The sequence below is a fragment of the Gastrolobium bilobum genome, unplaced genomic scaffold (assembly GCF_033153095.1).
Source record: "Gastrolobium bilobum isolate Gb01-03AN ecotype WA unplaced genomic scaffold, APGP_CSIRO_Gbil_v1 utg18492, whole genome shotgun sequence".
Lineage (NCBI taxonomy): Eukaryota > Viridiplantae > Streptophyta > Magnoliopsida > Fabales > Fabaceae > Gastrolobium > Gastrolobium bilobum.
The window spans coordinates 103,358-175,446 of NW_026896253.1; the positions used below are offsets into that span (position 1 = coordinate 103,358).

The 72,089-nt window shown below is 32.1% G+C and overlaps 5 protein-coding genes across 5 annotated transcripts; 4 read left to right on the plus strand and 1 right to left on the minus strand.

The window, feature by feature from the left end:
* The first annotated feature begins 12,046 nt into the window (after positions 1–12,046).
* LOC133298479 (bidirectional sugar transporter SWEET5-like) lies at positions 12,047–16,364 on the plus strand. The gene is made up of 6 exons (XM_061497772.1): positions 12,047–12,092; positions 12,763–12,799; positions 13,520–13,736; positions 15,685–15,846; positions 15,969–16,091; positions 16,206–16,364. Exons 1-6 carry the CDS (start codon positions 12,047–12,049, stop codon positions 16,362–16,364), a joined length of 744 nt encoding a protein of 247 aa, XP_061353756.1.
* Positions 16,365–18,773: 2,409 nt separating this feature from the next.
* On the plus strand, positions 18,774–31,571 carry LOC133298480 (bidirectional sugar transporter SWEET6b-like). Its single transcript, XM_061497773.1, has 6 exons — positions 18,774–18,816; positions 22,085–22,121; positions 23,210–23,426; positions 30,910–31,071; positions 31,190–31,312; positions 31,428–31,571. The coding sequence occupies exons 1-6, from the start codon at positions 18,774–18,776 to the stop codon at positions 31,569–31,571; spliced, it is 726 nt and encodes a 241-aa protein (XP_061353757.1).
* A 7,910-nt stretch (positions 31,572–39,481) lies between these two features.
* LOC133298481 (bidirectional sugar transporter SWEET6b-like) lies at positions 39,482–41,849 on the plus strand. The gene is made up of 6 exons (XM_061497774.1): positions 39,482–39,527; positions 39,856–39,892; positions 40,732–40,948; positions 41,217–41,378; positions 41,510–41,632; positions 41,721–41,849. The coding sequence occupies exons 1-6, from the start codon at positions 39,482–39,484 to the stop codon at positions 41,847–41,849; spliced, it is 714 nt and encodes a 237-aa protein (XP_061353758.1).
* Positions 41,850–57,365: 15,516 nt separating this feature from the next.
* Positions 57,366–62,460, plus strand: LOC133298475 (peptidyl-prolyl cis-trans isomerase CYP38, chloroplastic). The gene is made up of 7 exons (XM_061497765.1): positions 57,366–57,628; positions 58,418–58,708; positions 58,830–59,029; positions 60,630–60,865; positions 61,223–61,365; positions 61,726–61,797; positions 61,884–62,460. The coding sequence occupies exons 1-7, from the start codon at positions 57,446–57,448 to the stop codon at positions 62,109–62,111; spliced, it is 1,353 nt and encodes a 450-aa protein (XP_061353749.1). The 5' UTR covers positions 57,366–57,445; the 3' UTR covers positions 62,112–62,460.
* Positions 62,461–64,670: 2,210 nt separating this feature from the next.
* Positions 64,671–69,189, minus strand: LOC133298473 (serine/threonine-protein kinase STY13). Its single transcript, XM_061497762.1, has 6 exons — positions 68,609–69,189; positions 67,211–67,332; positions 66,222–66,418; positions 65,956–66,130; positions 65,438–65,572; positions 64,671–65,217 (listed from the first exon to the last, which is right to left on the minus strand). The coding sequence occupies exons 1-6, from the start codon at positions 68,886–68,888 to the stop codon at positions 65,011–65,013; spliced, it is 1,116 nt and encodes a 371-aa protein (XP_061353746.1). The 5' UTR covers positions 68,889–69,189; the 3' UTR covers positions 64,671–65,010.
* Between the last annotated feature and the right edge of the window lie 2,900 nt (positions 69,190–72,089).

Genomic DNA, 72,089 nt, shown 5'->3' on the forward strand with positions numbered 1-72,089 from the left:
AAATTTATAATACTCTACTTATTGTGATCAATATTATTTTTTTTTATAAAAGAAATTCTTATATGTTGAATAGTGGTGTGATTCTATGTGTCAATGGATCAACGAGAGTTTCTCTTGGTAATATAATAAAGAAAGACTATTTGTCGTTTTAAAGGATATAAATTTATGTCCTTTCACCCTTTATAACTATGTATGAATACATAAATAATACAAAAGTTATTTTTTTATTCTCTTTTGAGAAATTTTTCAAAACTTGTCTTACCTAAACTTATATCTTTTAAAAGAACGCATACTAAACCCGTTCAAAAAGTGAAGTAGTTGGTAGAAAAGCCTTGCTATGATACTTTTCCACAAACAGTAGAACTAAAAGAACAAATCAAAATCTCCCACGTTCTTTCATTCTATTTTTTAATTCCTTCTCCCCTAAGCTGAGGGACTAAATGCTATGGGATTGGACATTAGAGCTTTATGATATAAAATCTTTGTCCAGGAATTTATTGTGATTATTATTATTATAGCTTTAGAAAAAGTTGAATGGATGATGAGGAGAAATTGTTGAACTTAAAAAATCTAAGGAAGAGTGGGGAAATGAAAAAGCTAATAAAGGAAGCAAAGTGGCACCTAGCTAAGAAGGAACAATACTTTTGGATATGTTTTTGAAGTGTGGGCAACTGTTATTTATTCAGTGTATGGTTGATAAATTAAGATCATGATGAAAAAGTTGTAGTGCTGCACCTTTGTGTGTTTTTAGGGAATGCGACCCATGTAGTGTAGTGTCCGCAATTGTCACATAGATAAAATAACTATTATTCCAATTTCAATTTGCTACATACTCCCCCCCCATCACCACTCACTCTCAATGGTTGAGGATCATCCACTTCCTAACTTAGTGCTGTTTGAGGTAACGAATTATCACATCATAAACATTACTAGTAATTTAGTATAACCCTTATGTGCTTAGAATCCCCACTCACCATTTCAGTAACGACATGTTTTTTTGTAGTTGAAAGGTGATAAGCAAAGGAGTTTAATTGCTTAAAAGCAATTTTTCTTTTTATCACAAATTTCCTTCTTTTTTTTGAAAACAAGGTTTTCTGCTTTCGTGTTTTTTAGTTGAATAGTGATGCATTTAGAGTTGGTCCATTGCATATAGCACAATCATTGATTCAAAAAATTCGCTGTCGATCAGAATTATATGTAGCCATCTTTTCTGTGTTTTTATCTTTTCTATGTGTTTTCGGTATTAGACAATATCCTTTATTATTGTAATTAACATTAATAATTTGTTTATTAGTAGGGGAAGAACATCCCATAGCCACTACAATGGGCCAAAAGTTTTTATTTTTTTAAAAATAAATTTGTAACTTTGACGGAACAAGCCACTTTAGATGCTCCCTCCCACTCCCAAAATAAAAATGTATGAATCTTTAAAACAAAAAAAAAGGTACATATTTGCTTTATCTAAGATTATGACATACTAGTTGAAAAAAAAAATAGTTTAGACATTTATTGTATGAAGTGTTGCTTTTTTTTTTTTCTTTCAAAAATCAAATTAAAGTTTTTGTTATTTTGCAAAAACAAAATTCAATTGTACTTTATAGTCGCCTCTAGAGACTTCTTTGTTTACGGGGAATTGCTTTAAGAATTGAACTCGTCACATATCTTAGCAAGACATGCATAGCATTACTGTGACGCTAGCCTCCTCTGCAAAATTCAAAGTGCACTTGGAGAAAAATTTCAATGGAGGTTACTGAATTTGATATTCTCTTTTATTAAAAATAGAATTTTTTTTGAATTTAAAGAAAAATATAAAAAAATAGATAAAAAGGATTTTTTTTTATTTTTTTAATAAAAGAGAGCATCGCATTCGGTAATCACGGTGCATTAAAGTTTTTCTCTACTCGAGTTTGCTTGCTGCACAGTTAAGATAACTGAGAAATTTGGTATATATATACACATATGGTTCTGGGATCTTGAACCATGGTGGTGTGCTTGGGTATTTTTTTTGGGTCATAGACCTTCTCTCTTAGTCATAGTGTTGTCTTTCTATGTCAACTTTCTTCACAGTTGAACTTGGCAATTTTGGGCTTAGCGGATCACAGAAGTTTTACTTGTCTAACAGCAGTGACAGGTTAGAAGCCCAGTATAAAAGTCTGTCTGGAATAGAAGATTCAAAAGCCCAGCCCATTGGTTAAAGTAAATCCAAGATGGGGGTTATTATTATCAAAGTAGTTGACCAGTAGCTTATTATTATTTTCTTAATTAATAATTTATTTTTAAAGTAGTTATACCATACGTGTAGATAAACAATCAAACTTGATTCACAAAATCAGAAAATTTAATCCATATTAATACACATTATTGGAATATTCAAGTGTAATAAGTCTCAAATTAATTAATAATAAGCTAAGCGTGCATAAGTGGAAGGACTTATGAACCCAGTGCTCTAAGGTTTTGGGTTGAGACATGATGTCGGACTCAATTGCTACAGTTGGAGTAACTTAGCTCATTGGTGGTGTCTCCTGCCACAGTAGGCAGGTCCAAGGGGAGCCCATGGTGGAGAACCACCATTAATGGGTTAAAGCCACATCAACCGTAGTAAATGAGTCCGACATCACGTGTGAACCCAAAACCTGAAGATATTTAGTTCGTGAGTTATCCATTTATATACATTTCACTTAACCCATTACAACTCAATGCGAGACTCATCACACTTGAATATCCTAATAATTGGGCTAAGCTAAGCCAAACAAAACACACTAAGTGGATTCAACACCATGTCACAACCCAAACCGTTAAGACATTGGGTTCATTCACTTGTATTAATTTTACTTAATCCATTACTAACCAATATGAGACTTATCAGTTATCACACTTGAATAATCCAACAATGTTAAGGAAAAAGAAGAGTGAAACTTATGTTAATTTCAATGAGCATTCGTATAGATCAGTAATGAAATTATCATTTAAGATAAGCAAAACTTGAGGTAATTAAGCACCTTACAAGTTTTCGTATACATTTCTTGTGTATATGAAGCCTAATATGTAAGTTGTCAATATAACTGTTTTCGAAAAAGATAAATAATCTTAAATTATTGTTTCAATCTGTACATAGTTATTTTAGAGAAAAAATAAAAAAGAGGGAGAGAGCAGAGCATTCACATGGCTAAGTCGATGTACTAAGTTGATTTGGGTTGAAGCTCAGTCGTTTAACTAAAACTGACCCAAATCATAAGTATGATAAAAGAATTAATAGCCCAAACGATAAAATAAAGTTTAGTTAGAATGAGCCTATTTGGGTTAGTGCTTAATAGAAACATTCTACTTTTGCAGCGGGATAATAATTGGGCTGTGCAAAAATTGTTTGGGATTTGAAAAAAAGGATAATAAGAAACATTACATTTAGTTATTTTTCCATCCGAAATGCTATATGCTTCCCATTCATTCATTAATATTTAACTAATAACCGATTTGTCATTAACTAGTAGGTCAAGTGTGAAAATTTAACCTAAAGGTTCAAATAGCGAAAAATAAACAGATAAAAAAGCATAATGATATGCAAATAATCAAGGAGAACTTCAAAAATAGCATACTTATAATCCCATTTGTTGGCAAACCTCACCAAAAAGAAATCCTCATTAAGATCTAAGACCAAAGTGCTTCCCTTCTGATTGGGCCATAAATGCTGCAACCACGAGTCCATTACTATAATTTTTGGTAAATTCATAGTTTATCATATTTTAAAGGGTTAAAATCACAACAATTAACATTGAAATCTAACTTAAAGTATAAAAACATAGAGTTATTTGGTTACAAAGCATTAACCTTATTTCTTTGATATATCTGTTCAATCCTTGCTACTTTTGTAGGAGAATCAGATTAGATTGGAGCAATGATTGATCTAGAAGAATTTAGAGTGATAAACGAGTAGTAATAATTTAGTTAAAATCTCCCTGATTCTATCTTTCGGAAAAATTATTGTATTAAAGATGATATATTTGGATCTTGTGTTCTTCGTAGTAGTTGTAAATCTTTCTTTTGTCTTTCCAATGGGACTAAGATCACATTAACTAGACGAGTCGGGTTCAAGTTATACCCAAAATACGAAAATAGAGACTTGCTCCAAAAGGCGTTTTAGCACCCCTAGAGCGCTAAAGCACACTCCTGCTTTAGTGCGATCAATACGTAGAATGACGTGTTTGCACACTATAGCGCCCAGTTGCGACCCATGATGTATTTAGGGTCCAAAATAAGGATTCCTTCATTATAAAAGCTATTCTTAAGAGGAATTTCAAAATTCTAGAGACTTTTGGCATGATTGCTTAGATTTTCATGTTCTTGAGAATCGGAGATGAATCATAGGCAAGATTGAGCTCGAATACGTGAAGATTCACCCTGCCTTGATATCAATTGAGTTTGGGGAAACCTTTACTATTTCTTGTGTTATTATTTTTACCATGTCCAGCTAATTTCCTTTGTGGTTAGGGTTAGATGGCACCTAATTTAATCTTTATTGTCAGGCGGGTTCCTAAGGAGCCCATGACGAGGAACAACCACCAATGGGCTAAGGCTACACCACCATATCAAGTGATTCCGACATCATATCTTAACTCAAAACCTTAAGACATTTGGTTCATGGGTCCTTTCACTTATAAACTCTTTTCTTAGCACATTACCAACCAATGTGGAATTCATCACACTTGAATAGCTCAACAATCTCTCCCTCAAGTATGAAATCCACATTGGTATGCTCCTCCTCAACCAAGTACCCAGACCCAAAGTACTCAACTTGTCTCCTAGCCAAACACCAGGCTAGCTCGAGTCCAATGTGGCTCTAATACTAGAGTCAGGCGGGTCTAAGGGGAGCCCCTAGCGGGGGAACACCACAAATGTGCTAAGTTACACCACCATATTAAGTGGGTCAAACACCATGTCTCAACCACACCAAGTCTCCACTCTCACCGCACCACTGTCAGGAGGATCTAGGAGGAGCCCCTGACGAGGGATCACCACCAATGGACTAAGCTTGACCAACCATATCAAGTGGGTCTGATACCATGTCATAACCCAAAATCTTAAGTCAGTGGGTTCATGGGTCCATCCACTTCATTTAGCCCATTACCAATTAATGTGGAACTCATCACACTTGAATAACCTAACGTTTATGTTTCGAAAATAATCTTTAATGCAGTTTTTCCTTTTTATGTTGAATGAGTGTGCTTGTTTTTCATGCTTCTTTGATTTAATCTTATAGATTGGATTCAATTTCATATATAACAATAGGAATGTTGTTATATGAATTTGGTTTGACCATTCATTATTAATTTGTATGATTATAAGAATAGACATATGAAGTGAGCCATTTTGTGATTTTTAATTTTATTGCTTAAACCCTCTTGAGAAACATCAAGGCAATGAGTTTTAATTAATTTAAGGAAATTAATGAGCAATATAAAAATAACGATTAATTAAAGTTTTAATTTAGAGCATAAGGGGAGATTGAGGGAAATTGAATCCCTATTCACGTTTTTCTTGATTGCATACACATTTGCCTTTGTGTTCTTGTTACTCTTTTCTATTTAATAACTGTTTTTTTTAAAGCAAATAACTGTATAGTTTTTATCTAAATATCTTTTTCAAATTATCCAACTTAAGTAATATAGTGCTTGAAACATTAATTCTCATGGGAGCAATACTCTATTCACTCTTTTTTTTTTTTTTGGTGAGCAGCTTATTCACTCACTCTTTATTTCTTGTAGTACCTGTACATGCGTAACACTGGGATTTATATTAACAAAAAATTAACATATCAGTTAGTGTAAATTAAAAGATAACAATAACTCTCATATTAAGTTAGTGACATGGATTCAATGATATGGTATATGAAAATTGTGTGAGAAATGTCCAGATGCCAAATATTTGCCGCATGGAAATAAATAACATTAGGAACATTGGGGAAAATCCAAAAGTAACACGGTGGAGGTGGTAGGTCGTAAGGTATGCATCACGCATGAAAAAGAAACCAAGATCCTCGTGCTATTTTGCTGGAAAGGTGATTCCCGATAGTTCAGTTTTTTTTTTTTTTTTTTTTAATTCACGTTATTATTATTATTATTATTATTATTATTATTATTATTATTATTATTATTGGCTATGTTGCACCGATACTGACACGGGACACGGGACGACACGACACACCGACACGTTAATTTAAAAAATATCATATTTTTCGACACGTTGAGACACATTTTGATATTAAATAATATTTTTAATATATATAATACAATATATATTTAATACATATAACAGCCCATAATAAATCATATATATAACCAATCAAATATTCAAATTTCATTACACAAATATAAACAAAAATAATTTTTCGTACCTTATTAATTTTTCATGTTAAATTTCATAACAGAAAAAAATTGATTTATAAATTATTTTTTTATGTTTAGTTAATAAAATAAAATTAAGATCTCAAAAAAAAAAATATGTCCGATGCGTGTCGGAGCATTGATCGAGTGTCGAAAACAGTTGACTGCGTGTCGAAAAAACGTGTCAAAACGTTGACTATGTGTTCCAAAATATTGATCGCGTGTCGGAACATGTCGGTATCAAACACTTGTCCGACACACATTTTTTTGAAAAAATGTGCGTGCTTCCTTTTATTGGTATATTTTTGACTACGGAGTTTCTGAGTTTACCAAGATATCATTACCTATGATGGTGTTAATTCGCACTTTAGGATCTAACTATAAACGTGTAGATTTTATGCAGATTGAACATCGGTTCCCTGAAAAATGAAAATGCATGTGATTAGTGGTGAAGAGGCAAATTGGAGGAGGAGTTCAACTTGAAGAGAATTATGTCCCAAAGTGGCAATTTCAAGCCACATAACTTTGAGGATTAATATTCACATCATTAAACTTATGTAACCAAATTCTGTCTATAACTGAATGGTAAACGAAGAGACGGACTTAAATTCTAAAACATTGATATTTTTGTAATTGGAAGATGACAAACGAAATCGAGTCTTTTTTTTTCAAAGGCTAGCTAATGATTCTAAATCTTTTGCTGGTCTTAAATAATTGGGGAATGCTGTTACATATTTCTGTGTTTTATTTCCCTGACTTTTGGAATAACATAAAGAATTATAACTCAGCTATTCTATAAACATCGAGATAGGATCCAAATTTATTTTTTCTTGCATCGATCACATGATCAGATTAAAGACCAAATAATGGATGAACTCATATCAAGAGTGTACTGTTAAATATCAAGATCAAATAATGAAAGAACCATTTTCAGTGTTACACATCAAGTTCATAAAGACTTCTGGGGCCCCCAAGTTAGGTATCGGAACTAATTTGGTGAGTGTGTTTTGTCTATGTACTTTGATTGATAAATCGTAAACCCAACTTATTAAACATTTTGTTCTGTACTCATTTCTATATCTATTCAAAATTCCAAATCTATCAAAATCAGGGTTTTAATTTTTTGGTTACGGTCACAATTGCATTGCAACTAATGTGGTCATATATGTTGCGGTATGTTCACTAAAAAATAAAATAAAAAATGTTGCGTTATGTGATGTGGCAAAAGCGGAGGGAGAGGCAATCATTGAAGGTTCTTTATTCCTAAATTATTATTATTTTATTATTATATATATAAAATAATATTTGTCTAATAATAATAAATTATTAGCACTAATAGCTAATTTCTTCTTAAAAAATACTTATAATAATAATTCATCTTATTATTCTTAATAATACTTATAACTTTATTTTTTTTCGGCCCCATCACAAAAAATCCAAGTTCCACCAATCTCATCCGTGATTGAAACAATAAAATGTACCTTTTAGAATCCATATACATACATCACGTACCATCTCTTCTCTAGACCTCAAATTCCTGTTAATATTTTTATATACACAGAGCAAATAGAAAATTAACACTTTGCTTTCCAGATACTCCCTATATAATCAATGAAAGCAACTACCAAAAAAGAGAGAGTCAAAACCGTATATAATTAGGACTGCCACACAACATAGCCAACATTTTCTAGCACTTGCTTGATCAAGCATTTTTTAAAGCCACCCCTTAAAGTTACAAACTCTCTATCCCAATCTGTAGCAGAATCCAAAGCTATAAAGGATTTCAAATTATAAAACCTTTTCCTATTCTTAGCTAGCAACAACATAATATTCGACTTTGATGAGAATGGCCATGTTCTTTGCAGTAATCAGAGCCAACGAGACCAATCCATTCTCCATTAGTTTACTTCACTTTCATTGGTAACTTTCTCTATAGTAGTAAGTGTGTTGGATATTTGATTCCACTATTTATTAATCCTTCTCTAACCAGTTTACTCTTCCACACAAACTCATTTACTTTCTGTACTCCGAACGTTTATCCACAACCTCATCAAAGATTGATGCTCAGCGCACAAATCTGGCAAAGCGTGACAACACCAACCAACCAGAGGTTACTGAAAAGGTGTGCTCAATTTTCTTGACCATCACTCCGATCACTTTTGTTCTTAATTCCATGCTTGTTTACAATTTACATTGATAGTATATTGCAATTAATTTTTGGGTTAGTTAATCAAGATTAAGTATTTTTTTAAGGACTATTTTATCACTGAAAAAAAAAAGCTAATCAATTAGCCTCCGGAAACAAGGGGATCTCATTATAAAGGGTGAATTTCGAGTTCGAGTTCTAGATACGAAACTATGTAAAAAATTTGGAAAAAAGAGTTTTGCTGTTTTTATGGTCTTACTCGGATTAATCGATTAATTGATGATCAGGTAGAGAAATTGAAAAATAAAATAAAATATTAAATCCATAATTATAACTTTCATGCCTATTTATTTAAGGGTTTAGTGTGTGTCATTTAAAAGGACACAAGTTGTGTCATTTTATTAATTTACACAGAGTACGACCGGTCGTACTCTGTGTAATTATGAAAAGTTATTTTTTTTCACTTTACATGTCAACGATATGACTGGAAAGAGAGAGAGAAAAAAGCAACTTTTCAGTTTTACACAAAGTACGACCAGTGTAAAACACCTGAAACGACACAAACTTGTGTCAATCAAAAGGATACTTCTTTTTCTCTTTATTTAAACCCATCTCCCGGATAAAGAGAAAGAACGAGAGTAAAAAAAGCGACAATTTAGTGGAAATGTTATGATTCGAAAGATAAAAAAGGATGCATATGCTCCATTTTGGTTATAGACTCTGGATTCTTTTGGTATTGGGTAGTCTTTTCCTTAGTCGCTCATTTTGAAATAGTCATTTCTCAAAAGGAAGAATGAATTGTCACGACTCAAATTCATGTAAAAAGTTAATACAAAAGAAAAAGGGCCTATTGAAAGAGACACATTACATAACATAAGTACTCCATTGAAGAGAGATGTTGTTGGTTTAATGTCTGACATAACAGCTACAATGAAATTAAAAACAATTGGAGTTAAAGAATAAAGATTTAATAGATATATGTATAGCTCTTTTTAGAAGAAAATAAGCTTGTAGCATAATCGTAACATTATTTTATAAGAAGGGCTAATACATAGGTTTATTTTATTTTGTTCAATCAGTACATTATCGAAAATGATTTTAAATTTGTTCAACAAATTAAATATGTAAGTTGAATAAGGTATAAATTTGGCTGAATCTCATGATATAAAAATTATGCTAATAAAAAATTTCTGAGGCTTATCTGTATTATTAATAAAAACAAAAAATTTAACACCGTAGTATTTAGATGTTAGGATATCAACTTAAAAATGCTTCTTCTTTTTTTTTAAAAAAAAATTAGGTGGAATTAGATGCCAATATTCCACTAGAGCTAGGGCAAATCCTTAATCTCTTTAAGAATTTACGAGAGTAACTACAAACTACACTACCAACAAAATTTTCACATTAACCGAACTTGCATCGGATACAAAGTCTAATCCTTAACTAACTGCTAATAAAATGTGAACACATTTTTGTTATATAGTGCGCTCTATATTCATATTCTACACAATTATAAAGGGCATTATCAAATTTTCTTTTTCTAAAGTAGTATTAATATTTAGTTCAATGTAAATATTTAGTCGATTAACCAATTACAACTATATATTAGGGATAATATATAGTTGTAAATTTAAAAATTATTTTTTTAAAAAGCTATCAGTTGACATAACGAAGAAGAAAAAATAATTTTAATATTGTAACTATATACTAACCTTAATATATAATTGTAATTACATAAGTTTTTTTTTTTGGCAAAGTTGGAACGCTATTATAATATAAGCAATGTACCACTGGTGCAGCATTATTTCCAATAAGTGCATTGTTCCACTTTTTGTATGTTTGATCTTTTACCCTTTTCCACGTAAACAAACAAAGTTGTAGCACATGCGTATATTTGAGAATGTGGTCCTTTGCCTAATTGTTAGGTTGAGGATATTGAAGGCCCAGAATCAAAACGTGAGCTAGCAACTTTTTTTTTTTTTTTTTTAATTTCTAGGATATCTTCATACCTTATGAGAAAGCGAGTATTCCTTTTAAAACAAAGTGGTATGGTTAAGTTTTTTTTTCTTTATAAATTAAGAATATCTAAGTTTTAAATATTTGAAAAAATAACAAATAAAGGTCAACCGAAAAAACTTATGAAAATAAAGAGCACATAATTGTTAAGATTTAATTTTATTTCATTGTATTTGTAGTTAGAGAAATCTTAATCCTCTTAAAAGGTAAGAAAAAAAATAATTTACATAAAAAATATAAAAGATAGGTTTTAAGACTTTCAAAAATATTTTTGTATACGTTTTCTATTTTGGTAAAAGATGCGAGAGAATTCAACCATGTAGATAACTATCAATATCATTTACCTTTTCTAGTATGATTCTTTGCTTTTGATGAAGTTGACTGAAAGGATAGCAAATTGGAGATCAGTCAAAATTCAAGCATACCCTCTGTCATTATAATTAAGCATATTTAGAAAAAAAGTAAATGATATTTATCAACTTTTTTTCAGGATAATACTTGACACCGTCCTGACCAAGATTATTGTCTATAGTAAGATAAATATTAAAACGCGGATTTCTCTTGTACTTTTTATCAAAAACAAAGATTACATTATCTAGAAGCACAACACAATTGGTAGATAGCTGGATTCCTTAAACATGCTGGCAGGGGTTCGATTCCTGGCCGTGTGTATGGAAAAGACTTTGTTGGAAGAGGTTTACCACTTAATGTGATCTCTCGTTTCGAAAGGATTAGTCTTCGACTGTGGAGGATACCTTGGGAAACCAAAAAAAAAAAAAAAACGTCCTAATCGGGTGGAAGTTTGATGGTATTAATTAGTATTATGTAGAAGTAGAAGGATAGGAGAAAACTTGCATGTTATTTTTTTCAGGTAAAAATAAAATCAATTTTAGGAATTTTTTTTGTTTTAGTGTAAAAAAGATGTAGTTATATACACTTCTATATATTAAAATAGATTCACTCAAAATAATTTAATTTATTATTTTATTCTTTTTTTAAAGAAAAACATTTCTCATTTTCAATTACTTTCTTTTAAAGATTTTGTTAAGAAAATAACACCTCATTTTAAATTTCTTTAAGCAAATATTCTTAACTTCTCTATATTTTTTAATATTAAATTTAAATTCTCTTATAATTAACTATCTTTTTTATCCATATATTTTTTTAATTCTAACTAATAAGGATATTCACTTGAATGCACTAATTTCAGGAATAGTATTTGTTTGCAAGACAATTTTTTGAAGAAAAAAAGAAAAAAAGTTGATTCACCTTTGAACTGAAAATACATTTGACCATAAGACATTAATTAGGTTCTTTTTATTTTTTGACTATATTTTCATCATTCCAAAAAAAATAAAAAAAAATAAACCTCTAGTACAGAAATATATAAGAGTCTCTTCACTCTCTTGTCTTCTGTATGCTTCAAAGCTCATCTCTCTCTCTTAATTTCTCTCTCCCTTTCTGTGAATTTGTGTTGAATTTCTCTGCAGAAAGAAGATCTTCGAAAATGGGGGGCGCTACTGCAATAGCTCGTAACGTTGTTGGCATTATAGGTTTGTGTCCCTCTCTCTCTCTGAATGGCAATCTGAATTTTAACATGATTTTGAAAGAAATTTTTTTCGAGCGAAATAGAGAAAATAGTTTTGGGAGGGAATTAATCATGAATCGTTGAATGTATTAATTTTTTTTTTTTTTTTTTGGATAAACTACCAGCAATTTTATTCTGAACAATTCATGATTAAGGCTTTAAATCACTTCAGAAAATATACCGAGGATCGAACATGATCTTACCATATCTATTCAGCTCTCATGCTCAATTGAATTATCATTATTTGGTAAAAAAAGAAGAAGAAGAAGAAGAAAATTTTCAATTTAATTGTAAATGTGTTTTTTAGTTTTTTCTTTAAAAAAAAATGAATTTACGCATGAAAATCAAATAAAAACGTGTGAATCATTTTACATCAACATAAATTACATTTTCAATCTTGTGGATTTTAATTATATTTAATTTTTCTAATTTTTAATTACATAAATAATTACATACGAGTTTTTTTTAATATGAATGAGTAAAGTATAAATTGTTATTCTTGCAAAGGTGTAATAATAACATGCCCAACAAAGGTACATATTATCATTGAAAAAATGTTAATGTTTGATCCGTTTAGGATGCTAAGCACTGCACTGAGTTGTCTATGTTCTGACGTTTTTGCTTTTTCTGTGCAGGCAATGTCATCTCCTTCGGCTTGTTCTTTTCACCTGCGTACGTAAACTCTCCTCTTTCTCTTTGACTCTTTGTTTTTATTTTGTATTTTTTTTTTATTATTTGTTATGTTGGGATTTATTGTAATATGCACCGCTCCATGATTCATCGCGCTTCTCTTTATTGAATCACGCATAGTTAAAGCATATTTATGACATACTAATATTTTGTCTTCAAAATATAGATGGTCAAGTGTTTGTAGATAAGGATTAAAAAAGTTATTAGTAATCTCAGTTATAAATGAATGTAATTGCGTTTGATTAGATTATTTTCTATTAAAATACTAAAAATATCATGCTCTTATTAATGTGCTACCTTATTCTATTTAATGTAAATAATAAAAGGATTAAATTAAAAGAACAATTAATATCATCTCTGTTTTTTAAAGTATTAAATCTCAATTATAAAAAATAAAATCAATTTTTTTAAAATTATTTTATATTAAAATACTTTAATTAGTGCCTTGTTTTATCATGTTTAATGTAAGTAATAATGGAAGAAAGTTATAAAATAAATAAATTAATATATCATCTCAATTTTTTAAATAACAAATAAAATAAAAATAATTTTTCATCTAAAACTACGTATATGTTGAAATGAGGTAGTAATGTATTAAGTATTGATTGATTATATTGCCAAAGAATTACTTGTAGTTAATAATAATGCACTGTTTTCTTTTTTGAGATATATATTTATTGGGTTATTTCAAATGAATTGCAGTCCTACTTTCTTTGGAATTATAAAGAACAAGTCAGTGGAAGAGTTCAAGCCTGATCCTTACATAGCTACGTTGCTGAATTGTGCGTTTTGGGTGTTCTATGGATTACCTTTTGTGCACCCACATAGCATTTTAGTCCTCACCATCAATAGTGTTGGGCTTGTGTTCGAGTTTGTCTATCTTACCATATTTTGTATCTATGCCAGCGACAAAGGACGGGTATGTATGCTTTTCATCTATGCTTTTTCGCATCATTATCATTTGAATCCTTCATTAATTCTCTTGCCAATAATGTAAAATACTAAAATGTCTAGAATGGCCTATATAATCCTTTTGAAGTATCAACATCTCATGGTTTTTTTTTCTTTGCCTCTGAATTGGGTAAGTTTCATGGTAATTGAAAAAATTCCTAGTTATGAATGCTACGCCAGCAAAATTAGTCTTGGTGACTATGACAATGGCTATTTAAGGAGTCAAAAGTAAACAAAAGTTTAGGTGATTGATAAACTTGGAATATTTCTTAAATTATTCATAGTGCTCCTTTTATATAATAAATCAGATTTCGATGATCTTTGAAGGAAAGAAATACCAATACACTATATATGTTGTAAAAGTTCGAATAATAATATAAGATGCTTAAAGAATATTAATAGCATAAAGATAATAAAAAATTCAGATAAATAAAAAAATCTTAATGAAATCCTAATTATATGGATAAATTTAATATTTTATTTTTATATACATTTATCAAAGATAAATTTAGAAAACATAAAAAACATCAAAATCTGAAATAAGACTTTAGGGTTAGAAATATTATTATCATTAAATTCACAAATCAAAATAGCATAAGAAATTATAATTTAATTATTATGCATAATTATACTTGAGAGTTAATTAGAAATATTTAAAGAGTTAATTTTTAAAAAATAAGACTTTAATTTTATTCTAAACATATTTTAGGTAGTGATTATTATAATTAAACTATTAGTAATAGTGATTAAGTAATAGTTTAAAAAACATTGAGATTAGATAAAAGGTATACCTTGATGTATCCTTTTATAATTGATGTGATATTTTGTTTTTGTGTAAGTTAATAATCACTCATGTACGTGGAGATTCTCTCTTATAATTGTTGTTTTACTATAAACAAATATACTGGTCCCTTTACGTAAGATGTGCATGTGCAGAGATTAATTACCAGTTTTTGCATCCTCAACAGTAAGTTTAATTTGATGTCAAACACCTTTTTTTCTTTTTCCCACTGCTTAGTTGATAAGAAAATAACTCGTTCTTTGCTGGTTATGGGTTTGCTTTTTCTGCAGTTACTACAGATAAGATATCTGCAGTAAGTCCAATACTATGTCGTTTTGGGGCAGAAATCATGGTGCTTTTGTAATTTTAATTTATTTTAGGGTTATAATAGTCTTTATATTTATAATTTTTTAAGATTTCAATACCAAAACGACGTCGTTTTGAAGCAGATAACTTATCTGCATTAACTGCAGAAACATTTATCCCATTTTTAAATTACTATTTTGTGAGAAATTTGTCAGCCAGCAACCATATAGTCGTAGATAACTTATTAAATGGTGGATTCCAATTATCTTGGTACTATAGGCATATCTATTCCTTTGCTAAAAATAGTAAAATGTGGGACTTAAGTGAGAATAATTATAAGTGGTTGGAAAAAATGGTAAAAGTAAGTTACATTGTTTTTTTCAAATTTAATAAAAATGTTTTAATTTTCGGTATCACGCGAGTATAGAAGATATTTTCTCCAATTATACATAATATATTATTATAATATAAAGTGGATAGAGAAATACTAAAGGAAAGCCCTATAAATCTCAAGATGTCAAATGCACATACCAAACAATAATTAAGATTTAAGAAGATGATTATTATCATCCTATAGTAATAATATCAGTGATTAATTCCCTTGTATCTCTTTTTTGGCTTACTAATTTTCAACATGTCCAAGTTAATTAGATTACTCCAAAGGAAAAATAAGACATGTTAATTACCATCATGGATACATAGGCATATCACAATCGATTTGATTAAGAAAACTTTTATATTTTTGAATAATCTCTGCTTTATTAATTGAATGTTTAGGAGATGCTCCAATTCATGGTTGCCACTTACTGTCTCTTCCCTCTAATTTCAGAAAAAGGTGCTTCTTTTTCTTTTCATAGAGGTTATTTTCTTTGCTGCCATTGTTCTTATAACAATGCTGGCTCTGCATGGCACTCACCGAAGGTCGTTAGTGGTTGGTGTTCTCTGTGATGTCTTCAATGTTATGATGTATGTCGCTCCTCTTACAATCATGGTAAGTCTTTAATTTACATATCCCATATAACTTAATTACATTATAAGGTCATATATTCATATATGAATTGAAGTCTATCTTATAAATTTTTTTCACTCCAACTTATATATATAAATGAACAGGCAAAGGTTATAAAAACTAAGAGTGTGAAATACATGCCATTCTGGCTCTCTCTGGCTAACTTCCTTAATGGTGTGTGCTGGACAACTTATGCTCTCATCCACCCCTTTGACATTTATGTTTTGGTAATTAATTACCTTACTTTTCACTCTCTATGATTTTTCTTTCTTTTCAATCATTTATAGTTCTTGAATGAAATTTTTGTTTCCCATATTGTTACCTTTTGTATATTCTTGTAGATTAGCAACGGTATTGGAGCAATCTCTGGACTTTTTCAACTCATGCTATATGCTTGCTACTGCTCCAACAAGGGAGAAAAAGATGATGATGATGGTGATCGTGACTTAAAGCCAAGTGGGGTTCAGCTTTCTACCTTAAATGGAAGAAGTGCAGTTTGATGACACTTTCTTCTCTATGACTTTACTCCTTCTTGATCTTTTATACTTCTATCTATCCTTTAATTTGGAATGACAATAGAGATTTTTATATATGTATGGTGGTGGATTTTATAATATGCATGTGATGCTTACATATGATTTTTCATTTTAAACTTCCGAAATTTTGAAGTCAAATGTGTACATATTTTCGCAGACCAACTTTGAGACCATATATGTTCGATCATCTGCTTGCATTTAAAAGTTCAATAAAAATTAAGTGCACTCATACCTGTAAGAAAATTATGCAAATCTTTATATTATATATTTTGGATTTGGATCATCTCTCATGTAAAAAAATGTTCTATATATTTGATCACAATCACTCAAATAAAAAATCCCATTCAAATCAAAACTCTCTGCATAACCACATTAATTTGCAATTAAAATTTTTAAGAAATAATCACCTTAAAAATATACAAGGACATGAATTCATCTTCAGTCATGTTACAACATCATTAATGTAACGACATGGAACTAAACTACTTGTTGTCTAATTTTCATGTGAGTCCACTCTAAAAAAATTTCTTGTGGAAGTACATCTCTCATTTGAGTCCATTCATTGCCAGTCTCAAATAGTTCCAACCATATATGTTGATGAATTCTTTGGCTAGAGTACCGCATCTTTTGCAAATGGAGCAAATTGTTCGGGATCAAATGTCATGTTTATACGTACAAAGTTGTGCAATAAGCAACGAGCAAAAATCATTTGACATTCTATTCCATTAGGATGAAATGAAAGTTTATTAATGTTGCCCATCATTTCCGTTAATTAAAAGCTAAAATGTTTAACTTAAAAAAGAAATAGGTTAAATAAAAAAAAATCCATCGAAAACGAGCTCATAGTACCTCAATGTCCAAAATTGCTTAGTTATCTAAGCCTACTTTGTTTTCACTCTTTGCCTGTTTCCGGCAACATGGTAGCTACATCATTTCCGTGCAATCATGCTGCCTCTGCATTTCTCAGATCTGTTCCTTCTCTCCACTTCCAGTTCCAGTTCCAGGTACTCTCCGCTTTCCACTTCCAGGTACTCTCCTCCACATTTATTTTTCCACTCACCCCTCTTCTGAAAATCAACCACTTTTCTTCTCTTTTTTTGGTTAAAAATAGTTTCACTTGGATCCGAATCCGGTTACTGCTTATGAATTGGATCAAATAAGCAAACCCCTTTGCTCAAAATTTGATTTTTGTTTTTATACTTTTACAGTTTCAAGCAAAGTTGTTTCATTTCTTATTCTCTTGATTTTCAGATGGTTCTGTGAGTCTCCGTAGCTGGAAATCAGACAAAGCAAGTTTGCTGGGAGAGTTTCAAATCTTGCCCGTAATTCATTTGCTATGTACTTCTCTCTCTCTCTCACACACACACACACTTTCATCAGAGATTATGGCATTCTTGTTCATATATCTTTAATGTAGGGGATGATATATTATCCAACATTAATATATCATTATTATCACCAGAGGTAATTTTGTTTCGCATATATATGATTGTATTGGAATTGATTGGTTTAATGAAACACAATCACTGGATTGCGTTTAATTAATCGGGTGGAAGTTTGGTGGTATTACGTAGAAGGATAGGAGAAAACTCTCGCGTGTTATTTTTTTAGGTAAAAATAAAATCAATTTGCGGAAAATATTTTTTTTAAAAGAAAGACATGTCTCATTTTTAACTACTTTCTTTTAAAGATTTTTTAAAGAAAATAACATATGTAATTTTTAATATTAAAAAAATTAAAAATGACATATGTCATTACTTTCTCTTTATTTTTAATATTAAATTTAAATTCTCTTATAATTAATTAACTATACATTTTTTTAATTCTAACTATATAAAGGATATTAACTAGAATGCACTAATGTCAGGACCAACATTTGTTTGCAAGGCACTTTTTTTAAAAAAAAGGAAAAATATAAGTGGATTCACCTTTGACCTGAAAATAAATTTGACTATTTTTAATAAGAGTAAATACCTTTTTCGATCCTCAGCAAGTTTTATTAGCAAATAAAAAGACAATTTGTGGTCTCTAAGAAATTTATAGTAGACTCGTTTTAGTCCTTTTAAATGACTAATGTGGGTTTTTTTTGAATTTATGAGGGACCACGATTTTAACTAAATGTATACATTTTAAATTTCATAGGACTACAAATAGCTTTTTTATTTGCTAGGGACTACAACGGGTATCGTGATATTTGGTGAGCACAAAAAAAATATTTAGTCTTTCAATAATAAATAAATAACCTCTAATATATAAACAGTACCTTCACTCGCTTGCGTATGCTTCAATTCAAAGTTCATATCTCTTTCTCTCTTTATCTCCCTTTCTGTGAATTTGTGTTGAACTTTCTCTGCAGAAAGAAGATCTTCGAAAATGGGGGGCGCTGCAATAGCTCGTAACGTTGTTGGCATTATAGGTTCGTGTCCCTCTCTCTCTCTTTCTGAATGGCAATCTAAATTTTAACATGATTCTCAAACAAAAAAATTTCGACTGAAATTGGGAAAATGGTAGTGTTTCAGTCGTATTAATCCGATAATCAATTAATCGGTGAATGTGTTAAAAAAAATTCAATTTAATTGCAATTGTTTTTTTTTTGAATTTTTTTTCTAAATCAATTTTTTTGCATGAAACACAAATAAAAATATGCGAATTATTTTACATCAATATAAATTATATTTCCTGTATTGATGGTTGCTTTTAACTATATTTAATTGTTTTTAAGGATTTTAATATTTTTCATAATATAACAGATAAAATTATTTTTTATATATACATAAAAATATATGTGGTCTATATTTTCTTTTTACAGGTCACATATTTTCATATGTATTAGGAGATAAAAAAAAATGTATAACATAAAAAATAGAGTAAATACCTTTTTTGGTCCTCGACAAATTTCACGATGCCCGTTTTAGTCCCTAACAAATAAAAAGGCCCATTGTGGTCCCTAAATTCAAAATGGACCTATTTAGTTGAAATCATGGTCCCTCACAAATTCAAAAAAGACCCATATTAGTCCCTAAAAGGACTAAATGAGTCCATTTTGAACTTCTTAGGGACTACGATGAGCCTTTTTATTTGCTAGGGACTAAAGCGGGTATCGTGAAATTTGCTGAGGACCAAAAATGGTATTTACCCTAAAAAATATTAATTCTTTTTTAATTACATAAATAATTAAATACGAATTTTTTAATTCGAATGAATAAAGCGGAACAGTGACTAATATGCCACTGTTCACTAACTTTTTTATCCAAATGCCACGTGAACAATGTTATTTTTCAATATGCCACGCGTACAAATTTGCCACAGCAGATAGCGAACTTCATTTGCTGGCGTGACACGTTTCTGATGGACAACTAGTTCGCTATTGGTAGTAGTGGTCAAAATGTCAGTCTGTTTTAATTATTTTCAGGACACATGGCAGTCTCCCCAAGTTCGCTATACAGTCTAGCGAACTTGGTATAATAAAAATGACAGTCTGCTCGAATAAAAATAAGACACGTGGCAATTTTTTTCCAAATTCGCTATACAATCTAGCGATCTTGGTATAACGAAAGCTGGTCATGTCCGTCCCTTCTATTCTTTATTGGTAATAGTAGTTTTTTCACTTGACAAAAGTTGTTTCCTTCCTTGCATTTTCTCTCTCTTTCTTTTCAAAAGTTCAACTTTTAGTATTTCAAAAAGGGGAAGGTTATATTTATAAACTTTTTGTTTACAAACTCTTACAAACTACGCTAAGTATGACCAGTCATACTTCAATTAATGACCGGACATACTTAGTATAATTTGTAAAATAATTTGTAAACGGGTTATTCCCCTTTCAAAAAAACAAAAAAGAAATTCAGCTTTTATCATAGACACACTAACACTTCACCAGCTTTTTTTTTTATTTTTTATAACGTAATTATCCTCACTTTTTCTTTCCATCTTTTTTTTTTCTACCTCTCTCTCCAAACAAAGAAATTTCAGTGTTGAAAGATATATGAGTCAGTGTGTGAAGACATAGGGCCTTCATTTCTCCTTAGCAACTTAACCACACCAACTAGCATGTAGTTTGCTGTATTATGCAGCGAACTTGTCCAAGTGAATGCTTGACATTTTTTACCACACTTCATCACTATTAGTAGCGAACTACATACTAAAAAAATGTCATATTAGCAAATGAAGTTTGTTGAGTACTGGAACTTGACCGCATGTCGTATTGGATAAAAAAGTTAATGATGAGTGACATTTTGATCACTGTTTTGAATAAAGTATAATTTATTATTCTTGCAAACGAGTGATAATAACATGGGCTTTTTGACCACTATAGCCTTTTTTAATAATTAATTACCAAATTGACCCTATTTATAAACTATTTCAAAAATTTAACCTCTCCAGAAAACATAACACCAATCTGCCCCTGTTTGACCGTTGACCAGGAAGCCTACCCGGGTACTCCCCTCCCTACCCGAGTATTTTTTGAAAATTTATGCCTACCCGGGTAGGGAGGGGTGTACCCGGGTAAATCTCGACTAGAAACTCCAAAACCGTTCGAATATTATCTCAACTATTTCAAATATTTATGACATCTCAATGTATTGTTATGCACCACAATAATTGATCCCCATTGATTGCACCCCAATAAATACGCTCCATCGTTGCTTGATTTCTGAAAATTATTCTGAAGTTATTTATTTTTGAATTAGTATTTATTCTGAAATTATTAGGTAGCAAGTAGTGAAAATGACATCGTCTCAAAACCAGAAGGAACATTGCCATGGAGTAAGAGAATCTAAAGTAAGAGAATCTAAGTGGTTTCAATAAGATGATTTTTGTGCTCAACCTCATTTTGTTGAAGGATATGCGCACATGAAGTTTGGTAAAGAATGCATTGTAAAGAATTTTGGTAAAAAAGGAATAATAATTTTTCTGAATAATTCAGATTTCTTTCTTGCTTTTCATCAAAGGGATTAGTACAATATATAGAGAATAAAGGCTTTACATCAGATCAACCTTTTTGCTAAGATGAAGGGTACAATCCCTATAAATCAGCTACACACTAATTAGGAAAGAAATCAGCATTAAAAAAGGGAAACAAAATTGTAACAGATTAGGAAGAAAATAAATACTAATTCAAAAATAAATAACTTCAAAATAATTTCCAGAAATCAAGCAAGCGTATTTATTGGGGCGCAATCAATGGGGATCAATTATTGTGGTGCATAACAACACATTGAGATGCCATAAATATTTGAAATAGTTGAGATAATATTCAAACGGTTTTGGAGTTTCTGGTCGAGATTTACCCGGGTACACCCCTCCCTACCCGGGTAAATAGTTCAAGCAATTTTCCAGATGTCAAGAACTATATACGGGTATACCTCTCCCTACCTGGGTAGGTAAAAAATTTTAAAATATACCCGGGTAGGGAGTGGTGTACCTAGGTAGGCTTGGTGGTCAACGATCAAATATGGGTAGATTAGTGTTATATTTTTTGGGAAGGTTAAATTTTTGAAATAATTTATAATAAAAGTCAATTTGATAATTAATTATTAATAAAGTAAAAAAAAACTAATAACATGCCCAACAAAGGTACATCCGTACATGTCATCAATAAAAAATGTTAATGTTTGATCCGTTTAGGATGCTCAGCTCAGCACTGAGTTGTCTATGTTCCGAGCGTTTTTGCTTTTTATGTGCAGGCAACGTCATCTCCTTCGGCTTGTTCTTTTCACCTGCGTACGTAAACTCTCCTCTTTCTCTTTGTTTTTATTTTGCATTTTTTTTCAGCGGAGCGTTATTTTTATAATTTCTTATAACTTATTTTTTATTATTGATTTTCGTCAATTTAATAATTAGTAAATTTAATAATGTAATAATTGAATAAACGGAAATAAACAGTAAAAAAATGAAAATTTTAAATTATAAAAATAACACTTTTTTTATGTTATGTAGAAGTTATTGTAATATGTGCGGCTCCGTGATTCATTGCGCTTCTCTTTATTGCATCATGCATAGTTAAAGCATAATACACTAATATCAAGAATTGAATGCAGGTTCTCTCTCTATCTTATTTAATGTCACTATGTTGTCAACTGAGTTATATTTGTTGGATAGTTAAATGTATATAGACAAAGGTTTATAGATATTACATAACGATTAAAATAATTATTAGTAATCTTAGTTATAAATGAATATAATTGTGTTTGATTAGATTATTTTCTATTAAAATAATAAAAATATCATGCTTTAATTAATGTGTTACCTTATTCTATTTAATGTAAATAATAAAAGGATTAAATTAAAAGAACAATTAATATCATCTCTGTTTTTTAAAGTAACAAATCTCAATTATAAAAAATAAATTCACTTTTGTTAAATTATTTTATATTAAAATACTTTAATTAATTATCTTTTTTATCATGTTTAATGTAAGTAATAATGGAAGAAAATTATAAAAAATTAATTAATATAATTTCAATTTTTTAAATAACAAATAAAATAAAAATAATTTATCATCTAAAACCACGTATATGTTAAAATGAGGTAGTAATGTATTAAGTATTGATTGATTATATTGCCAAAGAATTACTTGTAGTTAATAATAATGCACTGTTTTCTTTTTTGAGATATATATTTATGGGCTTTATTAATCTCATGCAATATAAGAGATATGCAATAGAGATAATTATGTATGTGACTCACCCACTATATATAAAAAAAAAATTACACGAAAATTGATTTATGTATAGGAGAAAAAAATTCTTTCCTACAAGAAAATAGTATATTTTCTCTATATTTATTGGGTTATTTCAAATGTACTGCAGTCCTACTTTCTTTGGAATTATAAAGAACAAGTCAGTGGAAGAGTTCAAGCCTGATCCTTACATAGCTACGCTGCTGAATTGTGCGTTTTGGGTGTTCTATGGATTACCTTTTGTGCACCCACAGAGCATTTTAGTCCTCACCATCAATAGTGTTGGGCTTGTGTTCGAGTTTGTCTATCTTACCATATTTTGCATCTATGCCACCAGCAAAGAACGGGTACGTATGCTTCTTCTCATCTTTGAATTCTCTGACGTGAACAAATATTTGTGTAATAATATTATTTGATCATAATCACTCATTGATAATGATATAAGAGAAAAATATATATAATTTTTAAATGAGTAGTTGTGATCAAATTTTATTTCATCACATGACCATTTTTTCATATGAAAAAATCCAAATCCACTTCATCTATGCTTTTTCGCATCATTATCATTTGAATCCTTCAGTAATTCTCTTGCCAATAATTTACTATGCATCATTTCACATTTATACTTGAGAGTTAGAAATATTTAAAGAGTTAATTTTTGAAAAATAAGACTTTAATTTTATTCTAAACATAGTTTAGGTAGTGATTATTATAATTAAACTATTAGTAATAGTGATTAAGTAATATTATAAAAAAACATTGAGATTAGATGAAAGTTATACCTTGATTTATCGTTTTATAATTTAACCAGTCCTAGATGTCATATTTTGTTTTTGTGTAAGTTAATAATCACTCATGTGGAGATTCTCTCCCATTGTTGTTTTACTATAAACAAATATACTGGTCCCATTACGTAGGATGTGCATGTGCTGAGATTACCAGTTTTGCATCCTCAATACAAAGTTTAATTTGATGTCAAACACCTTTTTTTTTTCTTTTTTTTTTTCTGTAACGGGCTCTACTATTGGGCTTAGGGATAGAAGAAGCTTAAGAAAGCCCAAGAGACTTTCAGACTATGTAATGGGCTAGGAAATACACCCTCACAGTCAGAAACCTTAGTAGTTGTTATAATGTCCTTTATTTTTAAAGCCCATAGTGTGATGTTTCTAGAACACGGTTCATATAGGCATGAAGATGGAATGAATGAGGCATGATTAAAGTAATATCTTCTCTCTCTCTCTCTCTCTATTTTCTCTCTCCCAACCTTATCTATTCCTTCTTATCCTTCTCTTTCAGATTCACCCTGGTTACATTGGTGCTTCCATTGACCTCTAATGACGGAAAACACACGCCTACGTGATGTCACACAGCAGGTTCACGAACTCCAATAGTCCCGTCAAGCAGTACAGGACCAGATCTCTAACCTGGAGCTCGCCCAGGACCGTCGATTCAGTGCCCTTGAACTCTCCCACAATCAACGGCTGGACGTTCAGAACCAACGCATGGATACGTTGCAGAAACAGTTGCAAGAAGTCCTCACTATCATGCATTCTCCTCCATCGTTCACAGATCCACATGCTGGAGTGTTGGGTTCTGGCCCATCCCATTCGTCTGCCAATTCCACACACGAGCCTCACCGCCAACGTCAGATGAAGCTGGATTTTCCCAGATTCTTTGTAGGTGACCCCACTGACTGGTTATTTGCTGTAGAACGATATTTTCGTTTCTACAATGTACCTCAACATGAACGCCTTCTGGTTGTTTCCTTTAACCTGGACCCGCCAGCGTCTTCATGGTTTCAGTCCTCAGACCAAGATGGGGTAATCCCAGATTGGGCTTCCTTCGTTACCGCTTTAAACCGTCGCTTTGGCCCGACGGAATTTGAAGATCCTTCAGTTGCAATTGCTAAGCTCCAACAAACGGGAACGATCACTGATTATTGTGTTGCTTTCGAGAAATTATCTCGGAAAATTACCGGGCTATCAGTAACAGTTCGTAAGGGACTCTTCTTAGCAGGACTCAGATCAGTCATTCGTTGTTCAGTCCTCGTTCACCGCCCCCAAGACGTCAACGACGCCCTTGCCTATGCTAAGGTCTATGAAGAGAAGCTAGGTACTGATAAACCTTTCAAACCTTGGGCCCCACGCCCAAACCCTATTAACCCTTCCCGTACCCAACCGACTCAGCTGTCCACCTCACTGCCACCTCCTAAGCCACCTATACCCATGTCATCCCTACCCATCCGACGCTTGTCCCCTGTGGAAATGCAAGCTAGACGTGAGAAAAACCTTTGCTACAATTGCGATGAGCGGTTCACCGCTGGGCATCGATGTAAGGGAAGATCCTCCCTTCTGTATTTAGAGGGGTGTATGGAAGAAGAAGGGGAGTTTCAAACAGTTGACGACCCCCCTCCCCTGGAACCGGACCCAATTCCAGAGATAAGCTTGAATGCCCTCTTTGGACATCGAACCTCTAATTCTTTCAGACTCACAGGGGTTATTTCTGGAACAGTGGTTCAAATTCTCATAGACGGAGGTAGCACTCACAATTTCATTACTAGTCGAATGGGCTCTTATCTTAACCTTGTAATGCATGCAATTCCCCCATTTAATGTCCACGTTGGTAATGGTGATACCCTTACATGTACAACATCTTGTTCGGATATAGTTTTAAATATTCAGTCCAATTCATTTGCCATTGACCTGTTTGTTTTAGACCTTAAGGGTGCAGATGTTGTACTGGGCGTCCAATGGTTAGCAACACTTGGGCCAATTCTCACAGATTATGCTGCATTAACCATGACCTTTACACAGTCTGGTAACCAAGTGGTGTTAAAGGGAACTCAGGCTATTGAGCCTACTTCTATTACATCAGCCCAATTGCACAAGCTGATTATTCAAGATTCCATTTCATCTTGTTTAATGTGCCTCTCTTCCACGCCCATCACTCAGCCCACGTCTCACCCCCAAACACCAACCACAACCGCCCCACCTCCTTTATCATCCTTACTGCATGATTTTTCTGATATCTTTGCAGTGCCTACCACATTGCCACCTGATCGCAATTTTAACCATCGCATCTCCTTGGCCCCAGATGCTAAACCCGTACAAGTCAGGCCCTACCGCTATCCTCACTACCAGAAAAATGAGATTGAAAAGTTAATATCTGAAATGTTGACAGCTGGGTTAATTAGGCACAGCCAATCTGACTACAGCTCTCCAGTTTTGCTTGTGAAGAAAAAGGACGGTACATGGAGATTTTGTGTGGATTACCGGGCTTTAAATGCCATTACTATTAAGGACAAGTTTCCTATACCCACCATTGATGAGCTCATTGATGAATTGCATGGGGCAACAATCTTTTCTAAACTTGATCTCAGGTCAGGGTTTCACCAGATATGTATGCACCCCCCTGATGTGCATAAGACTGCTTTTCGTACGCATCATGGACACTATGAATTCCTAGTGATGCCATTCGGGTTGAGCAATTCCCCCTCTACATTTCAAGCTACTATGAATCATGTATTTGCAGCCTTCTTGCGAAAGTTTGTTGTGGTTTTTTTGATGACATTCTGGTGTATAGCCCATCTGTTTCTATACATTGGGATCACTTGACTTCAGTGCTGACCACACTTCGGGAACACTCGCTATATGCTAAGCTTTCCAAATGCTTATTCGCTCAGTCATCTATTAATTTTTTGGGTCATATTATTTCAGGGTACGGAGTCCAACCCGATCCAGAAAAGTTACAGGCAATTTTCGAGTGGCCCACACCTACAACACCTACCCAACTTCGCGCATTTCTGGACTTATCAGGCTACTATAGAAAATTTATTAAACATTACGCGTCTATTGCGGCTCCTCTAACAGACCTACTGTCTAAGTCAGGTTTTAATTGGAATTCCAAAGCAGACGCTGCTTTTAGTCAGCTGAAGGCATTGCTGACCTCTGCCCCTATCTTGCGCCTCCCTAACTTTACTCAGCCTTTTGCTGTGGAGACAGATGCATCTGGTGTGGGCATTGGGGCAGTTTTACTACAAAACGAAAAGCCCATTGCTTTTTATAGCCGTAAACTAGCTCCTATGATGCAAGGTAAATCTACCTATGTTCGCGAGATGTTCGCCATTACAGCGGCTATTTCCAAATGGCGTCAATATTTGCTAGGCTCCCCATTTGTGATTCGCACAGATCACAAGAGCCTTCATAATTTGATGAACCAAGTAATACAGACCCCAGAGCAACAACAGTTCCTCTCTAAATTGTTGGGGTATAACTATACTATTGTCTATAAATCCGGCAAAGCAAATGTAGTGGCCGACGGATTATCTAGACAAACAGAGCGGGGGCCTGACACCCACACCCCTCAATTAGCAGCCATTACTGGCCCCACATTAGACTTCACTACAGTTTTACAGTCCGAATTACATACAGATCCCTACACTACCAGAATCATTCAAGAAATACAAACTGATCCTAGCCTCTGGCCAGATTGGCATTACAAAAACAATCTGTTGTTCCACAAACACCGCATCTTTTTGCCTTTGGCTTCCTCTTTGATTCCTCACCTCCTTCACACAGTCCACGATACTAAACAAGGGGGCCACTCCGGTGTCACTGCTACTCTCCATCGCCTTACCCGCAATTTTTCCTGGAAAGGCATACACCAGTCAGTGAAGGAATACATATCCACATGTGAAATTTGTCAGAAACTAAAACCACCCCACCATTCCCCTTTTGGCCTCCTACAACCCTTACCAACACCAGACTCGTTATGGACTGAAATCACCATGGATTTTATAACCCATTTACCTGTGTCTGCAGGGTATAGCTCTGTCCTGGTGGTAGTTGACAGGTTCTCTAAAGCAGCACATTTCGTCCCTCTTCCAGCTCATTATTCTGCTTCCAAGGTGGCGTCGACCTTCTGGGATAACGTTGGCAAATTACACGGTCTGCCCCACACGATCATCTCTGACAGGGACCCCATCTTTTTGAGCAATTTCTGGAGAATCCTATTTCAGCTGCAAGGAACAACACTTAAGTTTAGTTCTTCGTACCACCCACAAACAGACGGGCAAACGGAACGGGTTAACAGGTGTTTGGAGTCTTACCTTCGGGCATTTGCACATGAACACCCCACCACTTGGTCGCGTTATCTCAGCTGGGCTGAATACCACTATAACACCAGCTATCACCACTCCTCCGGTTTCTCCCCGTACGAAGTCATGTATGGCAAGCCCCCGCCGGATCTGGTAGCATACTGTTTGGGATCTTCCACAAATGAGGCCGTGGACTCCACCTTATCATCCCGCCACACAACATTGCAAAAATTAAAGGAGAATCTCAGAAAAGCCCAGCAGACAATGAAATCACAAGCTGACAAAAAGAGGAAAAATTGGAACTTTACCGTCGGAGACCTTGTCTTGCTCCGCCTGCAGCCATATCGACAGGTTTCCGTCCACCATCGATCGTCCCAGAAGCTCAGCCTGCGTTATTATGGTCCCTTTGAGATCCTAAGCAGGATTGGAGAGGTTGCCTACCGTCTCAAACTTCCGTCTTCCGCCCGTATTCATGATGTTTTTCATGTCTCCATGCTTCGCCCTTTCAAACCAGGACACAACTATCACGTCCACCAGTTACCTGATACACCAGTGGTTTCTCCCCTCGTACTGACTCCTTGTGGGGTAATAGCAACTCGATCCATATGGCGCAGAGGAACCTTGGTTCCCCAAGTGCTTGTCCAGTGGATGGGACTATCACCGGATGACTCCACCTGGGAGGACCAAGCTGACTTGCTTAATGGCAACCCCCGTTGGGCGCACGATGTTGACCAGTTAAACCAAACCACTCGTGTTTCGGAAGACAGACATGGCACTACTGGAACTCCTAAAGCCAACGGACAGGGAACTCCTAAAGACACTTCTTCGAATAACTCTGTGACTAGGGCACTTTCGGAGGGAGATAACAAGTCTTTTGCTGAGAAGACACAAGGGGCACAACTTAGTGACCCACACCAACCACCAACTGCAATTATTACAAGCCATCCCATTATCAACTCCCAAGGCCATCCAACGGTCTCTGCTCACTCGATCAACGCAGTTCCATTTCAGCCCTTGGATTTCCTGCTGCCGCCCAACACTGATCTATCACTTCCTCCAGAAGCTACTCATGCATTGGACCACGTGGTCGGCCTCGATACCAGCCTCGAGGGCGAGTCTGCTTTTCAAGATGGGGAACATGTAACGGGCTCTACTATTGGGCTTAGGGATAGAAGAAGCTTAAGAAAGCCCAAGAGACTTTCAGACTATGTAATGGGCTAGGAAATACACCCTCACAGTCAGAAACCTTAGTAGTTGTTATAATGTCCTTTATTTTTAAAGCCCATAGTGTGATGTTTCTAGAACACGGTTCATATAGGCATGAAGATGGAATGAATGAGGCATGATTAAAGTAATATCTTCTCTCTCTCTCTCTCTCTATTTTCTCTCTCCCAACCTTCTCTATTCCTTCTTATCCTTCTCTTTCAGATTCACCCTGGTTACATTTTCCCACTGCTTAGTTGGTAAGAAAACAACTTGTTCTTTGCTTGTTATATATGTACGGATCGGAGGATATATTTTCCTCGTGGTTAAACTTTTGAACTACCAAATGTTGGTAGCTCAGTTGACGTATGGGAGCTGAGCTGGTGGAGGTGAGAGCATGTGTTCGATCCTCCCCAGTACCACCTTTGGGAGGGGTTTAAAGTCTTAATCCTGGTCCTACCCCGAATCAGACTAGTCGCGAAGCGATGAACCGATTGAAATATTTTCAAAAAAAAAACTTTTGAACTTTTTAAGAAATGTACGTATATTTTTTAAGAAAAATATTACTCTCATTTTACATGAGATAATTATCTCACGTTATCTCACTTCAAAAATCTCACTCACTCTTTTTCTTTTTCTTCTTTTATCCTTTAATGGTGGCTTCCACATGACTTCTCTCTATAACATGAGAGAACTACTCTCATAGAAAATGAGAGTAATATTACCCATTTTTAAATTGCTATATTTTCAGAAATTTGTCAACCAGCAACCATATAATCGTAGATAACTTATTAAAAGGTGGATCCCAATTATGTTTCGTACTAAAGGAATAAATAGAAAAATGTGGGACTTAAATGAGAATAATTATAAAAGGGTGGATAAAATGGTAAAAGTATGTTACATTGTTTTTTTCAAATTTAATAAAAGTTTTCAATATCACCGGAATATAGAAGATATTTTCTCCAATTATATATAATATATTATTATAATATAAACTGGATAGAGAAATACTAAAGGAAAGTCTATGTCAAATTATAGTAGCTCAGTTGGTGCTAGAAAATTAAATAGGTGGGATGAGAGTATGTGTTCGACTTTTCCCAATACTATCTTTAGGAGAGGTTTAAAGCCTAATTAATCTCGGGATCCGCCCCGAATCAGACTAGTCGCGAAGCGACAAACAGATTAGAATATCTGGAAAAAAAAACCTATAAATCTCAAGATGTCAAATGCACATGCCAAAACAATAATTAATAAGATGATTATTTTCATCCTATAGTAATAATATAAGTGATTAATTCGCTTGTATCTCTTTGTTGGCTTACTAATTACACACATGTCCAAGTTAATTATATTACTCGAAAGGAAAAATAAGACATGTTAATTACCATTATGGACACATATATAGGCATATAACACTGGATTTGATTAAAGAAACTTTTATATTTTTGAATGTTCTCTGCTTTTTTAATTGAATGTTTAAGAGATGCTCCAATTCATGGTTGCCACTTACTGTCTCTTCCCTCTAATTTCAGAAAATGGTGCTTCTTTTTCTTCTCATAGAAGTTATTTTCTTTGCTGCCATTGTTCTTATAACAATGCTGGCTCTGCATGGCACTCACCGAAGGTCGTTAGTGGTTGGTGTTCTCTGTGATGTCTTCAATGTTATGATGTATGTCTCTCCTCTTACAATCATGGTAAGTCTTTAATTTACATATCCCATAACTTAATTACATCATAAGGTCATTCATTCATATATGAATTGAAGTCTATCTTATAAATTTTTTTCACTCCAACTTATATATCAATGAACAGGCAAAGGTTATAAAAACTAAGAGTGTGAAATACATGCCATTCTGGCTCTCTCTGGCTAACTTCCTTAATGGTGTGTGCTGGACAACTTATGCTCTCATACACCCCTTTGACATTTATGTTTTGGTAATTAATTACCTTACTTTTCACTCTGTATGATTTTTCTTTCTTTTCAATCATTTAATAGTTCTTGAATGAAATTTTTGTTTCCTATATTGTTACCTTTTGTATATTCTTGCAGATTAGCAACGGTATTGGAGCAATCTCTGGACTTATTCAACTCATACTATATGCTTGCTACTGCTCCTACAAGGGAGAAAAAGATGATGGTGATGGTGATCATGACTTAAAGCCAAGTGGGGTTCAGCTTTCTACCTTAAATTGAAGAAGTGCAGTTTGATGACACTTTCTTCTCTATGACTTTACTCCTTCTTGATCTTTTATACTTCTATCTATCCTTTAATTTTTGATGACAATAGATATTTTTATATATGTATGGTGGTGGATTTTATGATATGCATATGATGCTTACATGTGATTTTTCATTTTAAACTTGGGAAGCCCCAGTAGAAAAATATTGGAAGGGAAAAATACTTCGAAGATGAACCTGTTCTGATGCAATAGTAAGAAATTCTTGACGATGTTTGTTGCAACTTCAGCAAGTGCACCAATAAAGTGATAAGAATAAGTTGTCGATCCCACGAGAATTAATGATCAATCACTAGTTTATCTATTTAATTAAAGTTAGATCAATCGTGGAAGGTTGGTTTGAGAATATTGTAATTTAAATAAAACAGAATTTTTAAACTTATTTTTAGTTTTCAATTTTTAAGAAATTAAATTCAAAAATAATAGTGCTAGAAAATTGGTTTTAAGTTTCTATAAAATACGTAGCTAGTACTTAACTTCCCCAATGTTTTCCTAACGAGTCTGCCTATTCTTATAATTACATTCAAGATTAAGTCATTAATAGTTCTTTCTATGTTTGATTAAACGCCAATCCCTTGGTAATCCAATTCTTTATTTTACTCAAAAGCCTAATCCCTTAGTACTTTTTCATAAAATAAGCATTAACGCAAGAACTTATTGTTATTGAATCCATGAGTCTATCCCTAGATCATACAAATTCTAGCAATCAACCAAAATCAGTACACCAACATCCCTATTGTCCTGCACGACTCATGTTTATCTACGAGTGATCAAGTCATAAATAAAACTAATCATAAAAAACAGATTGATTGCATAACTTTAAATCAAGAACATAAATCATAAGAAAAGGTAAACAGCGATTAAGAACCCATTGGTTCCGTCTCTCCCTAACTACTTAAGAAATTTAGCCAAGCATGTTCATAATAACATAATTAAAAGATGTTGTAAAATAAATAGAGTTCATGATGAAACTTGGTTAATGATGTTGATCAATGATGAAGCTGTGATCTCCTTCCTTTCCTTCTGCAAGTGTTTCTTCTCTGCTTCTGCCTTTGTCTTCGTCTCTGAGTTCTCCTTTTTCTCGTGTCTTCAGAATTGCTCCTATGCCTCCTCTTCCGAATGAATGGAATGAGCCCTATGGCACATTTTTATAGAAATAAAAATGGGCTTTTTAATTTGGATCAGGCTGGCTGAGGATTAATTTTGATTAATTCTTTATTTTTCTTGATCTTCATCCTTTGCAACTGTTTCCAACTACCTTTTTCATCAAATTAGTGATTTGTTCCTTCAAGTTTGAAATAACCTGAAACAATAAAAAAGATTAGAATCTTATCTAATTGTTGGCATTTTTAATATCTTTTAAGATTTTATTAATTAACACTATATTCTTAATCATATTAATTATTATTTAAATTATATTTGACATTAAAAATATAGTGACTTTGACACTTGTCAATATCGGGCTGGAACAATCTGTTCCTCTCGGAACAATCTTCGAAGGGACAAATACTTTGAAGATGAACTTGTCCCCAGGCAATAGTAAGAAATTATTGACGATATCGGGCAATCTCTTCCTCCTGAAATTTTGAAGTCAAATGTGTACATATTTTCTCAGACCATGATAGACCATGCAAACCTTAACCTGCATAGTGTACTGAGCAACTTTTGTTATGTTCAATCATCTGCTTACATTTAAAAGTTCAATAAAAATTAAGTGCACTCATATCCGTAAGAAAATTATGCAAGTCTTTATATTATATATTTTAATTCTGCTGTCTTGAAAAAAAAATCCCATTCAAATCAAGGGGAATGATGTACTTATCACCAGAAAAGTTTACAACCTTTACAACCAACCTAATCACCGTTGATTTTCGTCAATCTGAAAGTTATAATTTATTGGAAATTATTGGATCACATTTATTAATAATTATTAATTCTTAATAAATTATAACCGTCAGATTGACGAAAATCAACGATGATTAATTTGATTGTAAAGGTGGTAAACTTTTTTGGCTTTTTCACCTGTTTGCCCCTTATTAATTAATTAATAACCATTTTGCCCCTGATTTGAAACTATCTATCAATCTGCCCCTCTTTAATCGACTACCTTGCATTTTTAATCGACTAAATGGCCAAAACAGAAAAAATGGCTGTTGGGAGATTTAGTCGACTAAATCTCCCTATTTAGTCGACTAAATCTCCATATTTGACAACAACAAAAAATAAGTCAGTATGATTTTAATCGATTAAGTAGGGAGATTTAGTCGATTAAATCTCCCAACAATCATTTAGTCGATTAAACATGCAAAGTAGTCGATTAAAGAAGGGAAGATTGATAGATAGTTTTGAATCAGGGGCAAAATGGTCATTAATTAATTAATGAGGGGTAAAATGGTCAAATAGCCAAACTTTTTTGGTGGTAAATATATCTTGCCCCTCAAATCAAAACTCTCTGCATCATCACATTTATTTTGCAGTTAAATTTTTTGAGAAATAATCACCTTAAAAATATACAAGGACATGAATTCATCTTCATTCATGTTACAACATCATTAATGTATACCGGATGGAACTAAGCTACTTGTTCTCTAATTTTCATGTCTAGCATTCCACTCTACAAACATTTCTTGTGGAAGTACTTCTCTGATTTGAGTCCATTCATTGCCAATCTCAAATAGTTCCAACTATATATGTTGATGAATTCTTTAGCTAGAGTACCTCATCTTTTGCAAATGGAGCAAATTGTTCGGGATCAAATGTCATGTTTATACGTACAAAGTTGTGCAATAAGCAACGGCCAAAAATCATTTTACATTCTATTCCATTAGGATGAAATGAAGGTTTATTAATGTAGCCCATCATTTCTTTAGAAGGACAAAAGATCTCTTTATTACATTAATTGCCGAAGCATGCTTGTAATTAAATAACTCATTGTGCTTTACCAAAAAAAAGTAAAAAAATACCTCATTGTGTTTTCTAGCATGCATGTAATTAAATAACTTCTCCAATTTTGTGGTGCACATCAATTAATGCATGTAATTTCTGACCTGAAAAGCCTTGGACATAATCAGGTAACATTACATGGGCCATAAACCATATATGAAGCCCAAACAATTAAAGATTAATTTTAGAAAATTACTCAAGCCCAAACAATAACAATATAATCAACCTTAATTTGAAAAAATTAATGAGCTAGAACAGCGTGCAATAGAGATTTAGGGCCTGTTTGGAGCACCTGATAAAGAAGATAGGATAGGATAACTTATCATATCCTACTTTTATCTCTTGTTTGGTGGGTCAATAGGATATGATTAGTTTATCCTATTGTCTCATTTTATCCTATCCAATACATGATTTCTTATCTTATAGGAAGTAAACTTAAGGTCCAAGGCAACTCCACCGCGCCTTAGCACCAGTAAGCAACAGACAGCTTCAGCTCGCCACAACCCTGCCTGACCTGCAGCCCAAGGCTGGCCACTCAGAAGCCATGCCGCCTTAACAAAGGCGGCATCACAACTACTATATAAATACACAATATACCACTAAGTTACGATCACCCTTTAATTTCACAACATAAACACCTGCCTCTGATACTGACTTAAGCATCGGAGTGTCTTCGCAAGTACCCCCCATTCGGTGCATCGTGAAGGACAAAGGGCTCAAGCTCGCTCTAACAACAGTATATGGCCCAGGCCAATAACCGCTGAAGGAGTCTCAACCGTGTGTGATTGGGCTTAATACGTATCGGACAGTCCATACCGTATTTGGTCTGATCAGTAATATTGATTAAGGAGTAGCGTAAAAAACGTTGATAGTAGATAAAAATTACAATCCTTTTATAATTTAGCCAGTTTGAGATGTCATACTTTCTTATACGTAATTTAATAATCATTTTATGGAGATTCTCTCTCGCTGTCGTTTTAATAGAAACACATACGTATTGGTCCCATTAGGTTGGATGATATTCTCTCTCACTGTCGTTTTACTATAAACGCTTAGCTGATATGTATCCAAAAAAAAAAAAAAAAAAAAAACTCGTAGTTGATAAGAGAATAACTTGTTCCTTGCTTGTTATATTTGTACAAAGAAGTTATTTTCCTCGTAACTAAACTTGTACAAAATGTACATATATTTTTCAATTATTTTATCTTCATACATCAGTCAACCAACATCCATATAGTCGTAGGTACTTAATTTATTAAATGCTGGATCCTAATTATGTATAATACATCTGAACTGTTAAAGTAATATATCAATAGAAAATAAGACAGGGATATGAATTTAAAATTAACAACGGAGTCATTGTCAAAGGGGGAATACTATAGTGACCAGACTATCCTGTTTTTGGCAATTTTTTATCAATATATGTTATGTAAACAGTATGTTTTATCAGATTATCATGCGTTGAAGTTTGATATGATTGTAAGCGAACTTGATAGTCAATAATTTCATGACATGTGACACACTTTCACAGAAAAAGCTAACTAGAAGAAGTTCACTGACAGAGGTAGCGAACTTGGTGCGCTATGTGACACAATCTCATTGCCCTATCAAAATTAATGTATCAATCACAATAATAATAAAAAAAAAACAAAGAAAAAGGGCTGTTTAATTAATAGATCAATCACAATTTGAGATTAACTTTGATTGTACTAATCACAATTAATGTACCAATCACCAATCAGCAATCAAGATTGTACTAATCACAATTAATGTACCAATCACCAATCACCAATCACCAATCACCAATGATTGATGATTGGTGATTGGTACATTAATTGTGATTAGTACAATCAAAGTTAATCTCATTGGTATACTAATTGAGATTGGTACATTAATTGTGATTGGTATATTAATTAAACAACCCTTTTTCTTCGTTTTTTTTTATTGTGATTGATACATTAACTCTAATCGGGCAACGAGATTGTGCCACATATAACGCACCAAATTCACGACCCCTGGTAGCGAACTTCATCTGGTCAACTTTTCGTGCAAAAAAAATGTCGTGTTTCACGAAATCATTGACTACCAAGTTCGCTACCCGTCGTAGCGAACTTGGACAAATGACAATTAGTTTTCTTGCGAAAGTGTGTCACGTGTCAAGAAATCACTGGCTACCAAATTCGCTACTAGTCGTAGCAAATTTCAATGTGTGACAGTCTAGTAAATTTTACTGTTCGCGTGACAGATTGATAAAAATTAGCAAAAACATGACAACCTGATCACTGTTTCTTCGAAGGGTCTCAGACGAAAGTTGAAAATTAACAGGGACACACCGGCTCTTCAATGGAGAATAGGGATACTTATGGGGTTCAGATTTGCATCTATTCCCCGCGCATGAACAAGAATCTAAGAATTTTTCTAGCTGAAACTTCAAAGGTACATTTAGGTGGGTTGAGACTTAAGATTAACGTTATTGAATTTCAATATACATAGCATATCGTTTGATCCATTTTTTTATATCACGTATTGTGAATCGTATCAAATTGTAAGATTTAAAAAAATAATAAAAAATAATTTAAAAATATATAATATCATATAAATTCAAATTTCAAAACAAAAAAATCCAATCAGCATAAATCAAATCTTTGTTTTCTTTCCCTTATTAATAATGACTTTTCAGATTTTTTTTTAAATAATTTAAAAATATATACTATCATATAAATTCAAATTAAAAAAATATTCAATCAGCACAAATCAAATCTTTGTTTTTCTTTCCCTTATTAATAATGACTTTTCAGATTATTTTTTTTTGAATTTGTATCACAAATTATATCTTTATTTACTTTTCAGAATTTTTTATATGAAAATTCCAAATTTTTGTATCGTATATTTGATACGATATACAATTTGATATCATATCATACAATATAGCAATACACAGTCGGATACAAGGTCCATTTCGAAATAATCAACTGATACGTATTGCGTAGATTCTGAATTGTATTGTATCGATGATACATATCGTGTATCATATATCGTGCGATACTAACAACTATGGTTGAGACGCATTCTATGTGTTTGGAGTTGTGCGAAGACATGAGCCGCGTTATTAAACAAGGAAATAAAAATTGTCACTTTATTTAATCTTTTACATCATCACGTTATATGAAATTTTCATATAGGATCATATCCACTTCCACCTATACACGGAAAATTTTTCAATACAACAGTCGTAGCTCGTAGGTAAATCCGAACAATAGGAGTGCATGGCATCTGCTTGTGTTGTATCGAAAGAAAAAAAAAAAACTACTTTTATAATTTACATAATGAGAAATATACTATCGTATCCAATTTTCATACCCAAAAAGCATTTCACCTGCACCCTCTCACTCATTAATTAATTAATGTTTTTTTTTTTAAAAAAAAAAACCCGCGTGTAAAGTGTGTGAGAGAGATCTTAACCATATAGGAAACTATCATTATTATAATCTGTTCTAACTCGATTCCTTTTTTGTGATTGATGAGGTTGACCGAAAGAATGACATAGGAATTATAAGTCGACTGGTATTGGGCTCCAATTACGTAGCGCATCTCAACACACAGTCCATCGTTAATTAATTTGGATTAGTCCCAAATAAATGCATGCAACCCTGTCATTGACTCATTGTATCTCTGTTCAGAACATTAATATTAGTAATATTTATTTACTTTTTCAAGATAACCTAGTTTTTGCGCTTTAAAAAAAAAAAATTAGAATCGGAAACATTTAAATATTTTCGAAAAAAAAAATTTAAAACTTCATTGTATATAGGAGATAGGATCCTTTGACACCGGTATCAAATTTGAAGTTTGACACCTCATCTGAGAGCCGTTAGATCAAAAAAGATCAATGGTATCACATGCTTACAAATCAGAGTCGTTGATCTTTTTTGATCTAACGGCTCTCAGATGAGGTGTCAAACTTCAAATTTATCACCGGTGTCAAATGATCCTCCCTCTATATATAGATATATATACCCGTTTCTTGTTTCTGCTTCAAAACTCATTCAGTTACACCCCAGTTACGTAGCGCATCTCTACACCGTTCTATCAATTTATATTTGCCACAAATTCATGCATATATATATATATATATATATATATATATATATATATATATATATATATATATACATACCATGTCAATATAACTGGTTTAGAAAATTAATTAAAATTATTATTATAGATAATTAAGATAAAAATTAGTTATAAAATTTAGTTTTTCAAGATAATTCTTCACACCTGCTCTCCTTGAACCTTTTTTTTTTCACCTCTGTAATAAGATAAATACTGAAAGGTGGATTTTCGTTTTTTTGCTTATGTGTCAGGAATCAGAGTCAAATGCAAACTGTAAGATAATAATATGGAGGAAATATGGATAAGAGATAACTTCCCTAATTTTTAGTTTTTTTTTGGATAAAGTCATTTTTTTGAAAAAAAAAAAGGAAAGATAAATCCAATCATTTCCAACGTCAAAATCTGACTGAGATTTTATCACAAGGAAACATTTGTTTCCAACTAATATTTTTGAAAAAAGAAGAAGTTGAAATCGTATGACTCAAAAACAGATTTCGCCATAAGAAGATAATTACGTATACCTATCTATATGGGATAGGATACTGTTACAACCAAATAATGTTACTACTAACGTTACTATCACATCTTAACAGTTGATTTCTGTCCATCAACGGTTATCATTTATTGTGAATAAATTAAAATAAAAAATAAAAATAAAAACCTCTATATATATATATCAGTATATAACCGTCTTCAGCTTCAAAGTTCACGCATTCTGTTCTTCCTTTCATTCTCTCTCTCTCTCTCTCTCTCTCTCTCTCTCTCTTCAGTGTGTTTTCTGAGTCACAAAATCTGTGCAGAGAAAAAATGGTGAGCGCTGCTGCATTAGCCAGAAACGTCGTTGGCATTATAGGTTTGTTCTCTCTTTGAATCGCAACATGAACTTTGTGTGGCTTTAAACCAACATCCTCAATCAATGCGTGGTCAAAATTTCTCTGTTCGAGTTTTGATTTGAATTGATTATTGTTTGTTGTTTTGTTTAAATCATTATAGAACGTTATTTTCTGGAAGGAAAACTAAAACTCTCCAGTTCAAACTGTTTTTGAGTTCTAGTTGATTTTTAGCAGTTCGTTAATAAATTTACGAATGAAAAAAGAAAAAAAAAATATAATGAAAGAACGTTTTGATCGGTTTATGTTTCCAATGCTGTGTTTCTGATCAGAGTTCGTTCTTCTGTGCAGGCAATGTCATCTCCTTCGGCTTGTTCTTCTCACCAGCGTAAACTCTCGCTTTCTCTGTTTACTCTGTTTTTTACATTACATTTTTTCATGCGTTATTGATCACAAACACACATATATATAAATTAGGGTTCGTTTTTTTTTTCTGCAAAAGAGACAAAAAAAAACGGGACTTATTGGTTTTTAAAAAAAATTACCAGGATCTCAAAATAGTATCCTGTTGTCATTACATGTTGTAGATCTTTTTTTTAGCAACATAAGAAGTATAAAGCTATATAATTATAGAGTTTTATACTTCTTATGTTGGTGTAGAAAAAAAAAAATCTGCTGCAACATGTAATGACACCAGGATATAACATGGATACTGATAAAAAAATTTGAACCCATAAATTAATAAATAGCTGCATGTTTGTTGTGGTTGAATATAATGCATCAGTATAGTTAAAGCTTCATATGGTGGTTTATGAAAAATTCTTGTACCCAGACACAAGATTTATTAATTAAATTCATTGAATGAGGAGGGATCTTTTCATCTCAACAGTTGATTTTTGTTTATTTAAGGGTCTATTTTATTTAGAATTAATAATTGATTAATTGATATAACTCAAAACATTTTAAGTGTTCGATGGCTAGAAATTAAAGAGTTTTATATTGAAGTCAAAAGATATCTCTTTATATTAAATGATTACATAAAGTTTTTTATCATCCAAATATTTTTTTGTAAAGTGATAATATATCAATTGACGATTAAAGTATACTGAATTGTGTACGCCATTATATAATAATGCACTGTTTTTTTCTTTTTTTTGTATACAAGAATTTTCAAAGAAAAAAAAACCTAAGAAATTCTGAGTTATTCATTATATGAATGAATTGCAGACCAACTTTCTATGGAATTATAAAGAAGAAGTCAGTGGAGGAGTTCAAGGCTGATCCTTATATAGCTACTTTGCTGAATTGTGCGTTTTGGGTGTTTTATGGAATGCCTTTTGTTCACCCAAACAGCCTTTTAGTCGTCACTATCAATGGCGTTGGCCTTGTGTTTGAATTCGTCTACCTTGCCATATATTATATCTATGCTACTAGCCAAAAAAGGGTACGTATGCTTCCTCTTTGGTTATGCCATTCATTTCTGCAGTTTTGCTTATTTGTATCATTCCCATGTGAATAACTTATTATCTTGCTAATATAATGCGAAATGTCTGGAATAGCCTATATATTACATAATCAATCCCTAATTTTTCAATTTGCTTTCAAGTCCCAAAAACTACGCAGCCTAATTGAATGTTTAAGAAACGCTGGAAAGGCTTTATGTTAATGTAGCCATTTCTGCTCTGCCACTAATTGTCTTTCTCTAATTTCAGAAAAAGCTGCTGCTTTTTGTTCTCGGAGAGGCTATTTTCTTTGCTGCCATTGCTCTTATAACAATGCTGGCTGTGCATGGCACTCGGAAAAGGTCGTTAGTAGTTGGTATTCTCTGTGATATCTTCAATATTATGATGTATGTCTCTCCTCTTACAATCATGGTAAGTCTTTAATTTATATATCCCATAACTTAATTACATTATAAGGTCGTACCTTTATATACCAATTGGAGTCAATTCTATAAAAATTTCTCACTCCAACTTATCTTGGTCTTGGTATATATAATGAACAGGCAAAGGTTATTAAAACTAAGAGCGTGAAATACATGCCATTCTGGCTCTCTGTGGCTAACTTCCTTAATGGTTGTTGCTGGACAACTTATGCTCTTATCCACCCCTTTGACATTTATGTTCTGGTAACTAATTACCTCACTCTCTTAAATAAGATCACTTTTCTTCAATGAAATTTTGTTATTAATCGTTACCTTTGGTATATTCTTGCAGATCAGTAACGGTATTGGAGCAATTTCTGGACTTATTCAGCTCATACTATATGCTTGCTACTATTCCTGCAAAGGAGAAAACGATGATGATGAGAAACATCCCGCAAAGCCAGCTGAGATTGAACTCTGATGGCATCCCAAATATCTAAACTTTCTTTCTTTTCTATCTCTTTACTCCTTCTATACCTTATTTTTCTCTCTGTCCTGTGATTTGGATGACAACAAAAAATTTATGTAGTTATTTTTTGTTAAGCTGGTGATTGTTTTTAAAATATGCATGTGCAATGCGTATAGTTGAGAACTACAGTTCAGGTTTTTCATTTTCAGCTTCCAGAATTGTAAGTAGGAATCAGCTTCTGGACCATAACTCTCAATTTTGATATCTATTTCCAGCAACGTTAGCCTGCCTATTATATTTACATCTTGTGTCATGTTCTGAACGCTGCTTGCATTTTTAAGTTTAATAAACTTATAAACAGTATATGTCATACATAGCACTAGATATTCAACACAAGATGACACTCATTGGTGACATGATCTGCAACTCTACTTTCCTAATTCTAGTTATAATCCTTGTCAGTTTGGAGACTCCAGTCTCGGATTAGACATAGGACAGAGTACACTCTCATCGTTTGAATTTATAAAGAGCATTGCTATTTATCACGCAAGGATTAAAAACAAAAGAAATAATTTTAGAAGTAACTTCATACGTGTACAAAATTTACTCCTTTTAGTTTCGTAGATATTAGCACTTTTCAATTATAAATCTTTCTGAACAATGAAACGTGATTGTGGCTTTAAAGCTAACCAAAAGCTTCGAAATAAAATTTTTGACTATTCATAAGTGAATAGATTAGATCATAACTACATTTGCGTTATTTTTTTTTTCATCGTATATTTGTGACTTTTTCTTTTCTTTTTGAAAAAAAAAAAACTTTTTTGTAAAAGAAAATAAAAATATTTTAATTACCAGTGCATCAAGTTCTATAGCTGCACCAAATGGTGGTTATTCAGGTGGTAGCAACTAGCAAGGAGCTAAGTAAGTGAAAAATAACTTCAGTTTGGTTCCCAAATTTCACATTTGAGAAATGTTTAAATATCTTCATCCTTAACTCGTCTTGCATTTTGAATTAGTCTCGTAATCAGTTCAAAAAGTTGAAATTTACGAGGATATTAGAAAAGAGTCAACTCACTTTAAAAAACATAATTAGAATTGAATTAACTCTAAAAAAAAAAGTTGTAGAGCTGCATATAATTGCAAATATAACAAAGGAAATTATGACATTTCCACGTCAATAAATGTGCCCTGCTATCGTGCTCTTTGGCGTTTCTCGTTGTGTAGAGTGAGGAATTTTGGTTTTGGAAATTGTAATGAGGTCTTACTCCTTCAGGAAGTATTTCTTCTCTTGCCCAACATGAAAGTTTTGCCATTTCAAGTTACATGAATTGTGTTTGTGTGGCTGTTTGACCTAGGGGTCTAAGCTAAGCAGCTGAAAATTAGCAAAATAGATTGACGGGGCGTTTGGTAGATGGTTTCTGGTAGAATGGATGGGTAAGTGAGAGTCGAATACCATCAATACCATATTTGGTAGAGGGTTAAAAAAATAAAATCAGGCAACCTTATTATCCATGCAAACTCAAGTTATCTGTAAATTGATGTCAAAAACACTGTTTGCAAATACCACCTCTAGGGAAGTGAAAAAATTGGCGCGATATTGTAGACTGAAATGCCTCTCATTCAAATGTAATCTGAGACTCTGTTGGTAGGAGAGACAGAGATATGGATGACGGAATACGTTGGAGGAAAGATCTACTTCTATTCATATTCAAAAATTAAAAAGGGGTTAATTTGGTAATTTTAATCCATTTATCTATCAATATTTTATCTTCAACCAAACATAGACTTATAAAATTCTATCCAATTTTTCCAATAAAATTTTGGTCAACCAAACAACTTTTTTTTTTCTATCAAACTTCATTTCCCACCATATCCCTAGTAATTATATTTCTCTAGTGTCGCAACCGTATCGCGACGTGACGACGAAAGAAATATTGAATGGTTAATACAATGGAGTCGCCACCAAAGTTTATTTAGGAAAACATTGGAAAAACCTTTTTTAAAGACAACTGGTCTTTGAAAACAAAAGAAATGGATTCGGGAGTCGATTACGAGTAGGGAAGGTATTAGCACCCTACACCGTCCGTTAAAAAACGGTTACCTTATATTAATTGTGCAAATTATTGATAATATTTTAAATATTTATTTCTCCCTAAATAAGTAAAATTGATCATTGGAAAAGAAAAATAATTTTAAAATTTTATTTTTGTGCTTGACGGGAAGAGTCCCGCTCCGACGTATCCCTCGGTACAATAGGGAACTCAAAGCTACGTCGTTCTGTAAAAAATATTTGTGTGTTGATTGATTTTAATTTTGAAAGTAGTTTTAAAGAAAATAATTTGAAAGTTTTGGATTTGATGGTTTCGGAATATCAAACTGTCGCAGTTAAAATAATCCGAAATGATAATTGCAGGATTAACAAGCTGTCTCAACTCAGTTAATCCTTTCTTTTAAAGAATAATAATATTAATATTAATATTTTTTGTTATCGTAAATTTTATGTTAAATTTGACTTTATTTTGAATCACCAAGCCGTCACGGCAAAAATGAGTCAAAACAAAATGTGTGGGGTTAACAAGCCGTCACAGCTCAGCTGACTCCCATTTCAATTGATAGCAAACTAACTTTCTTTATTCTTTATTTTTTGAATTAACCCAAAATTAGTAATAAAAAATTATGATTATTTGTTTGTTTATTTATTATTTCTAAAATTGTTTAAAATCATCGGACTGTCACAGTCGAAATGATTTTAAGAATAATGGGATTAACAAGCTGTCACAACTCAGCTAATCCTTTTAACATATATTTCATGTTATTTTATGATAAACTTAAATGAATTTTGAATCACCAAGCCGTCTCGGCCAAAATGATCCAAAACAAAATCTATGGGATTAACAAACCGTCACGGTTAAATTACCCACCTAAATTTAATATGATAATTTGGAAATATTGATAAAATCTAACTGGATTTTGGGTCATCGTTAGTATAATGTAAAGAAATATTATTTGAGAAATTGCAACATCGTTTCCTGAATGTTAGATCATGAAAACTAACGTTTATTAATCTATAATATTAGAATATTTCTTTCTTCTTGTTATAATAAACAAAAAAAAAACAAAGTATTATGTTACCTTCAAAAGGCAACGCTGTGAATGCGCAGGTACATGGACAAAAACAATGATGTTTGCAAATTTACATTATTAAAATATTCAAATCGTTTTATAACACGACAAAGTATTGTTACCACTGTTAGTATAAAGCAAAGGAATTGGAGTGAGTCAAACAAATGGCATATTGCTTCGTGTGTGCATGCCATGGAGCTTATGTTTGATGATCCATTAAAATAACTATTTAGCAAGAATCAAAAGATACAATGAAATATTAAAATATTAAAACATGCAACATGACAGCATTCATCATGATAGTGTACGTGCCTAGATCAAGAAAGCTGAAATTTGCTAATCTTATATTAAAATATTCATTTCATATATATCTTATAACTTAGAATGTGGTTCCTGAACCACCTTTTTCTTGTTCTCCACATTTGTTTCTAATTTTATTCCCTTATCACACCATTTAATATTATAATAAATAGCAAATACAAAGACACAAAAGCAATCCTTTGAAATGAAACGTGTACACACATTCTTTAGCAACGAATACACATATTGAATGACTAATGCATATAAACTTCTTTTAACCAAAATATTAAAACTGACCTTGGGTTTAGAATCCATGGTGGAGAGAAACTTAACAAGATACTCCTCTTAACATCTTGATGGAAATGTGTAAATCTTGGAGGTTGCTTCAGTCAGTGGTGGTAATGGCAACCGGCTGGTGCGTGGAAGTGGTGGGTAGATACAGGTGATCAGGAATGGAAAATGAAGGAGAAGGTTCTTGGATCTTTTACTGTGATGAAGATGAAATATAGAATTGATATCACTTATTGATTTCACCTCCTTCTTTTTAGAAAAAAATAAAATTACTGAACCTCTAGGAACCCCCTCTCTCAGTTGTGTCGCCTTTTTTATATCATGGCTGAAGAAACTATTGTGTCATTGGTACTTGCCATTTTCCAATCTGCACATATTTTTCAACCTTCTATTCCCCTCCTCTTGCATGGCATTATACATGTAATATATATAGGCATCCTCGGCACTTGTGATGTATGGGCAGCGAAGCAACTGCAGCAGGTGGAACAAATTAAATATTGCAACTTGCAATCTCACATTACGTAAGTGGTCCAATCAGAAAGTTGCTTCGCATTGAAGAATTGGAAGCTGCACTGTGCATGAGTTACTGGCACCGCTTTTTGCAGGAAGCAAAAGATAATCTCACGGGGTCCAATAAAAAGAATTCTTCAACTTGAAGAATTCAAGCTTTCACCGCCATGAACATGAGCCAATTAATATATGCTAGTTAAACCCTTTTATTTATTTATTTTTTATTATTATTATTTTATTATTATTTTTTTGCTTTTTTTATTATGTGTTAGGACAAAATTAAGTGATTACATCTAGTGAAAAAAAATTTCTTCTCTACCCGGAGGCGGGAATGATTTTCTTAATAGGATGGTCCCATATGGTGACATTAGTTAGTAGTTTTTTTTTTTTTTTTGAATTTGAATAGAATGGATATGGATTAATTAAATGGTCTAACATGATGTAATTTGAATAGAATCACGATTCTCTAGCTACACTCACCAAATTAAGCCACGAGCCACAACCTGGTTGGCCTATTACCTTTGTTTAAAATTAAAAAAAAAAAAACATTTGCCCTTCTCTAGCTACACTCACCAAACTAAGCCACGAGCCACGAGCCACGATCTGTATCCTGCGTTTTATAAGAATTTCTATCGGACGATATAATATACTATACGATATGTATCGTGTATCATATGATATAAAAATTTAATTAAAATTTATAATTTTTAATATAAAAAAATAAAGATTTGATTTATGATTTAAATAAAAAAATTATTATTAATAAGAAAAAGAAAATAAAGATTTTTCAAAAATCAATCTGAAAAAATATGTATTAATAAGGAAATAATTAAATATACATTTTTAAATTATTTTTTTATTATATTTCTGTATATTACGATTTGATAAAATTTATTTTTCCCAAATTTATTATATAAAAAATCAATCAAATGATATACGATACACGTATTGCAATCCAACAAGCTTGGACATACCTAATGTTGGAGCTAATTAATATTTCATCTTATGTAGTTACCACATATCAATGTCATAATCTTTCACGTGGACCAATCTTGACTCTAGTGACATTCGATGATAGATTGTGGCTCACAATTATTGAGTTTGAAGATCTTTGCATGGGTTTGCACCACCTCAAAGGTAATAAGCTCTTCGGGAGCAAGCACAATACTAGGCTTTTTTTTTTAGCATATTCTTGAATTTTTATTTCATGTCCATTAAATAGTTTGAAATTTTTAAAAGTTCTTCAAGAGTCTCCGTGATAGTTAAATCATATACTACAAAAATTGTAAATCTTGTTAAAAAAACATATGGATCGATGAAGATATTTTTAAATCCTTTTTAATTTTATGTACACATCTCTTGAGGTCGAGTCATGCGCTTCATGCATTTTTTCAACCCTTCAGGGATTTTACAGCACTATCTAATGATTTATATAAATAACAGCATTCATAAGTCTAATTTGTTGTATTTGAAGGATTTTCATAGTTAAATCAAATAATACATCAAGTATGTTGTCACCATATCCACTGGATGTTCTTCAAATACTGCCAAACTAATGAAAAAAATTTAAAAGTAAGAAAATATGATTGACCATATATATATATATATGAGTAAATATCTTTTTGGGTCCTCAACAAAAAACATGAAACTCATTTTAATTCCTTAGGAAAAATATATATCTAGATTAGTCCTTTTTAAGGGAGTAATGTGGGTCTTAATTCTTTGAATTTTTGAGGGACCACAATTTCAAAGAACTGAAATTTCAGAGGGATCACAAATGGTATTTACTCTCTATATATATATGGGTAAAGTGGATGAACAGTGACTGCACTTAAGGATTGGTGCAGTTACACTATGTACTACGGGTAGTACATAGTATATTTCAGAAATAAACTATGCACTATGACTAGTACATGATTTGTGAAGAGAGAAAAAAATCATGTACTACCTGTAATACATAGTTAATTTCTGAAATATACTATGTTCTACCCGTAGTACATAGTTATAATTTTTTGACAGCACCAAATCTTATATACAGTGACATTATACATCATTTTCCCTATATGTGTGTGTGTCACGATTTTCATCTAACTTATTCCCTCTTTTATTTTGTTTGTGTTTTTGTTTTTTTTGAACATTTTGAGATGTTTAGACTATTAGTTTGAATATCATACATGCTTAACCAATGAATCCAACATAACTTGTATTATTTCTTTCCATTTTGACGAATTAGTTTGATATCAACATTCTTTTAGAATTTTATGTTCAAAAAAAAAAATTATAAGCAATTACTTATAGGGTTTTATAAGAGTTATGTTGTAGGAAAAATGATTGTGTAATGTTATAGAGATTCGTTTTACGTGCCTTAAATTTTTATTTTGCTTTAAAAAGTGCGGGCCCCACAAAATGTTGTATCTGTAAGAAAAAAATTGGTGTCATGTGACATGATAGATGCAAATCCCTTACTTATATGCAAATATTATCAATAATAACTTCATATCTTCTCCTAATATTTATAGATTTTAATGAGATCTCATAGTTTTTCAGTATCAAAATCACTTATGGGGTTGCTTTTCCATATATATGAAGTTGTTGATCTATACATGAAATATCATGACCTATTCTAGAATGTCACTTTGAAGTTTATTTCTTTTTGCCAAAGAGAAGATCCTGTTTATATTTTTGATTCATTAGTCATCATACCTGCAGGATGTTTTTCAGGGACAATTAATTTCACAAGAATATTTACAACTGATACATATCATGTAGTGAATTTTTTGGATTTTGTAAAAATATATGATAATCGGTTTGCAATATTTTGCAAATAAATTATTGTTTGAACTTCAAGTTCATAATGATTTGAGCGAATAATGGAGTGAACAGTGTTGGTGTGTTCAACAAATTTATTTGATTTTGGCCTTTTTCTTTCCATAACGACGTGAAAAATGATTTGTTAAATTGATTCATCTAAATAATTGGCTCTTATGGAGCCAATGCAATGTTAAATATTGTCATGGCCGTGTACAAGGTAGTTATCAATCCACGATTATGTAATGATATTATATTCACTTCACCGAATGACATAGAACTAGTGGGTCATGATTAGTGATTTGTCGCAAAAATTTGTTTGACAATAAGAAGACATGACATTGACTCAAAATATACTTGAAAACATGCTCTCAATATTGCTACCGTGGAAGCATATTTAGGTGTGAAAGGTAGAAAATGTTTTCTCAAATATATCTTCATAGAAATGATGATGAAAGAATATTATCGCATTGACATGCTTCTTTTGGGAAGCCTTATTTTCTTCCTTGATTATTTCTCTAACGTAACATAATACAAACTCTTGTGAAGTCTTCAATTAAGTTTGTAGCACCTGCCTTATGATCATTGGTTATAACCATAATCTCTATCATGCTTAAAATTATAATTTAGAACATTCACTTCAGGGATAAGTTCAATATACTAGTCAAACTGAATTATTTTTTGCCAATAACTCATTTTTGTATTCAATACTTTGATTTAAAATACTTCTTAAGCCATTTTGTCATGATATGGTACTTCTGGTGCGAATTCGAAAGGCATAAAATATAAAGAATATTTTCTCTTAGTATTTTTCTTTAAAATTATTCTAGAAATCAATTTGATCTTTTCAATCATGGTCATATTTCTTTAAAAACCATACCACAAATATTCATATAAATGATGACCAAGGAAAACCATTGATTTTGTGTCATCTTTTGGGAATGCTTAAAATGTAGCTTCTTCATGAACTTAACAAAATTAACAAACTCAATGTATAAGACAAAACATATTAGTCAACAATAATTTAGTATAAAATATGAGTTTTATTTCTCTCATGTTATTGGAAATAAGTATCTCCTACCATAGACACATGATGTGGCGGGATCCACCACCCATTAAAAAAGAAAAAAAGTGGTGCACAACTTTTTAAGTGAGAGAAACATGAGATAGTTATCTCATGTAAAATGAGACAATAATTTTCTATAAAATATCCATGAATAAAATATAAAAACATATAATATGAAGAAAGTCATAAAAATAATTAAGCCATGAATTAAACCAATCCAATACAAAATGATAAGAATACATCACTCTTTCAATAAAACCTTTAACTTGATCAAACTCATCACTTGGTTAATAGATATTCATGCTTGATTAATTATTATAGAGATAAATCATGTTGATAACGTTTTATAAAATGAAGGGAGAGAAACAAGAAAAAAAAATGAAATGAAGTGAGAATTTATGGGAAGATCAAAGAATGAACTCTTAGAAAGTATGTAAATATCACCAAATTCTTATTCTGCTAATCCTCTAATTTTCCATAGAAGTGATGTCCTTATATAGAATTCTAAACATGAATAAGAGAGTGATTATATTTTAGGCTTTAATGTTTCTAAAGTGAATATAGATGAGTTATCTACATTCGCTCTCAAAGTTGAAAAATTAAAAAATTATAATGAAAAAGACTATTATAACCATGTAATAAATTATAATTACAAAAATACCTTGATTTCTGCCTCAAAACAACGTCGTTTTGGACTCAATGTAGATAAACTTACTTGACTATAGAAAAAATGAACCCTATATTTTAATACACCAATAGTGTCATTTTTATATTGTATATTAAATGTCATAGAAAATCAAAGGTCATTAAGTTTTATAGGGCATCTGTCATCGAAAATTCTATTTATGAATAATCACTTAATTGATTAAATTTTTTTGTAAATCTATTAACGAATTTACACAACTCATGTTGCACAACGGATATGAAAATTAGTACATGATTACATAAAATTTTCATTAATAATTAATTCATCATTAATATTAATCAATTATTATTATTATTATTATTATTAGAGCCTGTTTGACACATTTTTTTAAGCTAAAATTTATTTTAAAGTTAAAATAAAAGCTTAACAAATGAAGCTAAAAATTGTTTGATAATCGTATAAAGTTGTTCTAGGATTTTGAAGGGAGGAAGATAAAATAATTTGTTATTAGGATAAATTATAGGGTAAATGTTAAAATTTATAAATAAAAGTTTATAATAAGGGTATAATTGAAAAATAAATGTAAAAACTCTAAAAAGTTGACATACATTTTAAGAAAAGCTCATTCTAGAAGCTTATAATGTTTAGCTTTTCTCTTCATTATAAAGAAAAAAACTCTTTTTATGATAAGAGCTTTTGTAAAATTATGTTTGGCTACAACTTAGGAGAAGAAAAGAATATACAAATTGATAATAGTAATGATATATTTATTAATACTTTAAATTATTTAATATTTGAAGTGAGTATTGTGGAGAAGTGTGTATTTTTTTTTTTTTGATAGTCGGAGAAGTGTGTATTTATAGTAAAGATGAAGTGTAAAAAGTTTTCATTTTTTTTAAAAATGGTTTGAATCAACCAAACTCGTGAAGTCTGGTTGATCCATATCCTTTATTAATTCAAATTCAACAGGAAAAATTTTTTGGGTCGCCATAGTGGCCACAACACTTACCACCCCTCATTTGTAAAGTTATTCCTAGTCAACCTAGTTTGCTTATATTTTACTACTTTGAACCTAAATAGGTCAAATAGCTTGAATTAGGTTTCATGATCCATATTATATTGTATTGTAGGAGATAAAATTATTATATATATATATATATATATGGGGCAAGATATACTTACTACCACAAAAATTTACGACCTTTACAACCAACCTAATCACTATTGATTTTCATAAATCTAACGATTATAATTTTTTAAGTTTATTCAGAATTAATAAATAAATACGACCAAATAATTTCTAACAAATTATAATCGTTAGATTGACAAAAATCAACGGTGATTAAGTTAGTTGTAAAAGCGGTAAACTTTTTTGGTAGTAAGTATATCCTTTCCCTATATGAGAAACATTAACCCTTATATATATATATATATATATATATATATATATATATATATATATATGGGATAAATATTTCTACAGTCACTTTAGATAAAGTTATCTACAGTTATCTCAAAAACTACGTCGTTTTGATTAATGAAGGTGTTTCTGTAATTTTAGATGAATTAATGAAGGGAGTTTTAGTAAAATGTATATGATAAAAAATAAATAATATTACGAAAACGCCCTTCATTAATTCACCTAAAATTACATAAACACCCTTCATTAATCAAAACGACGTAGTTTTTGGCTAGCTGTAGATAACCTTATCTAAAGTGACAGTAGAAGTATTTTTCCACATATATATATGGGGTTTATATTTCTGCAGCTGCTGTACGTGCACCAATCAAATACTTTCCATATATATACTTGAAAGTAAGAGTGTAAATGGGCTAGGCCGGCCTACAGAGGCCTACTGCCTAGCCTATATATTAGGCCAGACTTAGTCAGCTATTATAAATAGTAAAATAGAACAGTCCTAGGCTTTTAAAAATATCTATTTAAAAAATAGGTTATAGACTTTTTTGTACATGTCTGGCCTATAAGCCTAAATGCCGGCCTATATCATATTATTTATTTAAAATATAATAAATAAAATTATTATTTTAATAATTTTGAGTAATAAAATAATATTATTTTAGTTATTCTTTTAATTGTTAAATGTTTAATAGGCTTAAACAGGCCAAGACTTTTATTGTTTAAATATAAGTCAGGACAGACTTCTAATTTGAGGCCTACAGAGGCTAATAGGCCAGGACATACCTAATGCTTTTCACACAAGTTTGGCCTATTTAAGTCAAAGCATAGCCGAGCCGAGATCATTTACACCTCTACTTAAAAGCATTAAATGCTGGGAATCATAACCATACAAAGGATGAAAGCATTACATGTGGGGAATCATAACCATACACGTCGTTGTTGTACGTAAAGCGGTTGCAGAAATGATTTTACCTATATATATATATATATATATATATATATATATGGGGTTTACATTTCTGCAGCTGTTGTACGTGCAGCAATCAAATACTTGCCATATATATACGTGAAAGCATTAAATGTCAGGAATCATAACCATACAAAATATGAAAGCATTAAATGTGGGGATCATAACCATACATCTGTCGTTGATGTATGTAAATCGGTTGCAGAAATGATTTTACCATACACATGTCGTTGATGTACGTAAAGCGACTGCAGAAATGATTTTACCTATATATATATAGGGGAGAATATTTTTGACTCCAGAATAAGACTTTTAAGTTTTACTACTCATCTCATCAGTTGATGGACGAAAATCAATTGTTGTCATTTATAGTGTAATTAATAATTATTAATTAATATAACTTTTTAAACTATAACTTTTGGATGAGCGAAAATCAACGGCTAGAATTGGAGGTAAGACTTATAAGTTTTACTCTGAAGTCAAATGATTTCTCTCCATATATATATATATATATATATATATATATATATATAGGAGGGATATTTTTCACTACCAACTTACTACCTATCTAATCACCATTAGATTAACATTTTCTCTCTCTTCAAACACTTTTTAACATTCTCTCTCTTTGATCCAATGGTGATGTGATGGGTAGTAAGTTAGTAGTAAGAATTTTTGGTAGTTAGAATATCCTCACTCATATATATATATATAGGGGAGAGATCTTTTGACTCTAGAGTAAGACTTACAACTCTTAGTCCTCATCTCAAACGTTGATTTTCATCCATATAACGATTATCTATACCAATTAATTAATTATTAATTTCAAATAAATAATAAGAGTTAGATGGACGAAAATCAACAGTTGAGAGGGAGGAGTAAGAGTTGTAAGTCTTACTCTAGAGTCAAAAGATCCCTCCCTATATATATATAATATATAAATAAATAAATAAATATATATATATATATATATATATATATATATATATATATATATATATATATATATGGGGTAAACATTTATGCAGCCACTTTAGATAAACTTATCTACAACCATTATTTTTAACTATGTTCTCCCGGGAGAACATAGTTATAATATTAAGTGCTTGTTTGGATCCTCTTTTTTTTAAGCTAGAAGCTACTTATAAGCATAAGCTAGGCCAAACAGGTTTTGAAAAAAGTTCTTATAACGAAAAGCTCTTTTTTTTATAATGAAGAAAAAAGTTGAAAATTAAAAGCTCCTAGGAGGAGCTTTTTTTTAGTGCCTGTTTGGATCCTCTTATTTTTAAGCTAGACGCTACTTATAAGCATAAGCTAGGCCAAACAGGTTTTGGAAAAAGCTCTTATAATGAAAAGCTCTTTTTTTTATAATGAAGAAAAAAGCTGAAAATTAAAAGCTCCTAGGAGGAGCTTTTTTTTAAGCTCTGATCTGTTCTGTTTTTCTTGAATTATGTGCTTTTTTTAAAATGAAGAGTGATAAAAATAGAGAGAGAAATAATTTTCTTGAAATATGTGCTTTTAACTAATTTTTAAGCTAAATTTTTTATGTAATTTCCAAACAGCTTTTAGCTTCTTTTTTTAAGCTCTTTTTTTTAGCTTTAGCTTATAAGTAGCTTCTAGCTTAAAAATAAGAGGATCCAAACAGGCTCTTAAACTCTTATCTGTTTTTCTTGAATTGTGTGCTTTTATTTAAAATGAAGAGTGATAAAGATAGAGAGATAATTTTCTTGAAATATGTGCTTTTAAGTAATTTTTAAGCTAAAACTTTTATGTAATTTCCAAACAGCTTTTAGCTTCTTTTTTTAAGCTCTTTTTTTTTTTAGCTTTAGCTTATAAGTAGCTTCTAGCTTAAAAATAAGAGGATCCAAACAGGCTCTAAAGTTGCCTTTTTTTCTCTCTCCTCATTTACTTTTCAGAACTTGTCTGCTGACATGGGAAGAGAGAAAAAACCAACTTTTAGTGTTATAATTATGTTCTCCCGGGAGAACATAGTTAAAAGTGGTGACGGTAGATAATCTTATCTAAAGTGGCTGTAGAAATACTTCGCTATATATATATATATATATATATATATATATATATATATATATATATATATATATATATAGAGAGAGAGAGACTCGCTTCTTAATCTCTATTTTGATACATTTATGGTAAAGGTCCTTAAACTTTCTGAATTTTGTATTCAAACCCTTTCATACATAAGTTAAACAAAAATAGTTTATTTAATAAGTTTTATTTTTTAATTAATATATGTGATATTCTCTCATTAGTATAAAATATTTTTAAAAAATAAAAAAAAACTAAATTAATCGTTTTAATTTGTTTTTAATATTTGAAATTTTTGAAATTTTCTATTGCATAAAATTAAAACGAGAGATTTTTTAAAGATATGTACAAATTAAAAATTTCTATATACTAATTAACTCATAAAATAATGTGATTATCAGTTTCAATTTAATCAGTAAATAAAAGGAGTTTAGTGATAATTTCATAATTAAAAGTCATGAAGTTATAGGTGAATGAATAATATTAAATTGGCATTGATACAATGTGATATAAATTACAAAGCGTTATTCCATATTTATGCTAATATTGAGACCCTAATTAAGTAAAGAAATGAATCATGAAACATAAAATAAAATAAAAATTATTAAGATTCTATTAATAAAAAATTATTAAGAAATTATATAAGATATTAAAAGTTGTTTTAAAATACATTAAGATATTATGAAATATTATTCATATACTCTAATATCCACCATAATTTGAGTGATTTTATAAAGTTCAAAGACCTGTTCCACTAATTTTTTTTTTCTAAATTAACAAACATTATTCCGTGCAAGAATATTTTAAGTTTAGATAAAATATAAAAAATTAAATTGAAAGATATTTTTTAAAAAAATCATATATAATTTTTAAAAAAATATACGTAATTAATTTAAGTAGAGTTTAGAATATAGATTAAAAATTGTTCGATTAAACCGTATAATGATACCTCAAGGGTATGCGCTCAGAGATATTCTATGGATAGGTATTTTTGTTGGCTTATAGCCAATATCTCCATCACTGCGCACAAGCAATAGGCTTATAGCCGAGACGTGAGTGTGTGCTCAGTGTGGGCAGAAGTAGTAAATGAGTTCAGAGTATCTACCTGGGGTCTTTAACCTCTTATTTATAAGGGTTACCTCTTGGGCTTATGTAGATCTCCCCGTTGTAGTTGAATTTAACTTCCTTTCTGTCTGTTGGGATAGGGACTCTAGCCTTACTGTTTTATATTGTTAGGATAATTGGGTAGTTATTCTTTAAGGGATCCTTGGGTAGGTAGTTAGGATATGAAAATATTTTATAACAAAAATAATTAAAATTATAAAAATGTATAATTAATTTTAGTAAATTCAAATAATCTATGACGATCTATATGACGGAAAGTACAATTAAATAAGTCTTTATATATTATTTGAGTTTGTAAATAAGTCTCTATAATTTGATAAAAGTTAATGAGTAAGAACCTATTTAAAAATAAGAACCTCTTTAACAACTTTTAAACAAAAAGCTTATTGCCAACAAAGTGGACACAATTGATTAAGGGATATATTTTTCTTATGTTGTAGGAAAAGAATTATCTTATGTTGTAGAAACAAAAGTATAAGTGGGACCCACATGTAAGAGGAGAGAGAGAAAAAAAATGGTGGGACCCAATCCCTTTTTGTGTGTGTAGGAGAGATGTTTATCTCATGTAAAATGAGATAAACATAACCCATTGATTAATGGTTTGGTTGATATCTAAAGTGTGAGTTTAAATTCCGTTGGTCAATGTGAGAATTTTATTGGTAAGTAACATGTAATTTTTTACAAAAAAATTCAAAGAGATTTGGGGTCTTTTCTAATTTTAGTGAAATACTGGTATCTAATCTTATTTAAACTTTTTTATTTAAAAACAAAAACAAAAAGCTTATTTAAAATTGGAAAATGATTTATTTGTAATTTTTTTTTTGTACAAATTTACAAATTACACTATGTCTGAACTGTCAAACTTCACTCAAGAGTGTATATCAATCAGATATAGTATAGTTTGTAAACAAAAAATTTATAAATATAACTTTTTCCTTAAAATTTTATAAAGTTATTACAACCTACAATATAATTTAATAATGATGATTTACAAAGTTAACTATCCTTAAAATTGGCGTGCCTACGTAAAAATTTCCAAAAATACTAGGAAAAAGATCGTGTGTACTTTACGCGGGCCCAATGATTATGTTATCTTATCTGGAACATCAAGATGAATGGATGATGATGTTCCTCTAATGATGCCCTTTTAGCGGCATTCTCTTACAAGACACAAACCTCAACTTCAACCAAAACCTTATCTATCTAGTTACTTGTATCTAACTATCACTTCTACTATCTGTCTATTTCTCTCTATCTTTCTTTCACATGAGTTTTGTTCTCTGATTTCTTTAACATCATTTCAATGGCAGCAATTATCCCCTGTCACTGCTTTGCTTCTGCAGCCACTACCCCTACATTGTTCAACTCCAATACACGCTTTAAACGTCTTACATACCCAATTTCTCTTACCAATGCTGGACTTCGAGGTTTCAATAATCGTTGCTCTTACCAACCACCCCAACATTCTGAATTTCAGAACAAACATGTAAGCGTCTTAAAAATTTGATTTTTTTTTTTTTTTAGATGCTCTTTGTTTCACATGAATGAAGATTATGCTCATCTGGGGTGGGGGTATGATACTTCATCAGCAATCTTTTGGTTTAATCTTCTTCAGAATGGATATTTGGGTGTTGAAGTTTGCATTTTATTGTTTCTTTCTTCTCTCTCTCTTTTTTTTTCATGTCATGTTGACATACAACAAATTTGTAAAACAATAAATGGGAATAGTATAAATGGATAGATAAGACAACAAGACTGTGAATGAACTTATGAGAATAATATCTAAAGCAAGTTCTAGACATCTTGGTGTGGAAGATAAACCCTAAGCAAGCCACTAGGACTGGGCTATGGTAAGGGGGTTTTAAATTTGAAACAATCTGCATCAAACATCTGCAGTGTTGCCTTCAAGTAGAAGTTAGAACTATTGCACTTGAAAGCAGATTTAATTGAATGGGGCTTGCATTTGCCCCATTCCCCATTTACACTCAAGTATTCCAGCCTAGAATTAAAAGCATTAAGCAAACTATTAGTGTATTATTAATGACTTGTTGTGCCCCTTACGAGTTATGATTAGTTGCTTCAATCTCCTGTAATACTTATAAATTATAAATAGTTGGGAATCATATGCATTGCTAATTTGCTGAGTTGTTATCTCTGTATAGATCTTTTACTTTTCTGTTCATTTACCTTGTCTTCTTATGTTTTCAATGTGACTTGAGATTGCTACAATGTATGGTTGAAGCTCCAAAGCTTATTGTGTTATATTTTGGTGCAGGAAGGGAGGTCATTTTCCTTCAAGAATTGCGCGATATCTATAGCACTTGCGGTTGGGTTAATAACAGGAGTTCCTACATTGGGGTGGCCTACCAATGCCAACGCAGCTAACCCTGTGTTGCCTGAGCTGTCCGTATTGATATCCGGCCCTCCGATTAAGGACCCTGGGGCATTGTTGAGATATGCTCTTCCTATTGACAATAAGGCAATTAGAGAAGTACAAAAACCACTTGAAGATATTACAGAAAGTCTCAAGATTGCTGGAGTCAAGGCACTTGACTCTGTGGAAAGAGTAAGACATAAGATTCTTATTCTTTTATCTTGGAGGTGTATTGACCATGCATATGGTGTTTGAGCTTCTGTGTTTCTTATTTTCCTTAGGATATAAATTGATTTATTTACATGGAATGTAGAATGTGAGGCAGGCATCTCGAACCCTCAAGCAAGGGAAGACTTTAATTGTATCAGGTTTAGCTGAATCAAAGAAAGAACATGGCGTTGAACTGCTCAATAAGCTGGAAGCTGGTATGGACGAGCTTGAACTGATAATACAGGATAGGAATCGAGATGCAGTTGCACCAAAACAGAAAGAGCTTCTTCAATATGTTGGAGGGTGAGTATCTCAATCACTAAATCACTTACAAGAACCACATAAGGACCCTATCCTTCCATACATGTGCTCAATGAGAAATAGGATGACTATTTTATCTTTTTAGACGAAATAGGTGATGGCTTGTACCACATTAAATGTTTTCGCTTTTCATTGTGTCATGATGATTTGTACTATAAACGTCTGTTCTATTTGTCAGTTATTAAGAAAGGGGAAAATATCTTCAGTATTCCCGTAGTGTTGAAGATTGAGTACATCTTTTACTAAATTGGGAAAAAAGTAAGGTAACCAACTTTTCCCATTTTACCCATCCTTTTTTGGTTATTGACATCTACGTCCCATGTTTTCCTATTTTTAGTAAATGAGTACATACTCCTGTAGTACCAAAGATGTGCTCCATAAAGGGGTCTTTGTCAAGGGTTGGTTGCTTCGATGATATAAGTAGGCTTTTAGCTTAAATAAATCTATAGGGTAAAGTAATTAAACCTTGACCAACCATCAACCTAGTCAACAGGTTAGGCCATTGGTTCAACTAGTGGATCACCAGTGAATAGAGTTATTCAGTTTATATATAACCAAACCATGCTTAAAATCTAAATGTCTGACTTACTGTGCCACAAGGAGTTTGTTAGCAACAGGCCCCCAATCAGGGAAGTATATGTAGAAATAAGGATGGGCCCAAAGAGCCAAGTGGGGCAGCCTCTGTTAGTTTGGCCTTGTTAGTTAAAGTTGTTAGAGAGGTTTTTAGAGTCTGTTAGTTAGTCCTCTAACAGCAGTAGCAGAGATGGGATATAAATAGAGGGAGAGAATGTAAGTGAATCAAGTTAGTTGGTCAGTTTGTTTTGGAGGGAGAAATTAGGCTCTCAAATTCTTGGGGAAGTTTCCTTTTGTACACTATTCTTCTCTTGTGATCTTTAGATGCCCATTGATACAGAGTTGGAGGAGGATATTCAATGAAATTCTGACATTTTCTTTCTATTGTTTCCAATTTCTGGTCCAGTTCTATCAGTCACATTTAGTCAATTATCCCATAAAAAGCTCTCAATTGGACAACTTGATAGTGCAAACTAGATTGGCAACCAGTTTATTAGTACATTTTTAGAGCTTTTATTTAGACAATTACAAACCCTACACAGTTTAGCATGACCATGACCCCTCAAGACTGATTTGGTTGATAAAAACCTGCTAAGTTTGATCTGCTTTGACTTAGCTGTAGGCTTTACTTGGCCTCTGGTAACCCGATTCATCAGTCTTAATTGCCGGGCCAGGTTTTATAGCTATACTATTCATGCCTGCTGATGAAAATCCGCCGAGTTTGATTGCTTCTGACTGGATTGAATGCAATTCCAGTCCAATTAGAGAACTAAATCGCCCTGGTCTCTGGATCATCGGTCTAATCAACTGCGCTGGGTTGAGTTTTGTTACAATTCCTGTGAGGGGAAATTGCCATGATTTCAGATGTCGAAACAAAACTGTATCCTCCTTCTAACAATTGAAAATTGAGGAGGACTAGGAAGATTAATCTTCTTGAGAAAGACTTTTCTCATATATAACCTTTCATTGACTGCAGCTGAGATGTTCCTGGGGCATTGCATTTCTGCAGTGTTGAAGAAGACATGGTTGATGGCTTCCCATATCAAGTACCTGAGGAATACCAAAATATGCCTTTATTGAAGGGGAGAGCCGCGGTGGATATGAAGGTCAAAGTTAAAGACAATCCAAACCTGGATGAATGTGTTTTCCACATAGTTCTTGATGGTTATAATGCCCCTGTAACTGCTGGAAATTTTGTTGACTTGGTAGAAAGGCACTTCTATGATGGCATGGAAATCCAGAGAGGTAATAAATCTGATGTTTATTGGACATGTATTTTTGCTCTTGATTTCCCTTTTAGTTATAGCTGGTTTGGAAAAGAATGTTTTAGAACAGACACTATGTACACTGGTTTTACTCATTGCACAGAGCCACAAATGCAGGAAATGACATGAAAGGTTGTATACATTTATATTATTAACAATTAATGAGACTGAATTAACAGTACTTTATCTGTATGTGATGGAAGCTGAATTATCCTTTACCATTGTTGAAGTCTGTAATTTTGTATATGGATATCCAAAATTGGTTTCTCTGTCTTGCTGCCCTCTTTAGTTACACTTTCACAAATATAGTCTTGAATTTTTTATTTTATTTTTGCAGCTGATGGGTTTGTTGTCCAAACTGGTGACCCTGAAGGCCCTGCTGAAGGTTTTATTGATCCAAGTACAGAGAAAACCAGGACAATACCATTAGAAATTATGGTGGTTGGGGAAAAGGCACCTGTCTATGGAGCAACTCTAGAGGTAAGCTTTAATTGTTTATCACTCTTGGGGCATGTTACATATTTGTACATTTGCACTTGTATAATGTGTTAGCAAACTCAGCCAGGAGTGAGCTAAGTGTATGTGAGTCAGAGAATTACAAGAAAGAGTTAGCATTTGAATTAAGAAAAAAAAAAGTTGTGTGAACTTTATGCATTTTTAAAACTCAATGTTGAAGTTATTAGATACAACCTATCAAATTCAACTACTAGTTTCTTGCATGAAATTTCACTTTATATCATGTTGAACTGTATTTTATATTATATTTCCAAACATGTTCCTCATATGTTCTCAAGGTTGAAAACTTTCTCTTTTGTTGTTGGATATAATCTGTTTGGACAGGAGCTTGGTCTATACAAGGCTCAAACAAAGCTTCCGTTTAATGCATTTGGAACAATGGCAATGGCAAGAGATGTGAGAAATCTATTCATTGACATCACCATTCTTTGAGCATGCTAATCTTTTTTGCTTTTATTTACTCCTTTTATGTTGTTGAATAGGAATTTGAGGACAACTCTGGCTCTAGCCAAGTATTTTGGCTATTGAAAGAAAGTGAGCTAACTCCAAGTAATGCAAACATATTGGATGGTAGATATGCAGTCTTTGGCTATGTAACAGAAAATGAGGATATCTTGGCAGATCTCAAGGTTGGTGATGTTATAGAATCTATTCAAGTAGTCTCTGGCTTGGATAATTTGGTGAATCCAAGCTACAAGATTGCTGGCTAAGGATCTTTTTGTGCTTAATGCTATTGAATGCTGCACATGAGTGTTTGTTAGCACTTGCTTCAAGGCTATTAGGGAATGGAGGCTGTGACATTGCAATGTTCACTTCACCAAGTTTGTTTCCATTGTTCTTAGAAACCAGTACTCATTTTAGGAGAACTTAGCATTCAGTTAAACAGCTTGAGATTGTTTTCTGTTTTAAGACTTATTTGGCAACGGCTTGTAACTTTCATCCAATCAATTCATCAATAAAATTATGATTGTTCAGTCAAGAAATTGATAGGTCATACTGTTTCTGATTTTCATGTACTGGAACTACTCATATGAGAAGAGATATTACTTTTTATTTTATTTTTGTCTATTCATAGAATGAATTTGAACTTCAAGGAGCAACACTCTTTCATTACCTAGTGATCACAAGACCAAAAGTCCAATGACATTATTTTTAACAGAGTAGTGTTACATATATATAATGATAGTTATCGTTAGTGCACTTTCCTTTTATATACAATTCGGTGGTTTTGTGGAATGGTTCTTTTTGTCTAAGTGGATCTCATCCATTTTTTATATGTTACATGAGATTAGATAACATGAGAAATATATTTTCCTTGTTATATACGAATTTCCTTCTTTTATCACCTCTGAAATATCAATGCATTTTTTTTTTTAGAAAGTGAAAAATATTTTAACCACTTATTTAATAGGAATTTGCTTGAAGGATTGAAGGTGACTTTGTACAATGTTTTTACATTATATTACTTAATGATGCATTCCTAAAACCAACAAATAAATAGATAATAATATTAGCGAAATGACAACTTAGAAATCGAACATCTTTTATAACTAAAGCAATGCAAATAATGTTTTGTATAGGCCAAATTATATATTTATTTAAGAAAAAGGATAATTACATTGTCCTTTTTCATCTTATAAGCTATTGAGGTGTTAAAGGCTATTGTACAAGATGATATGTTAATTAATCTTATAAGCAATTACATGAAAGTGGAATAAAATAAATGAATCAAACCTCCAACTTTGTACTTATTGCTTCTTTTTTCTTTTAATGGTGCTTCTAAACACACACTCTCATAACTTTGATGGTGTAGAGCAAACTAAATATATGAGTGAGCTTTTTGGAACATTAACATACGCACTAGCACTTAAATAGACTCTTTTCATCACAGTCTCTAATATAAACGGTGTGTACAAAACTGTGGGCAGCCTCTGAATGAGTGAGTAGTTCCTGAACATGGTTTCTGAAAACAGTGGACCCCACTTTGATTCATCCTTCCACTGATTAATAAAAACAAAGGTCTCCCCCCTCTTAGCCGGTTCATGGCAGGGGACCACCATTAATGAACTAAGCTAGTCCAGTGCTACTAAGTTGATTCGATATCATGTCTCAACCAAAAACCTTAAGGTATTGGGTTCATGTGTCATTTCACTTATATATACTTCACTTAGTTTATTACCAACTAATATGAGACTCATCAAACTTGAATACTCTAACATCCCCTGATTATTGAAGACATGATCTAAGTGATTCTGTTCATGTAGCTGATGTCTTATTAGATAGAGTTTTTTTAGAAGCAAAAACAATTATTTGCAAGGTAAAAAATAAGATTGAAGATATTTTAACATATCAGAAACAATTATAGAACACAGTGAACTTTTCATGGACAGCTCAATCAGAACCTCTCTAATGGAAGGATGTCACATAGATGGCAGAGGTAAAGACAAAACAATCCTAATAACAACGAAGGAGGTTATATTTACTATCTTTTTTTCCTTATCACTTCTTACTACCAATTTTGTTATCGTTAGATCAAAATCAAATTAACGGTTCTCACTTAATGTTATTTTGCAACTGTTGATTTGATTTTAATCCAACAAAAACAAAATTGATAATAAAAAGTGGTAAGAGAAAATGATGGTAAATATAATCTATCCTATAATGATGAACTTGTTAGATGACATAATTGATGGATAACTTGAAATAGAAATTTGATTATAGAACATGGTTTTAGATGATGTTTGGAATGAAATTTGTGTCAATTGGCTTATTGTATTGAAACCTTCTCAATATGGGATTAAATGAAGTTAAATTTGTGTAACAGCCATAGTGAACAACTGAACATGCTGCTTCAGTTGTACGAACTATTCCAACTTAAGTCACTTGTTTGAGAAATGTTGTTCGTTAGTATTTGCAAACCATGCATTCTGGGATTTAATGTCCATCTTCTTGTAACGTTTTTTGAATTGTTTAAAGTTACTCTACAAAATTTTTAAAGCAAAGTATATTTTGACTTGAGGTTGTTGATTAGCCACCTATGCAATTGCGTAAATTTGTATTGTAGCACAAACTTACACATTGATCACATATTTTCATGCAAGCCATTAAATAACACCTGTAACCCTTTTTTTAATGGTCCAAATTATTCAAATTTCTCGCATTGTGAACTATCTATTTTGTTTGTGGTGCTATTATGAACCTGTTAATCCTTTGCAGGTTCGTTTTAACATAATTTCATTCGTCAAAAAGGGAAGTAATGAACCACAAAATCAAATATTCTAGCCAAAACAGATGACTGCTACACTCATAGGACATCAAATGATCCATCAGGACTTTGATATTGGTATTGAACCAATCCATGCTACTACTGTCAAGTGTATAACTTACATAGAAATATTATAAAAATGGGTGCAATGAGGAGCACAATTAGCTTTACAAAAATTATAGCCCAACAAAGTAACAAAGTAATTGCAGAGCTCTTCATTAACTATGGCCTTTTAACACTTTTTGTGTATTCCATCTTGAGTCTTCCTTCCCTATTTCTTCCAATGAAATAAAATATAACATCCCTCCACTCCATAATCGATTTCCTTGGCAGTGAAAAATCTTTCAAGGACCTCTATATCTGCGGAAACATAAACAACCCTGAGGCTGATCATGAGGGATCATACCTCCACCTTTTGATGTGTCAATAGCTTCCAACATGGACACCACTTCATCCATCTCTGGCCTCTTATCAGGATTGGCATCCCAGCATCTTTTCATCACATTTGCAATAGAGCTTGGACAACAACGCGGAATCTCTGGCCTCAGATTCTGCAGTTCCATAAAGAATCTTAATTACAGTAAAAACAGCCAGCAAGGGATGTATCAACAATAGACATGATTGCATATGAACGTTTGTAAATAAAGGGGAAATAGAAAACCATCAACAGTTGAATCTGTTGGTGTTTCCTAAGTAGTAGTTTTATCAAATTTTCCTGAAGTTATAAGTGTTCATTTATACTGGTAAAGACACTTGATACATTTAATATACCTGTCTTACGACAGCTGAAGTCACTTCTGAGAAGCTAAGGTCAGGATATGGCATGTCACAGCAGTATATCTCCCATAAGCATATGCCAAAACTGTATACATCACACTTTCTATTGTATGGATTACCATTTAGAACCTGCCCAATGTAGAATTCTTCAGGTAAGTTCAATATACCAATATCTAGGATCTGAAAATATTTAAACAAAACATGAACTACTTATGCAAAGCCAAGCTATTTATAACTGATTTTAAAATTAGCAGAATATATGCTAAGGATCATATATCTAAAGAGAGTTAACCACCATTAGCAGGAGCAGTGAATAGTTAAGCAGAACCTATTTAGACCATAGAGCAAGGTATGCAGAACATGTAGATAGAGTGATTACTACCATAGGCCAGAAGTTTGAAGATCTTATGTAAGTAGAGGCAACGACTAGATATAAATGGGTGCACGAAACAAACCCCAAAAGATTGATGCACAAGAGAGAGAGACATTTTCAGATGAATTGAAGCATATACCTCAGGAGCCATGTAACCAAGGGTTCCAGTTTCACCAGTCATGTCATGAGGATTGGAAGCTTCAATACGAGCTACTCCAAAATCAGCTATTTTTAAGGTTCGTGTCTTGTCTAGAAGCATGTTTTCTGTTTTAACATCTCTGTGTACAATCTTTTTTGTGTGGAGATAGCTCAACCTACAAAGGAAACAATAAAAAGTTGTCAGGCTTAGAAAGAAAATTTACTATATTAAACTTATACGATGCAGATTAGGCATAGAGATTAGACCCTCTTGCAAGGTCAAGAGCCAGTTGAACAACCACTTTAAAAGCCAGCTTCCTTCTCCGGTTTTTAATGAGATAAGACTTCAGTGCACCCCCAGGACAATATTCCACAACAACACAACAAACATTACTGGGCATGCCTATATGACCATTTTCCGTTTGTATCTGTAGCTCTGATGTTCCCATTGTTGCCCCAATAAACTGCAAAATGGATTTGACAGTAGGCGTGAATAAGAAAACTCTCATGTAATGTTTAAACCTATACCAGAAGGAAAACCCAATGGTAGCAATTTCCTTCAGCCCCATGCATTTTACTGCTTAAACTTGCCTAATACAGTGAGTGCCAAATAGATTGTAACCATTTCAACCATGGATTGTCTTAGCCAACATAAACGAAACGAAGAGATCTACGAAAAGTTAGATTAATAGCAATGTCTATGACAGATTTACCTGCTAACCAATTTTATTCCACATCCCTAACTATGAAGCAAATTTAATGTATTGCCTATCGGGGATCCTTACGACCGGACACCAAACTCCTGCCATATCCACTTACAAAGGTATTTTCCCATATGTGGATCTTAATGTAGCCTGCATCCACCCAACTGCCAACAATTCTCTTCCCAACCCCCAAAAATAACAGAGAAAATAGTACAAAAGAAAATAAACATTAAGAAGAATTCATTTGACATAAATGTCAAGTTATGATATAACATGCATATGATGCAGAGACAGAACAGCCTGAGGTTCAGGCAATATTTTCCTCCTGGAATGTTTGATTCAATTCGTGTGCACTTCTTTATCATTTATCTTTCCTCTTTCCTTTGGTTTATATATATACTTTCTGTTCATATCTGATTTGATTCATAGTAGCAAATGACAGGCACGTAAGAAACCCGTAACAGTAAGCTATTGGGGTCTTCCATTCAACAACACAAGTAAAGGGGTAACATGGTTAACATAAACAAAAATAAAAAAAGACCTAAATATTACCTTTGTTACATTAGGATGTTCAAGCTTGTGCCAAACAGCAACTTCTTGTGTAAAAGCTGCTCTCAAAGAAGCTATTTCAGCATCTGACCGATGGCCCTCTTCCCCCCAGTCAAGGAGCTTAACTGCAAAAACAAATCAAGAGATAAACTACTTAATATCAAATCACCTGGAGATTCACAAGTTACTTTGGGCTATTCATTTATTCAGAATTCAGTAGAAAGCTGCAGGGTTAACAAGTTTAGCATCCAGGAACAGTTTAAGATAAGAATGTATGACAATCATAAAAAACTAAAAAGGGGCACTAATATTACTGATGGCTTTAACTCTTAGGAAAAGAGCTCCTATAGCTAACTCCAAGTAGAAGATGTATGTATGTGGCAACATAATAACCAGTAATTACCAGTCAACAGTTTCAATTATATCAATTTTATTTTCCATTATTATACCCTCCTCATAGTAGTAAAATCAAGTGCCAGTCAGTAATAAAAAAGAACACATGAAAGTTCAAAAAAGAAAAGAAGAATGGTAAAGTTCATGCACATAACTGTCAAGTCAACTGGATCTTGTGAATTCTAGAAAAAAATTAAGAGAAAAGAAAAAAGATAAAAAAAAGAAGAAGGAAAAGATAATCAATCTTGTGAATCACGGATTTTGTAAATCTAGATCTACAAAGTTCCAATGCTTGCTAGTTGTGGCTCACAGTCAATAAAGTAACAAAAACGTATCAACTTAAAATGGTTTCTTAAAGAACTCAAGAAATAAAAGAAAGTAAAATATGGACTCATTTCCAACTCTATACTTTCCTTAAAGAAGAGCAGAAATTGTAGTTTGATTGTAAAGGTATAAACAGAATGAAATCACCAGTATTTGAAAGAGTTGAGGAACCACCAAAACTTAAAGCAGCGGATCTGCTGACCAAGAAAGACTTAAATGTTACACTAATACATCATATTTAACCAACTCCTTATGATCCTTTATTGCACTTCCATTGAAAGCTAGACCTCAAATGAATAAGAGTTACATAAATTCAAGAAAAGGTACTTTGTCCATGGAATCTTGGCATTTACATGAAAGAAGGCTAAGCAAATCATCAACCTGCAGTTCAGGAGCATTTGCACATTATGCAAAACTCTCAGTTAAAAACACCAGTACATGAGCTTCTCCAAGTAAACAAATATTGCCTAATTCCATGTGTATGTGGTTGTGGTGTTAAACAAAAAGGTGCAAGAAAGGGAGGGAAAAGGTGATTATAAAATTATGAATGTTTTTTCCTCTCTTTTTTTCCTTTTCTGGAAACAGTTACATCATTAGAAACCAAGAATTATCCAATTGTGACTCCAAAGAAAAGAGAGTGCAGTGCATGAAAGAGGAGAAAAAAGAAAAGAAAAAAGAGATTACCAGCAACATCTTGGCCATCATAAATCCCACGGTGAACAGTTCCAAAAGTGCCACGAGCAATGACAGCTTTGATGATGAGTTTGGAAGTGTCAATCTCCCATTCTTGCCTTGTTCTTGTGGACCTTCCTTCAACCTCATCATCTTCTTCCTTTTCCTTGTTCTTCTCCATTGTCCATGCTCTACTCAGATGCCTCTGAAGCTGCTCATCCAAGCTCTTCAGATCTATCTGATCCGCTCTCACATACCCACCACTATCACTCTTCCTCATCTCTCCCCTCATCTTTTCAACTCCAACTCAAAAATCACCACACCCCTTTATGACTTTTGCTACTAAAGTTGCTTAGAAACATTAAAAGTTCCTATCTTTGGATTCAAGTTCTGGTTTTGAGCAATTTTTCCTTATTGGGTCCTTTTTGTGTCTCTCTCTTGTGTTCTTCTATTAGTGCTGCCACACTGCAGGTGCTATTGCTGGGGTTGAAGGTGAGATCATAAATATAATAGTGACTGTCTACAATAACTTGTAACAGTTTCTGAAACTCTCTCTCTCTCTCTCTCTCTCTCTCAATCATGCATGTGGGCACATGGATTTTGCCTGAACACGACGTGTGTTTATGACCCACTTTGGTCTAACTCTCAAAAACCCCCCCTCTCCTTCTAATTTATTGAAAACAAAGATCTCTTCAAGTGTCTGTGGCTATGCCACATTGGGTGTTGTTTTGGTGGTTTTTTTTTTCCTTTTTTTTTCTGGTTTCTCTCTCTCTCTCTCTCTCTCTTTGGTTTCCTTTTTAAATTTCCTTTATGGCAGTCACGCTCATTTTGCCTTTCCACATTGCCATCTCTTTCAAACAAGCTTGGCTTCATCAATGAGTGATCACGCAAACAGTTAAAGAGACTCACTAGCCCAAAGAAAGAAAATATGTGTTTTTTTATCCTTCTTGTGCAAAAACATAAACATATTATGATATTACCCGTTTAATTGTTTTGCAAATTATTTATTAATTTAATGCAAGTCTAACGCTTAAGGGAGTTAAGTTGTGTATCACTTCCATGTGTAATTTGTACAAAAATCAGCACAATACTATACGTGTATTCGGATGGTTCTAGAGATGCTAATATGGGTTGGCCCGTCCGACTCTTCGTAAATCCATAAAAAATGGAATGGATTGGTTCGCCGCTGAATATAGGTTGAAAAAAAGAACTCACACTATTTTATAGTGGGTTGGCGAATCAACTCATCAACCTGTCAATTAAATAAATAATTAAAATTCATAAATAAATTATATTTTATGAATTTTATAATATTATTTAATTTTATTTCACACTCTTCTTAATTCTTTTCAATCTCAATTTTAAATGTATATTAATATTCATTTAAACATTTTTTAGAAACTTATTTGTCTCCATATATAGATAACATTTGTCATAAAAAAAATTATTTTCTAAAAAATACTAAGATAAAAAAATTTAGATATCATAAAAATTTATAATTTAATAATTATTATTATTATGACCCTGCAGATTGAATCCGTTTTGATCCATTTTTAAGCAGAGCAGGTTGAAGTAGATTGACAAGTTGAAAACCTTAACTCAACTCGTCCTGTTTGACTCAACCCATATTATTACCTCTAAATGGTGCACGTTCAAATCACTTCTGTACTTTATGTGCGTCTTGTTGAGCGTGACATGTAACAAATGCTTTTTGACTTTTACATAAGTTTCGCTATATGTATTTTATTTACATTAAATTAATAAATAATTTTTCAATTGAATTAAACCGATAATATATCTTAAATTTTGCTTAAGAGCAGTGAAAAAGCCAAAATATGTAAATTGTAATCATGATTTATGAATTGAACAAATAGGTGGGATACTGACCAAAATGTCACTGTTCACCATCTTTTTTACCTAAATGTCATGCGAACAATGTTATTTCCCAATCTGCCACGGAGGCAAGTTTGCTTCTGACACAAGCTACCTCGGTTTGTTGACGTGTCACATTTTTAGTGAATAACAAGTATTAAATTTTAAAAAAAAATTCAAAAAAAATGAAGTTCGCCTACCATGTAGGCGAACTTGATTAAAATATTATTGGGACCGAAGTCACCTGTATCAGAAGCGAACTCTGACACCACCAGGAAGCTGACACGTCAGCAAACCGAGGTCGCTTGTGTCAGAAGCGAACTTGCCTTCGTGGCAAATTGAAAAATAACACTATTCGCATGACATTTAGATACAAAAATTGGTGAACAGTGACACAATGATCACTGTTCCCAAATAGGCTTACTGATATGATTCCAACACATTGTAGAATCATTGTTTTTGTTTGGCAAATTCATAGAATCATAATTAACACCCTTTGACTGTCATATACTGACAGAGAACAGAGTTTTGTTTCTTTGTCTTTTCTTTTTCTTTTTTTTCTTTTTTTTGTTTTCTGACTGTGTGACCTTTGGTTTGTTTAAGTCAATTAAGTCCAATCAACATTTAATAATTTCATAAAAATAATAAGACAATAGCAGCAAGTTTAGGGGAACCAGTGGGTTAGGTTAATGATAAAGAGAGAAGGAACATTTATTATGAACAAAATTCAACCCTTACTTATTTTAAGTATAGGTTGAACCTTGAAATGAATCATCTTCTTACGTTTCTTACCTTTTGCCTTGAATAGTTAACGTTTGCTGGGGCCCTAAAGATAAATGAAAAAGAATTATATATTATTTACATATCTAAAATACACCAATTTTATTAATTTTTTAATTTTTAATTGAAGTGTACAATTCCAATTTGTCAACATGTTAGTTGATATGCAAAAGGATACGTGAAGGTAACATACCTTATCTGAAAATGATGGGAGCTCAATAATCCAATAAAATCAAATAATAATGTTGTAAAATAATCAATTGTGAAATAGAAATTAAAATTGTATTAAAATTTAATTATGAATTACATGGGACAAAATCATCTCAAATTTCTTACAAAATTATAAAAGTCCGTTTTTTTGTATTTTTTTTTAAGAAAAAGACATTTTAAATTTAGAAATATGTTTACAATTTATTTTAATCAGATAAGTTTCTTAAGAAAAAAACGTAAGAACTTCAAACAAACAGTTTTAATGATTTTCTGGTAATTTAAAAATAATAACATCTGAAAAAATAATCCAAAAGAACTTATGTTATAAAAATGTTTTTTTTTTGTTTTAACTTATCTAAATGCACCCTAAATGAGGGATTAAGAATCTTTAAGTAGATATAAAGTAAGTATCATATTCTACCAAAAAAAGAAGAAGTAAGTATCATATTAATTGCATATACCTTTTTTACATGAGTTCCATATATTTGAAAAATTAGTGATTGAATTTTTTTCACTCATTATTTTTCATACAAGTTAACATTTTGAGCAAGACATTTGATTTTTGTGTAGTTCATGTGTAATTAAAATTTGTATAACTATTGTTTTTTATAAAATGATGCTTCGTTAATTT

Bases quoted from the DNA above. Each gene is read 5' to 3' on its own strand.
- LOC133298473 (XM_061497762.1), bottom strand. From the start codon at position 68,888: ATGAGGGGAGAGATGAGGAAGAGTGATAGTGGTGGGTATGTGAGAGCG. The intron at 66,419-67,210 runs GTAATATTTAGG...TCCATTTTGCAG, and splicing joins AACATCCTAATGTAACAAAG to TTTATTGGGGCAACAATGGG. The intron at 66,131-66,221 runs GTCTAATCTCTA...TTTCCTTTGTAG, and splicing joins GCTCTTGACCTTGCAAGAGG to GTTGAGCTATCTCCACACAA.
- LOC133298481 (XM_061497774.1), top strand. From the start codon at position 39,482: ATGGTGAGCGCTGCTGCATTAGCCAGAAACGTCGTTGGCATTATAG. The intron at 39,893-40,731 runs GTAAACTCTCGC...AATGAATTGCAG, and splicing joins GGCTTGTTCTTCTCACCAGC to ACCAACTTTCTATGGAATTA. The intron at 41,379-41,509 runs GTAAGTCTTTAA...TATAATGAACAG, and splicing joins TCTCTCCTCTTACAATCATG to GCAAAGGTTATTAAAACTAA.
- LOC133298480 (XM_061497773.1), top strand. From the start codon at position 18,774: ATGGGGGGCGCTGCAATAGCTCGTAACGTTGTTGGCATTATAG. The intron at 31,072-31,189 runs GTAAGTCTTTAA...ATCAATGAACAG, and splicing joins TCTCTCCTCTTACAATCATG to GCAAAGGTTATAAAAACTAA. The intron at 31,313-31,427 runs GTAATTAATTAC...ATATTCTTGCAG, and splicing joins CCTTTGACATTTATGTTTTG to ATTAGCAACGGTATTGGAGC.
- LOC133298479 (XM_061497772.1), top strand. From the start codon at position 12,047: ATGGGGGGCGCTACTGCAATAGCTCGTAACGTTGTTGGCATTATAG. The intron at 12,800-13,519 runs GTACGTAAACTC...AATGAATTGCAG, and splicing joins GGCTTGTTCTTTTCACCTGC to TCCTACTTTCTTTGGAATTA. The intron at 15,847-15,968 runs GTAAGTCTTTAA...ATAAATGAACAG, and splicing joins TCGCTCCTCTTACAATCATG to GCAAAGGTTATAAAAACTAA.
- LOC133298475 (XM_061497765.1), top strand. From the start codon at position 57,446: ATGGCAGCAATTATCCCCTGTCACTGCTTTGCTTCTGCAGCCACTACC. The intron at 57,629-58,417 runs GTAAGCGTCTTA...ATTTTGGTGCAG, and splicing joins CTGAATTTCAGAACAAACAT to GAAGGGAGGTCATTTTCCTT. The intron at 61,798-61,883 runs GTGAGAAATCTA...GTTGTTGAATAG, and splicing joins CAATGGCAATGGCAAGAGAT to GAATTTGAGGACAACTCTGG.